Source organism: Pempheris klunzingeri, chromosome 16 (assembly GCF_042242105.1).
Source record: "Pempheris klunzingeri isolate RE-2024b chromosome 16, fPemKlu1.hap1, whole genome shotgun sequence".
Taxonomy (NCBI): Eukaryota; Metazoa; Chordata; class Actinopteri; order Acropomatiformes; family Pempheridae; genus Pempheris; species Pempheris klunzingeri.
Window position 1 is genome coordinate 15,054,489 of NC_092027.1, and position 70,567 is coordinate 15,125,055.

Genomic DNA, 70,567 nt, shown 5'->3' on the forward strand with positions numbered 1-70,567 from the left:
ATGTGGTCGCATCTGTCCGTCAACAAGCAAGGCCGAGCAGTCCCAGAGAGAAACAGCAACGCTCAACAGTCGGGCTAATGTTCCACCAACACAATGACCCACTGTTACACTAGAGAGACACTGACTCCACAACCCTCAGAGGCATCATAAATATGGATCTGCTGAGAAGACTCACACATATGTTCCTTCCACCCACCTCCTCCTCCTCCTCCTCCTCTCCCACCTGGAGAGGAACAACTACAATTAAACAGTCCTTTTTCTCAGAAACACTGAAACTCAAGGATTTCCATCCATTTACATTCATTATCAGTCGCCGTAGGACAACTGGCTGCCGGTTTTATATCTCACCACCACCCACCTACAGTATGGTCTTGTGCACATATACTGCATGTGCAGGGAGCACTAATTAACATTGGCAACACTGACTCACTGAAAGATGCAGGCTGGCAAAAAAGCCTCTGCTTTAATCGAAGAAGTATTTAACTTGTTATTATATTTATGAGTCTCAGTGGAAGTTAGCTTGAAAACTAAAACATTCCCCGGCCAAAAACAAGCCACTGAGTCTCAAGCACCATTCAAGTCAGAGTCAAGCAATCCAGTGAGCTCAGCAGTAACAAAAACAAATCTGAGCAAACACGAGCTTATCAAGTTCCAAGCTGTTTGGTCTCTCCTAATTGTGCAAAAAAAGCAAAAACAATGACTGATAAGCTTTGGTCTATCCTTTAGCTGATGTGAGACATTCCTTGACAACAACTGTCTTATCTATAAGAATCTTAAACTGGCTTACATGTTAACTGTGATGTAGGATTTTAAACTTGTGTGCTGTAAAAGTTGTGAAAAAAGAAAGCCTCCAATAGCAGGACAAATCAAACACAATGCCACCACCTTGTGGTTACTATGAGCACTGCAGGCACTATGAAAGGACTCCGAAAAGGTGCTTCACAAAGGAGCTCAGGGAGAAACTTCGACGGCAGATTCTACTCACTGTTTCATAATGAAATTGTTACTATGGTAACTTCTGCTTTGAGCCCAACTGGTCAGAGACAAGCTTAAAGATGCTAATGTTGCATTAAAGCAATGTCAGCAGAACAGGAAAACCTGAGTGAGGTATCCCACTATGGGAGGTGCCTTCTGTTGTGACCAGTTACAGATGCCTCACCGCCGTCCCCTTTTATGAATGCTTGTGGTCCCAAACATAGTATTCTCAGGTGTATTCCATCCATGTGATCTGACACATGCAAGCACGTCAGTGACCTAGACCTAGGGTTACCGCGGTTCACTTTCAAACCTCGCTCAGACTCTCACGTCTCACAACAGGACATGTGCCCTTCATGTCAAGCCAACAAAGACTGAATAAGTGACACTAAGCTCTCAACGGCACAGATATCGCTCATAGAAGATATTTACCCAGGAGGCAGCCAAGCCCCTGGTGGAACGAGCTCATAGGCTCTCCAGAGGCTGCAATCCACGGCCAATCCATTAATAAGTGATAGCTTCCAATACCCACTGTGACAGACGATGGTGAGATAACAGCTCCCTCTATGAGAAGAGGCCCAAGATACCAAAGTCTGGTTACCCTTCCTAAATGCCTTAGTCCTGTCCAGATAGATGCGTAAAGCTTGTACATGACAAAGTGAATTAAGCTGCTCATCGCTCTTGAGGGGTAAGAGGCCATCAGCTCTCGTGTGGGGCAGCTGTAAGAAGGCTTTATAACATTAGGCACAAAAGCTGGGTTATGCCGCATCTATAGTCAGGGGAAAATTGCCAGCAACAAGGCAGTTTTAAGAGAAAGCACCTTTAGATCTGCATGCACCAAGGGCTCAAAAGACAACCCTGAGAGTGCCTGAAACCATGAGCAAATCCTAAGAAGGAAGCAAAAGGTTTACATGGAAGCTCCTTCATATACCTCCTGCCTGCTTCTTCACTCAATCTTGTGACAGAAAAGCTCAAAATGAAACAAAAACTATTTTGAATCCCAAAATAGATCCCTCTTGGGGTGATTGATGCCGAAGCCCAAGCTGGAAAGGTGGCTTAACAGCACATGAGTGAACAATCTGACAAGAGCACGACATAAGCACAACTTATTACTGTTACCACGGCTACTATTATCTCTAATAATACAGCAAATTATAATGCGATACTTCAGGTGTCACTGAGCTCCTCTACTCACCACTGTCCTGCTTTGAAGCTGAAGTCCGGATGGACGGCTATTCTCAAACGTTTCACCGTCTCCGACTCATTTATTATGCCACATACTTCAGCTGGATACAGAGCCTATGTCAGAAAGCCAGTCAAGCACATGACAAAAACACATACACAGGAAAACAGCAGGGCTTAGGAGAGGGTTAATGGTCGTAGCAAAGGATACTGTTAACGGAGTCACAGATAACATATATTCCACTACGAAATATCAACTTACATTTTGTCTGTAGTTGCTTGCTGTTCTCTCTAGATGATCCATTTGCCTTGTGGAGGACATATTTCTTTTAATAAAAAGGAGGTAGTTTTTGTCACTTGCCTTGTTTGTCACATATTGTCCTATGCAGTGAATGAAGAGCTATACAGCAGCCTCATGCTGCAAATACTCAAAAACAGTGAGAGGACTTTGCCCTCAATGACAGAGAGCAAAAAGCTTAAAGGGCCAGTTCACAGAAATTACAGCTCACACCTAGTTGTGTCTACACATACAGATGCTTTTGGTTTTATGTGCTTATGCTTTGAGTTCTCAGCCACTAACACTTCTGTTGTTGCTCTAATATAACAGAGGGAAATAACCACTTGTTAAAAGAATTGAAAAATAACATTAGAACAGTGTTGTATTAGGTGTCCACAAAGGTATAAACACATAAAATCCAAGCGGTGTTTTATGATTTGGGTGAAGGGACTCTTTACTGACACACTTTGAAAACAGTATAGCAGATCTGGCTGGACACCTAACAAGCATTTACCTGGATGATGTCAAATTCTGGTTTTGATCCTCACCTTGTGTGGGAGCTGGGGACCAGCAGCCGGGAGCTGAGCAGACCTGCACCGGGACTCGACAGGCTGAGGCTCCGGGCAGCGGAGGACAGGAAACAGGGGATGCTCATCGCGTCCTGGGCTGGTAACAGAGAGCCAAAACTGTCATTTAGCATCACATATGTGAATATTGGCTGTTGATACACTCAACTTTTAGTTTTAAGTGTCTTTTTTAAGTGATACTACCTCTGAGCAGCAGCTGAGCCTCCCAGCAATGCGGTTCAGCTGAGCAGGCACCGCACACCAAACTCCACTCAAAGAATGTTCTAGTTTACCTCAACATTCATGGCAGGTAGAAACCACTCAACTACACCTGAAAACATGCCTCAATGCCTCAGCATGACTGCTAATGCTCGCTGTCACACGCCGGTGTGACTTTTGATAAACCAGGATAAAATAAGCGTGAGGCAACCCCATCCAAATCATTATATACTGATTAAAAGGCGACTAGTTTTTAAATCTTTCTAAATTTAAACGGAGTTTTGGCATGACCTCCTCCGTCGTGCGGCATTAGCTCACTAGCTAAAGCTGCTAGCAAGTAAATGCCGGCTTGTTATTTGACACAGAATAACATCAAGCTGCTGAGTTATTTTCTTACCTTGATACGATGACTTTGTTTTAGTCAAATGATGTTCATAATGACCTCCTGTATCCTGGGGGTAACCTTGGTCACGTTATGATTACATGACACTCATGATGTCTTCTCCCTCTTCTTCTTCTTCTTCTTCTTCGTATTGCAGGTTGTGCCACAGCTGCCGTCTTCTTCTGCTGAATGAAGCGCTTCACGTTCAAACTATTGCAGCAGCGCCCTCCTCTGGATGCTTCCAGCACCTAGGTCCAGTGTTTGCAATGGAGTTAGAAGCACAGTCTACGGACCAGACTTAAACAGACTCTCCTCCCCCACCATTTGCTACATTCTCTGAAATAAATGAATTCCTCAAATACCTAAACACAATATTAATCTCTCAGATGTTAACAGATGTGTTGGGGCTTTTCATTGAATTCAAATGTCTTAAAGTGATTGAAAAGTAGAGTTCAGAATACAACAAAATGCTTCATTTTTAACTTGGTGTGTTGTTTTACAGAAAATCTTCTTTAAGATCACTTGAACTACAACGTCAAACAGTCGTTAGTTAACTGCGTCTATTGATGCAGTTTGTTAAGCTGCTCATATTTCTGCTCATATTTTGCGCAGTTTTATTGCTCCTCTATCAATGACATAGGTTTTGTACTATAGATGAATTGTAATTTTCTTTACTGTTCATCATCTTTCACAAGTGTAATATAATTCTATAGCCTACATGAAGATACAGCAGCTTGCTTGTGCTAACTTTTTTATCCACTTCACAGTATTTTGCCTGAACTGCATGACTTGTCTACAACTTGGCACACTTTGAACATTAAGCACATGCCTGTAGCCGACAAGATGAGGTTCCTTCAAAGAAAATAAAAATACATTTGGATATAATCTCATATGAAGTCGTTGTGGTGTGTTTGAGCTGTATGGATCAGGGATAAAATACTCGCCAGAACAGCAGAGGAGGAGATGGTGGAGTGCCAGCAACACATCAGCAAGACACGTCTGTCCAACCAGGTTGTTGTGTGGGCAGACAAAAAGTACTTTGTTGCTGATTTCTATGAGGAGGTGAAAACTGCAGATGATGACATCTCCCTGCTGCAGAAGCAAGTTACTGCTCAGAGTGGAGACCAGAGTCCAAACATTCTCTCCAGCTTATGGCTGACAAACAAAATGTGATCACAGGCAGAGCTTTGGTGAGGGAACCCACCATCAGGTCCTGGTGGAACTTTTTAAAGGTCGGGACAATAACTTCTATAAACTGCAGCACCAGAAGAACTAGAACCATACCCACTTGTTGCTGCAAAAGGAGACAAAGACACCTTAAATGCTTCGAAGACCTTAACCAAGAAATCAAACTATTTAACACCTGGCTGAGCAGAGAGGGCCTGATCAAGGAGGTTGCAACCTCATAGCCACGGGGATCATAAACCATTTCAAGACCACCATGAGCTTTGCCTGGAAATGAGACTCCATATAGCTTCAACGCCCCCGTCAAGAGATAGGAAACAGAGCCTGAGAGAGAGCTGATCCAGCTGGAGCTGCGTCTGCAGGAGGAGCGAGCACGAGCCAGGGAGGAAGTCTTCTCTACTGCTGTTACAGAGCTGAAAAAGAAAACCATGAAGAAGAACGGGTTCTTCTCTTGGCTCTGTAAACTAGCCAGATGGAGGAAGATGTAGATGCACAAACACAAAGACATTACTTCCAAGTATCAAGAACTTCCCACACAGATTGTTATGATATTGTTTATTGTGCGTCAATATTGCATTTAATAAATATATCAAATATATTATATTTAATAAGTATATTAAATGCAATAATTCAATGTTTGTGTAGAAGTGGGATTTTTAAGGGGTTTTTTTTTGTAGCCTGAGCAGATAGAAATGATTTGTATTAGTATTAAAGTAATGTGTTTGCATGAACCCAGCACACCCACACACAAACACACACACACACAGACTTGAGGATATTGGGTAGAGCTTTGCAGAGGCGTGTTTATGTTACACCAGTGGGTGGCAGAAAAAGACAACTGCTTGGAAGTCATGGAGTCAGGGAGGGTTAGCAAATGTCTTTTTTTCACCCAAACTGTTCAGCACTTTTTTAGTTGACTATTCTGGCCTTGGTTCACCCTGAATTATATTAAAGAGTGTGTCTGTTGTGTGTGTTCATTCCCCTGGCAGTGCTGGCAGCAAATACCCAGGCTTATGATGGCGCCTGGTTATAGTTAAAAGTGGGCCAGGATTAGTGATGGGTGATGGGGAGGTATAGGAATAAAGTTTTGTTTGATTAACACCTGAAAATGCCATTTCCTACAATACAAAGCCTTCAATAACTCTCAAAGTGCACTTAAGTACAAATATTTCATAGTTTGCCAAGACAAATTACAAAGCTACTTAATCTTGACATATAGTACCAGTCTTGGTAGAGGTACAGGCACACACCTTCTCATTCAATGGTTTTTTATTCTTTTTATTATTTAAGACATAAAAACTATGAGGGACCACATATGAAATTATGTAGTGAATAAAATGTGTAAAACAAAGCAGAATATGTTTTATATTTTAGATTCTTCAAAGTGGCTTTACAAACCATAGAATACAATAGATTCCCATGGATAACCGTACCATAGCATATATTACCATAGAGTACTGTACAATGCCATTAATTACCATAGATTGTCTCTCTCTCTCTCTCTCTCTCTCTCTGTCCAACCTCCACCCAACACTGACCCTGACAGAAAGCCGCCCACATTGGTCTAGACCTGCTCTTTATGGAAAGCATCTTGAGATAACGCTGTTATGAATAGGCGCTATATAAATAAAGATTGACTGATTGATTGACTGATTGATTGATAGATTATACTATAGACCAGACCACAGAATACTGTACATTACAGTATGTTACAACAGTATATTGTACATTACCATAGAATACCATACATTAATACCACAGATTACTGTACCACACAGTAGATTCCCATGGAACATCATAAATAAAACACCTGATTTCCTGAAGTCTTTCCAGCAGAAATCTCTGAAGGTAACTTCTTCATGCTCAGTGACTGAAAACCCACCACACAGATATTCAGGGAGCAGTAACACAACTCTTATAGTGGGGGTGCAGCTGCTCCACCTGCTCCATTGCTCAGGTGCCTTTGGATGACAGAATATCATACCCTTCAGTGTAAAAAAACAGATAATCAAGATTTAAATGTGGCTCCATCTGGTGGTCAAATAACAGAGAGATACTGATTTAAGACATGAAGCAGCTCAATACCAGAACTTTTCTGACTGACTGTTATTTCGCTGTTTGCAATTAATCAAAGTTTGAATTTCACACTTCCTGTGACTCTGTTGCTCTGTAAACCTAATTGGGTAGATTTCTGCAAAACATGTGAATGCAGTGCAATCTGACAAAACTAAGTTTTAAAAATCAGCTAAAAGTAACTTTACTTTCTGTAACTTTATCGAACGTATGTAAATTTGTCTGTAGTTAAAAACTACTTACAGGGATTGTAGGTAAAATGTGTTTCAGTGGTTAAAATAAGTTCAAGTCTAATGCCGCTTTTTGTGGTTGTGTTTCTTTATTATTGCTGTTACAAGGAAACAGCACAATAGAAATAGTAGAATGATGATGACAATTCTCGCCATTGAAGGGTAAACAGGTTAGATTAGATTTAGGACCTTTGGTTTAAAGCTACAGCTGAAATAAGGCACTTTAACATCCGGCATGTGGTGGTGTGGGTTAAGGCCAAGGCTTTTGTAATCAATAGAAATATGTGTGTGCATAGCTGCTTGTTTATATCTGTGTGTTGTTCTGTTTGCCTCGCTGTTTAAAGAATGGCACTTAAGAGAAACACACAGAAAATACTTTGAAAATTGCCTGTAAGTGTTAGATTCCTTTCTGCATTCCTGAAAGTTTCATCGTAAGTGTCTGCGGTGTTAATCACAGGTGGAGATCAGGTGAGTTTCAGCTACTTTACTCAAAGTTTAATAATCCAGAAGAAGAAAAAAACAGCCAAATAGTGCAAACCTCAAATCAAGCACACAGTGCAATACATAGAAACTCACTCCATTCACAGTAACAGAGGTCGGCCTGCTCCACCCAAATGATCTGGAAGAGACTACAGTTTATTTGTTAGTGTAGTTTAGTTCTTGCTACTTGTTGAGCCATGCAACCCTCAGTTGTGAGCTGGAATATACACATTTGTTCACCTGTGAGGTAACCGGTGTTTAAAGGGTTTGTGCTGCCTGAGAAGGCCAGTAAACCAGGTCTGTGCTTGTGTGTCGTTACTGTCCTTAGATACAGTAGCCGCTTACTTCCTCCAGAGGCTTTTGTTAGCTGACTCTACCAGTCCAACTGGCTGCCTTCCTGCTCTCTTTCCCATGCTTAGCACGCCTTGGTTCAACCTGTTGTTCAATACTGCACAATGACAAATAGAGATTTTCAGGTTTATCGCTTCTCAATAACTTACTGGACTCGTGCGCACATGGCACATGGCACATGCATTATGCAAGCACGTTACCATCGTCACACACCAAGACAGGAGCGTAGACAGGTAGACAGACACGTAGTTTTAACTATGTGCATCTGAATCAACATAAGTATTTATGCATGGTTAAATGGTTCACCGTGAGTTTAGTGTGTCTCTCTATCTATTTGTCTAAACATATGACCTTGCAAGTAGCAGCTAAATGTATATATCATAATATCATAATCAGGACTTTTCAAAATGACTATTGGCATCAACTGCATGCTGATATTAATTGAATTCCACTTACAAACAATAGATAAAATGTCATCTTTACTTCATTTATTTGTGGGTAATAGCACAATATATAATAAAAAAAAAGTAAAGAGCACATTCATCTGTATTTTAAAGCAATTGAAAGTAAACTTTCCATTTTTGTCCCCCATATCTGTACATCTGTGTTTGCTTGACAAGAAAAATGTTGTTTATGCAATGACTGAGGGAGGAAAGTGAACCGTTTCTGAGACAGAAACAGACAAAGGTGGAGGGTGTCACCGATTGCAATCTTCACTGACTGTTTCAATATTTCTCAGCGACGTCATTTCATTTTCTACACACATTCTCCACATGCCTCTCTGTCCCAACTGCCAAATATTCAAATTTCACCTCTGAGGAAATCCGTCAGTCAAAACTGGAATCTGTAGAAGTTTCAATCTGGGCGGATGCAGCTCTACATGGAACACGGCTGCACGGATGTTTTCTTTATCTGGTCTGCTTGGTGTTAACGATCGGCTCTCAGTGAGACTACCTGTGGTTTATATAGGGGAAAGCAGATTGGAAGATATGGGACTGAGAGTTGGATAGGCACGGCAAAACTGAGAAGTGATAGATCATACCCTGTGATTGTTGTGATGCTGTATATACCGGAAGAAGCTGTATGCATGTGTATTGTGGGTGAAAAGAAAAGATGGCACTGTCAAAATAATTAGTCCATTATTCTGACTATTTTGATGACTATCTGGTAATTTAGTTATAGTTCATCTCTGCAATTAAGAATTACAGAGATGAACTTATACCTTCTTCTTAAATATAAGGGAAATAGAATTTTGGCTGGAAAAAAAGACGTCATCTTGGGGTCTTTAAGATTGTGAATTTTCATTATTTTCAAACAATCAATAAATCTTGTAATAATAACAGATACAACAGATTAAATCATTATTAGTTCAGCTCTACAATGTTAATCTATGGGCTCATCTGCATCATCTGTGAAGGCCTTTGAATGTCCATTGCACTTGTGCTTACCTTCACTGTACAGCTTTCTGTGTACAGAGGAGTGAGGAAGTGACTCGGCAGAGTTTCGACTGGGATGAGAGATGGGAGGAGAGGGAGTCCCCCAGGTATGCAGGCCACCAGCTGCTGTGGGAGGGAGAGAAACAGGAATGGCTCACATTCCTGTCGCCACAACAGCTCTCACTCTAATACCATAGAGGAGGGAAACAAAAGGCATTCCCTCATTCCAACCTCCTCTCTCTGTTTCTGTCTTCTCTGTTTTGTTGCTCAGCCCAGACTGGGTCTTCCCTGTTGGCACAGAACTGCACAGAAACCATTTGGCCGGGGAATCCAAAGGCATACCGAGAAAAGCAGCTTTTCTCAGCATAACGTCATGTCTGGGAGATGTAATTTCCTCCACTGAAAAGATCTAATGACACTCCGAAACTTGGCTTTTACACAAAAGTTAGTTTAAGAATAAAAGATTGTCCCATTTGTGATTCATTCAACCCTACGCTAATGTGCATAATGTAAAGTACATCCCAAACCCCACATGGAGCTCAGATTATAAATCAATGGATCTGGATGGGGGAGGTTGATGAAATGTTTCCTCTGCTCTGTTTTAAGGATCTATTGTAGCCTGAGAATGTTTCTGTTTTTAGGAGGTTTGTATTAGTGAGATTTTGCAGTTGTATTGCACCATTTTACATTTTATCTTATGCTATATGATAACATTAATCTCATGATGCAAACTCCCACTGATTCATTTAAATACAAATTCACACTCACACTGTGAAATTACTTACTTAATTGCTACCATTATCTAATAAAGCTCCCTTTATAAACGGCTCATCAGTTGTAACTAATCAAGCAGCAGCACATCAAAGAGAGTCAATTGTGGTGTGAAAAACCCTTTAGCTGTTTTTTCTTTTTCTCTCTTTTTTTTTTGTTTTACCATAGTAGAGAACACACACTTTTTACACAAATGTGATAAACCTATTCATTACTTATACAGCAGTAAAAAAAAAAAAATCATACATAACAAATTTAACCTCAGTAAAAATGTAATATCTGCAGAATGTCCTACATTTAAAGAAATAAAACTGCTAATTGCGCACTTGAGTACCTCTATGATACCATATCACAGTATTAGATATCATATCTTTGGATTAAATATTGATGCATTATTGCAAAAGCAGCATTTTACTGTTGATCATATGTATATAATATACTGCTTGGTTGTTAATCTATGACAAACCATCATATTTCATGAACTCATCATAGACTAAAGAGCACAATATTTCCTATTGAGATGAGTAAAGGTATTAAGTAAGTACATGAAATAACTGCAAACCACTGACTCAAGTAAAGTGTAAGAATCTCTGCAGACTTGATGGATTATTGTAACAACCTTGTATTACTTACTTATGTCTGTAAAAAGCTTATTAGAGAGTGGGGAATCCATGGGCCTGCATTACTGTAAGGATGACATGATAGAAAACCTATCACACAAAAACTACATGAAGCTTTTAGGAAAATAACACCAGATTTAGGGAGAAGAGCTCGAGGACAAACAGGAGCATCCGGAAGAGCCCCAGCAGGTGAACCTGGCGCCAGGCCAGCCTGCTTCCCCTCACTTAATGTGACCTTGCAACAGCAACAATTGCACGTCTGGTGCAGTGATGTTATTCCAGGAGACTCCTGACTTCCTCCTGTCGCGCGTCTGACAATGATAATGGCCGCACGGGGTCTAATTTCCGACCATGCAGTTTAACTGTCTGCTGCCTTCAACCTGCTTCGTTTGGTGAGTATTTATACCATTAATATCGTTTAACAAACATCTGATTTCACTCCCTGTGTTCGTCATTATAGCCTAAATCAATGCGCGTCCAAGAATTGGAGCATGATTTGGCTCCCTGGCCTGGGTTGGGTTCAGCTGACACAATGGGCTCTTTTTAAAAAAAAAAAAATCTGTCACTGAAGAGGCGCACGCTCCCATGGGGTATGTTGCCACGCAACGACAAGCCCCGCCCACCCCCACCGTGGATTCACCTGAACGGAGCTCACGTGACCGACCCTGAGAGCTCCCCCAATCAGGAGTGAGGACAGGTGCACCGAGATGAGAGTTTCGGAGGCGGAAACCTGCTGGTTCAGTTGAGCAAAGCCGCTCCTTATATATGTGTCAGTTCATTCGTGCTTTCCTCAAGGCTCAGCTGAGAAGAGTAAAGATATTTGACGGGAACCGCTGGAGAACATTGAGACTTTTTGGAGGTGGGAGATGTGAGGAGGGAGGACACCCGGCTCGTGCGTAAAATGGATACTGCTGCGACCCACTGAAGGACTGCTCTCACAGAAGAAGAAGGAGAAGACACTGACCTGGTCTGTGGATCTGTTCCTCAGCACAGTCAAAAGTGTGACATTTGCACTTCGCTCTGGGTCGTTCCAAACATCCACACCACCTGTTGTAGCTCAGGTGAGCGTCCATGAGAGCTGTTTTTGCGCATTGTTCACCTGTGAATCACGGCTTGGGTTTGCTCTTGTGTTCTCACGACTCATTAAACCAGTTTTACAGAGAAGGTAATCATGGTTACAGTGGTTAGGATAGGATTAGTTGGTGAGAGGTTGTCTCACCAGTGGAGGATTGTTACTTTGAGAGGTGAAATTTATTCACGTTTAAATCTCATTCAGATTTAGAGAGGGCAAAGCATGAAATACAAGTCGAAAGTAGGATTTGTGATGATTGTGAGGAGGATGGAAGAAGTGAGGGGCATGATGAATGTCAGGTCAATGATGTTTAAGAGTAGTATTTCATAAAACAAAGACAGGGCAGTGTAACATATTTTTTAGGGAATAATGTGATGTTTTATTATAAATTAGAGAGTAGGATGGGATGGTTAATCAGGGGCCAGTTCAGAGCCTGTCTAACAGCTGTAGACAGGAGTTAAAAGGACCCCACAGATGAAATTACATGACTGGACATAATACAGATGCAGAGGAGAGTACCTTAACTACAGATGAAATACTGATTGCATCTCTTCCCTGTTCCAGATCCCTCCCTCCAGCCAAAGATGACATCAGACAGGAACAAATGGTGGAAGGCATTCCTGCCAAAGTGGAAGAGCGGAGGGCCCAAGGACGGCGGTGCATCCCTCCCCTTCGACCAGGACTTTGACCCTTTTGCACAAGAGAAGCAGAAAGAGCCCCCCAAGACCACCGGCGACCAGTCCCCGCTGCCTCAACAAGAGTCCAACAAGGGCTCCAGCCTCGTCAGTGATGACAGCTACGACGACTCCCACCTGGAGTCGGTCTTCAACGAGCAGACATGTCGCCGGAACATGAAGGTGTCACGCTCAGGCCGATTCAGGGAGAAACGGAGGCCGCGCTCGGGCCTGCCCATACAGGAGAAAGAGACAGAGACTGTAGCAACAGGGAAGGAGGACATGCGGTGACGGTGAGGAGGAAGAGGAGGTGATCAAAGACTGCTTTTATAGAGATGCTTGAAGAAAAGGAGGAGGATTTGAGTGCATGAAGATGCTTCATTCTTTTGAGGCATGCCAGGAGGTCTGCTGTATGCTGGTAATGATGGTAAAAATGAAGATGACAAGGAGCATTGAAATTTTAGTCTAGTACTGCAGGAGGAAGCCTATGTGAAACATGAAATTTGGACATTTTTGTTGATGGACCTGTGGCAGAGGGCCGCAGAAATGACGATAAATGACTTAGAAAAGTTTATATTTGTTCTTCGTGATGGTTATTGAACCATTTCCTATAATCAAAGTCCAAAAATAGAAATGTAGTAGTAATGCAGAAAGCACTTAAGAGCCCAATGTTTAGTTAAAAGCTAGCGTCATCATTGGAAAACTCATAGAATTACCTCCAACCTTTAAGAAAGCACAGTCCTCGAATGCTCTTTTCTGTGGTGACTCAAGATGAAGAGTGATATGCTTCAGGAAAATATTGTTCGTAAGATGTTTACGCTGTTTCTGTAATAAGAATAATATATGTTTAATAATGAAGGATACATTTAACGCTCCTTTTACAAATGCTTTTACAAAAAAAGTTGAATCTAAAGGGTTAGAAGGATGTTTATGAAGGTGTCAAATGATTACATTATTATGTGTGAAAATAATCAGTTAGTGGAAGAAATTCAGGAATGCTTGTGAGCAGCTTTTAGTCAAATGCACAACACTTGCCAGAAAAATGCATATAACACTTTGAATGAAGGATGAAGTGAAATCCAACACGTTTATAACGTAACGGGTCCAAAACAAACTGCTACTGATGTTGGAGTAAGAAGCCCATGTTGTGATGTCCAGTTGGATGAGACGCGGCCATGTAGCTGAGGAAGTGTGATCCAGCCACTGATGTAGTTTGCTTTGCAGGAACTACTGTATTTTGGCCAACCTGTGAATACTTAAATGAAGGCAAAACGTGAGAAATAAATCGGATACCTGCTGCAATCGATTGTATACATGCATGTGTGTGTTTGTGTGACCAAGTGTGTTCATTATACTATTCAATCACAGTCTTTGTGTTGCGCCCCTTGAGAAAATTGTCCTGAAATTGATGCATACTAAAAAAGGATTCAGTCTGCAGGATTACAGAAAATCACAGGAGAAATTGTGCATTTTAGATTAACACATGGTGCAAAAGATACAGAGGAGTCCTCTTGGCAGCCATGTTGGTGTCTGACCATCACCAAACTGGAGGAGGCAAACAAGTGGGCCTGATGTGATTATCACATTGTCTGAAAAAGGCAATTACAAGGAATTAGTGCCTTTTATTCACAGCGTCTGCGGTGTGAGTCCACCCCACGCCTAAATTACACTGTTCTGTCTAAAAAGGGAGGAGCACGCCTGTGATACCACATTCCTTTGTCACTGTTGAGGTTTAGAGGTGTGCGTGTCAGCGATATTAGTGTCACGGCTGGTGCACCACTTGTGGTTATAACAGCACGTTCCTTTCAGATTGTCATCTAATTATCTCCCATCAGCTCACACACTCGACTCTTTGATGCTGAATGAATCCACACAGTTGAATTAGGTGGAATTGTAACGACACGTTTCAAACGCATGGGGGCGAAAATGTGCCACCGCACAACCGAAAAATAAGAGTTGAAGTGAAGTCAAATGTAGTGAATTGAAAAAAAATAAAATAAATGAAATCAGCGGAGAATGATCTCTTTACAGAAGAGCCAGTTGTTCAGCTCTCAGGCAGAACCAGCTCCCATGCGTGCGTAATGCTTGTTTTATTCCACAGGTGTAATTGAAGGTGAGGGAAAGTTTCTTGGCAGCTTAGAGGCGATGACACCGAGCCAAGCGTCCTGTCCCCCCCCCTCCCTGTCTCCATTGGTCTCATGTCGGGTGTGGGCGGTAGGTTAAGGTGTGGCCTTCACTGCTCCCCTCCTGCTGTGCGCTCACAACGGGAGTAAAGCGTAAACAGACGGAGCCATAAAGAGAGCACTGGACGGACACCACCTTCGCGTCTGCCGTGTGGACATGAATATGAAGTAAAATCCAAACTTTCTGGAGCTGTTTGAAACATTTTGCTCAAACGTCAGATGAGCTGCGTCCTCATTTGACTAAAAATAACTTTGTCTCTGTGAGGAGCGCACCATGAGGCCAGTCTGCTGGGCTCCATCTCAGTGAAAAGATTCCTCTGCAAACAGGTGGATTTCGGTTTTTTCTTGAAGGTGAGGCACCTGTGTTCATCCACCCGTGCTCACCCCAAAGGCACGGGGCACCAGGAGAGCCTGGCTCCTGGTGTAAAGCTGTTTCTGTGTCTCTGGAGAGGTACTCAAGGTGCGTTTTTGTTCCTGCCGTTTATTTTAAAAGGACAAAATAATCATGTAGTGTAATAATGTAGTGTCTCGTTTCGTGGGTTTCACTTGTAAATTCGTTTTAGAAAAGCTACGGCTGCATTTTTGTATGATTTTTGTGCATGTTTAACCAAGAAACATAGACAAACATACAGAAGAATGATTGGTGATTGTTTTAACGTTGGTGTTTTGCAGACACTGGTTTTACTGCCTCGTTGTTTTGGGTCCCAAAAACTAGCAGCTGTATGTTTAAAACTAATACAGAAGAAAATTTTCTATGACTTAAAATACATATTATTTTGTCACTAACAGACAAAAAAAAGCACAGCATGTTATCCTACATAGTGTTGTGTTTGGGGCCATTTAACTGCCTGTTCTTCATCTTTTATGAACGAACTGTAAAACAAGTCCAATAACAGAAATCTAATTTATTTATTTGGGATTTGGGAGGGCTAGTACATCATAAGGATAAGAAAATCCATTGTATTACTGTTCTGGTCTCTGAGACCCCAAACAGAAGAAACTCCTCAATCATTTCATCTGTTCATGTTCAAAAGCAGTTGTTGTAAATTTAAGAAAGCGTGATAAAACATCGCTAACTTTATTTTTTAGCTGTTAAAGAAGACCCCAAACAGAACATTATGGTTACACCCTCTACATTCAAAACAGAGCTTCAGTATTATGTCATATAATCAAGTCAGTAGGGACTCCTCAATATTTTTCCATATCTTTCACATAAAAAAGTGTAGAAATCCCTGTTTAAAAGCTTCAGCAGCTGCCTCTTCCAGCTGCTTGCCTGTGTCTCATCAGAGCTTCTTCGGTTCAGGAAGAACAAGATGTACAGCAGGTCAAAGAGAAACAACAACTGGCGTGAGAGGTGCCTTTCCACTCAGTGTCCCACCTGCTCCCCCACAGCTCAGCTAGCCAATGTCCAGCTCTGCCCGATCACCAAGCAGTGTGACAGAGGCAGCTTGACACAGATATGAAGATAGAAATAGCAATGGAGGGCTGCCAGTTGCATAGATGGGTGGCATGCACACACACACACACACACGCAGACATAGACACACAAAGACAAGAGCGACAGATACATAGAGATTGAACACAAACAGGTTCTGTTCTGTGTCTTATTAAATTGCTCAGGAGGAGCATGTGCAAATTCCTCAGAGGACTGAATGTGCACAAACCTCGGGCTGTTTTCTGCCACAGAAGACCGCTCGTCAAGAGTTTGCGATGTCAAGAAGTTTGGGTGGAGGTCTCTGTGACTGTTGCTGTGGATCATTTACTACCCGAGCTGCCAAAAACGTGTGGAGATTGAAACGTGGTGACATAATCCTGGATGTGAGATGTTCATGGAAAGTTGGCCACTGATGCTTATCACTTTGATTACTGAACCAGTCGGCCTCCACGAAAGAACCACAAGACATCCTGTGCATAGTTACATGTTCAGTATAATCTGGAAAGAAAGAACAATGTGAGCGCACTTTCCTTGTGGGGTTTCCTCACTGTGTTTTCCCTTCACTTAGTGCAGTGCAGGCCGTTGAGCGACTGAAGGGCAGGGGTCCATTACTTTTCACACAACACGCTCCATTGTTTCTCTCCCAAGTCCCACCACAGGGCATTGTGGGAAGAAGAGGAGCACACAGGGGGGGTGGGTGTGTGTGTCAGATTTCTCTGGAGAGGATTGAACGCTTGCTGTTTCCTGTTTTTTTGCTCTGTGCGGCGGTGAAAGCTCTTCCTGTTCAGGGAAGGAGGTCATCGAATGTGCCCCTCAACACAGTAGCGGCTTCTGACATGCGGGAAAGAAAATCCTACAAGTTGGATGAACAGGATGGCGACTGTGTGTGCTCTTTCTGCAGGTATCTGAGGCCTCAGCATGCCAGTCCCCCCTCCTCCCCCTCCACCTCCCCTGGCTCCCCCTCCACCGCCGCCACCACCCAGCGCTGCCCTGCCACAGGTGAGACTGCGTGTCTTTCTTTCTCTAACTCTCTCTCATGCAATTGTAAACACTCACTCGTGTCCTTCTCACTGACCATCAACCATCACCTGCAGGCCATTTGCATTATTGATTGAGGTAATACATACACACACACATACGCACTCACGCACTCAGAGTAGGGCAGACGGCAGACTCTCAGTGGCAGAAGAGTGTTATGTTTCCACAGCAGGCGCACGGTGTCCTCACGTTAAATGAGTTGTCGCAGCCTACAAACAAGGCCATACTGCAGGTACACATGAACAAACTGCTGTCAATGTGAACGACACGTGAGAACAATAATCTCTCTCAGCATAACCAAAGATGATCATCTCACCTCTTGTTTCTCTTCTTCTTTTTTGATTAAATATGTATAGTACATCAGAAAATAGTAAAAAAATTCCAATCAGAATCAGAATCAGAATCAGAATTACTTTAATAATCCCCAGGGGGAAATAGCTTTTTGTTACACACAGCTCCAAAAGAATAAGAATAAACTTCAAAGACGAAAGTAATAATAATGATGATAATAATAATAATAATGATACAAATATACCACTACTACTAATAATAACATATAACAACATGTACATTCAGTGTGACATCTTCCAATTGCCAAACCCCAAGGATCTTCAACTCACAATCGTACAGAAAAGCAGCAAATAGAGCCTGAAATGTTTGTTTCTTTATAGATTCCATAAGTTATTGTCAGTTGACTAATAAACGCTGGTCAAAGTTAAATAGATAATCTTTTTTTTTTTTTTCGCTGTGTGTGACAGTGTCCGTCAGAGCCTCATAAGCTGCCGTCCGGTGGAGGAGGAGGTGGAAGGAATGCCCTGCTGGCCGACATCCAGAGAGGAGCCAAGCTCAGGAAAGCCACACAGGTCAACGACCGCAGTGCCCCTGCCGTCGATAGTAAGAGCAACATCCTTATCATTCTACCAATGAGCACGCTCACTCTCTTCTTTGCTCTTAACAGAGAAGACTCTGAATAATATTCAGTTCAAATACTTCTCGCAGTGGAACTTAGACAAAGGGGCTTTAATGGTGTGTTTTGTATTGTGTTGTGTTCAGGTGTCGTAAGGTGAAACGAGTGTGGGGAGAAAACAGAGAAGTTGATTTAGTTGTGCACGTCACTGGGAATATGTTGCTTCTCTTTGAGTTTAATCTAAGCTGAGACACACACATACACACACACACACACCAAGTGCACACTTCAGGAAGGAATGCCCTCCAGCAGATAAGGATGCAGGCAGAATAGGAAACTATTATATACAGCACAGTGGCAAACACAATAGACGAGATTGAATCAGAGTCACCCCAGTAGTCTCTGCACATATGAGAACACGCTAGATAGTTGAACTTTAGATGTCAGTGTATTATTTACCATTTTAGTGATATGCTCATGTTGTTAGTCAGCCTGGCTTACATTAATGGTTTACAGTAGAATTGGTGGTGAGGCCAGTTCAAACAGGCCGCTGCTTAGTGAAAAGGTGTGTAGTTGGCCCTCAGGGACATTGTGTGATTTGGGTGGTGCAAAATGTACTCATGTTCCTGCCTGAACTATTGCTGCTGGCTTCTTCACATCATAGTTTTTAGAATTAAGAACAAAATTCCCACGACTGCAAAACCCTCAGAGGACAAAAAGGACTTTAACCTAATGTATGAATGAACTGGTGTGATGTGTTGATGAGCATTGGATAAATATATAAAGGACTAATAAATAAAAACACCTAAATGTAATGAACCCACCAAATGTAATTGTAATTTTGGTTAAATGGACACTAATGTCATTGTTATTAATCATTTGCAATGAATGTGTACACGTGTTGTTCACCAGAGCCCAAGGCGAGCACGGGAGATGTGTCCAGCGGTGGTGCTTCTCAGGGCTCATCAGGAGGTGTGGCACCCATGGGACCCTCTTTGGGTGGGCTCTTTGCTGGGGGGTTCCCCACTCTGAGGCCTATAGGACAAAGAGACTTAGCAGGCAAGACTCCAGGTTGGTGGAAAATGTCCTGCTCTTACTGAATCTGTGTTCTCTAAAGATTTTGACCCTTGAAATGACTCCTCGTGTGTGTGTGTGTGTGTGTGTGTGTGTGTGTGTGTGTGTGTGTGTGTGTGTGTGTGTGTATTTGTTAAAGTGTTGCGGTTGAGCTCATCAGCCTCCCTAAAGCCTCTCTGGAACCCCCCCACACCAACAGACACCAGCAGCGTCTCAGAGTCTCTCAGGACAGCGGAGCTCCGAGGTTCTGTCCACCGTCCACTCGCTCCCTCGTCCTCCGCTCCTCCCTCCCCATCTCACAGCAACAAGCACCCACCTCCTTTCCCTGCCTCCTCTCCTCCCCCACCTCCGCCTCCACCACCTCCACCTGCCCCTACCTCTGCTCCTCCCCCGCCTCCCCCACCTCAAGCCTTCCTGGACCGGCCGGCCAACAAGCCTCCGCCTCTCCCCTCCTGCCCTCCTCCTCCACCTCCATCACAGGTCACCAAGCCCACCTGGCTCCCCATTCAGCACTCCCACCACACCACCATCTCCCAACCCTCTACTCCTCCTCCGCCTCCTCCTCCTCCACCTTTCCAATCTCCCTCAGCTGTTCCAGGGGACCGCTCCTCAGGGTGCTTCTACCATCCGCCCCCCTCCTTAGCTTACTCTGAACCCTCCAGGTTCCCCATCCTGCGTGACAGCCCTCTAGGACCTCCTCCCCCACCTCCCCCCCCTCTCCCAGCTTCTTTCACCCCAAGCTGCCCATCTACCCTCCCTCCGCCGCCACCCAAGGTGGCCCCAGTGGCCTCCCCAGCCATGCGCTCTCTGCCTCCCTCATACCCCTGCAACGCTCCCACCCGTCGGCCGCCTGCTGTGCCTAGAAGTGCAGGTAGGTGGACACCAGGAGGAGGGTCTGTTAATGATAAACAGACAGCTGTTGAAATGTCATTTCACAACATTTATATCAGACTTTTATCAAAACTTTGCTATATTTTGTGGAGCACTAGTTTCTGTCTGTAGAAATTGTTCAAATAAGTCAATACTGAGAAGATGAAAAAACTTATATAACATTATATAAACTATCTCAACGGGTTGTAAGTAGACATAGCTGTGTTTTAAGGGGTCACAAGCCAAAACAGGTTGGAGACTACTGCTGTAAAATATGTAAATAAAACACAGTCTGGACAAGACACAAACTTACTGAAGAACAACTACAACAAGGTTTCATCTAAAGTGCTGTCGGCATTTGAGAGTTTGCAACTATAGCGAGACCTGAGATGGTCAGTGGAAATTATACATGGAGTATATTCATTGTATAACTGAGCTTACATGTACAAAATATGTAACTAATAGCTATAATGTTTTACACTTTACAACATATGATTCAACAACACATTTTGGGACGAAAACACCAGCAGAAATATTTGTAGTAATTGTTGGTTGTGTGTGTTTTTTTGCCAACCAAGTATAGGTTGGAAACTGTGGCAGCTGTTGACGTTAGTCATTAAAGTCAGCAGGGTAAAAAAAGTGTAAAAAAAAGTGTGAATATGGCTTTGCGGTGTCAGTCATCATAAAGGAACACACTGGAGTTGGAGTTTTGGAAGTTTTTCTTCATGTTGTAGATTTCACCGCTGATGTGTGATAACCCTCTGACCCCTTTGCTCTTGTCGCCCATGGTAACAGGTGTGGGTCGGCTGGCTCCTCCACCAGCTCCTCCGGCACGTTCCCCCACTACCGAGCTGTCCAGCCGCATTCCTCCCCCTCCTCCACCGCCACCCCTGCCGCCATCAAGCCTCAGGAATGGACACCTGCACAGCCTGGGTGAGTTACAGTTATAAATCTGACATTTCTCGTCCAGAGTGACTTGACCCCAGACAAAATGTGGTTTATGGACTTGACAACCATAAACCACATTTCATTTTTGTAACATATTACTTATTTATTTATTCAATTCATTCAAATAGTTCTTAGCACTTTTCCCAAACCCATTAGAGGCAAATCAGAGCTGTAGTGTCTTTTCAAAATAATAAGGATGGCTTGTAAAGATGAAGTGTAAGAAAAAGTAGATTCCCCTACTGGTGATGAGAGAAGTCTGCATATGGACTGTTGCACTGAAAGTAAGCCCACCTTTCACACACACAGCAGGAAATTGTTTATATCCATAGATTTTAGGTTTTCATACGTTCACACTATTGTTTAAGTGTCTTACAGCACGGTTATTGTTTGTTGCATCTAATTTTATGTCGCTTTTATTTGTACTTTTATTTTCTGGGTGTTTATATCCTGTCTGTTTATAACGCGAGTGCTGGACTTAAGTATGATTGAATATACGCGTAAGTGAAAGTGCTGTAGAGGGAAGGCACCGAGGTAGAACTTGAATAAGCTTGTATTTGAAAATGAGGACAAAATGGCAGCCTTTAATTGCATCATCACTGGACATCCACCACCAGCAGATGACTTTGAATCCAAGTTCCAGTTCCACCCTGTAGAAGACTTACCCCCTCCGGATGAGTTCAAGCCTTTCCCTCGGATCTACCCCAGCAAAGAAAACAGAGGTAGCAGCACATTACACTCGCTATTTCTCATCTTTACCCCAAATTTTGATATCATCCATTAAGTCGTCTTTTTCTCCCTCTTTCTTCTCTCTCACAGTGAACCCCAAACCACCTGGGATGAGGACACACCTCAGATGAGTCAAGGCCTCGCCCTGCTCTTCACGCCCCCAAACAAACAGGCAGTTGGACTCAATACTCCTCCTCATGACAATAACACAACTACCATGGATACTCTGTGTATGCATGTGTGTGTGTGTGTGTGTGTGTGTGTGTGTGTGTGTGTGAGTGTCGCCTCATACTGACTATGTGACCTCCGGCTTTTTCCAGTGTGGAATGTTTTGAATGTGTGTGAGGAGGAGGGCTCCCCCCACTCATACTCATATATACATACACTCCAGGGACAGTGACTTCCATTAGCTGTATCTAACATGACTCTTGACTCAGTTTGTAAGCGTTTCAGTATCTGAATATTTTGACTATTTCACTTCATCTCTGAGGCTTTTGTCCAGATATCATGGCCTGTCCCCTTTTTACAGCAGCACTTGGTAAGTCTGCATTTAATCCAGAAACACACACTTTGATGACAGCTAAGCTCTTTTAAAGACAGACTGTTGTCTAAGAAGAAGCTCCTCTTTTTAAGCGGTTCTTTAAACGTTTGACGACACGCTTCCACTATGTTCTTACTACACTTTTTTATAATGTTGAAGTAAAGACAGTCCTCTCAAAACGTCCCTTTGTTTTGGGAATCCTGTGACCTTTATGGCTGCAAGTAAACCTCATCTTCAACTCAATGTGAAAAAGTGAATACATTATAACCCTCTTCAGGGTATTCTAACCTTGGGGCTTCATACATTGTTGTACATTTAGTGGTGCTTTTCTGTGTTCCTGTAATTACTTTTATAAGTAAATAACTAGTGAATCCATAAACATGTATTAGAAGACATACAGACATGCCAGGACTATGGGAATGCATCTGTTTTAAGTTACACTGTTATGAATAGATAATGCATAAGATATACAGTTTCCTCTCTCCCAGTGTATTAACAACACTAACACCTGTGAAGACAGTGCCACCTGCTGGTTCAATGTGTAAAGTATTACAAGGTGTTACCACCAAATAAACCACAGTATTTTGTTTAAGACGTTGACAGTCATTTTATTAATGACATTGGTTGTAAAATAGAAACTAACTTTAGAATCTGCCCTGAACAGAACAGTCATTTGCATGATGAGTGAGCGTTGGTGTTCTTGCATAAAAGAAGTCAACCCCAAAGCTACAAAAACTGGACAGTCTAGATTGTAGTCGGCACCGTGGGAACATTTTCTGGTTTAAGGTGTGTGTGTGAGTGTGCGTGTCTGTGTGTGTGAGTGTGATAACTCAGAACAGCCTTCAGCTCATTGATACAACAGGTACAGTTATTCCACCATGCTCTTTTAGATAGTTTTGTCAGCAAAGAGTCAGATTTAAATGTCCCAAAACTTAGCAGGCTGATTTTGAACTCCATGTAAAGATTCATTTTTTTTCTCCATATGCGTTGAGAAGCCTGAATAAAATCAGTTGCAGGTGTAATGCACCTTTCTCACATTCTGACTTGTCAAACAGGTCTCTAATAACACCGATAATGGCTGGATTCCATTTAGGTGTACCTGTGCCACCGTCTCAGTATTGTGTATGCAGGCTTACTTATGGGAGCACTTACAGAAAATGAAACGGAGCTGTTGTGTTCTTGGTTACACCTGCTTTTCCTGCTGTGAGAAGTCATTGTGTCGGTCATGGAAAATGTCACAGATAGGTCACCCTCTAAAAGTGCCCTTTTGACTTCTTAGTAGAAGATTAATATACCAAAGCTCACATTCTCATGGCACTGGTCACTATGATAAGACTTACGCCTGATTTAAGGATATTTTAGTGAATACTTCGAACACTGTTTGTACAGAAAACAACCAATCATGATTGACCTCCTAAGTGGAATGATTTACCATACAGGAAAAAAAGTAAATAAGTCTTTTTCTATCATACTGGACCCACAAAAGTTAAACTGTATAAACATGGTGCAATTTTTATATTCATACATTACCAGCTGACAGGATGCACTGCCACTACAAGCTTTTACTCACTTTCTCTTCCTCCAGATGTTGTAGAACACTGACAACTGCTAGCAATGAAAAAATGATATGATATGTCACCCTGGTCTAATTTCCCTAAATGTAAATGCGCCACAGGAGATTTTCAATGTTCACATGGAAATAAGCACACAAAGATGCAATTATGTGTCAAAGCAAAACACCACTGAAATATTCAGATTTCAAGAAAACCTGTTGGCTCAAATCCCTCCACACAAATCTTTACACAGGAGTTTACATGGCAGACACCACACAAACACTAAACTGGCATCCTTTCTGGTAACCTGAGAGAGTCTTTGCAATAAACCACCACAGTGTTTCCACCATGAGTCTATGAACTGACTGGAAGAGTGCACGAATGAGAGACTTTAAAGTTCATCGTGTTTGTAGGTAAACTCTCTGGCGGATAAGAAACCGTCTTTGTTCTTATCCTCTTTGGCAAAGATATCCTCCATCATGTTCTCGTGTAGGGTGTCGTTAGGAGGGTAGCCATGACGCTCAAACTCTTTCCTCAGGTAGTCTTTCACCTGGTTAAGTGAGAGTAACAATGTATGTACAATGACAATGTATTAATATAGGTAATTAAATATAACAAAAAGAGAATATGTGCATTGTGTTGAGACTGACAAATAAATTCATCATCTTCACTGAACTTAGTTATGGTATTTCCAGTTGGTGGGGGCCTTTAAATGCAGGTCGCATGAGTGATTCACTTACAGAAGAGGCTGGCTAACTGATCTATTAGAGGAAAAATGTTTGCTGGGGAAAACGTGAGATTCACCTCATGTTTGGAGAGCTTCCAGTCATCGTTGAGGTCCATCTCCTGGAAGGACTCATGCGACCTCGGGCCATTTCTGATCTCAAGCACCTCAACTATGAAGGTCAGCGTGCTCTCAGGTGGGATCTTACCTGACCACAGACAACACAAGAAAGACAACTGAGAGCGAGACTGGCTATCACCTGAGGTTCCTGTAAGCGTATGAAGGTGTGAAAATTCTCCGCTCGTGAGTGAACGCAGCAAACACATAAGTTAAATTGTGAGTAAATAAAAAAGAAAGTGTGTGTGTTAATGAGAAGTAAACTAAAGTTAGTCATTTCAAGTCATTCAGGTCCATGTTGTCATAGCAAAGGTTAGTCAGGCACACAGAGGTAGATGTTACTGGTTAGGGTGGTGTGTGCTTACCAGGACAAAGAATAGTGTGTTGTTCACATGCTCCATGTTGAGAAAAGTGGGACTAAATACTGCTGAATGACATCTTCATTCAGTGTGCCAGTCCTAGAAAGCCATTCAAAACAAGACAGGCAGTACAATATACATACATGCATAGCATAAGTAACAATAATATTACTCTATTTCTTACATATCAAGCAGAGGCAGTGCCACATGTGTGTATAGCAGCATGCAGTGAAGCTTGCATGCATAAGCCGCAGTACCTTTCCCTTCCTTCCCATAGGCCAGGGCTGGAGGTATGACGAGTTTCCTCTTCTCTCCAGAGCACATGTCCTGCAGGCCTTTGTCCCAGCCTTTGATCACTTCTCGGATGCCCAGTGTAAACCACATTGGCTGCTTGTCACCATGGGATCGACTGGTGGACAGACACAGGGTGGAGAGCATTACAGATCTGTGAGAAGGTCTAGCAAACCCACCCCCCAGAGTCCACCTGTGCATCACTGCAGAACAGTTAAACAACTGTAGGTTGGTGCAGACAAGATTTTAAGAGGGTAAGAAACCCTCATTCTACCGACTGGGGACAGACCCTGGAGGCGTCCTTTTTTTTTTTCCCATTTTCATAAGTTTGTCAAACAGACACAGATGCAGCAGGAACAGCTTTCCTATCCTAAAGTATGTCCTTTTGTTTTACACATTGTGCAAATTAGCTGTAACTTTCCTAAAACAATAATAAACTGTTTTGGTTCAGATAACTATTAATTACGGAACTAATATTGTTTTGCTATTTCAAATTTGCTAAGATGGTTGTTGCTTACAGAAGTTTATTCTCGGCTGTACAGTATGTTAAATGTGTTGGTGGGATCAGGGTTAAAAATGCTTTATCACGTGACCTTAAAAGAGAGAGGCGTCACCTAGGAGACGTAACACGTGCGCACTTACATGAAAATGACCGGCAAAAGAGAAATATCATGTAATTCTTTTCTTTTTTTTAAACCATGATGGGTTAAATATGTCGAGCACAGTGAATGGCTTTCTTCATGAACACCTTTAGATACACCAGGAGAAACTTGTTTTCTAGCAACTTCTTAATTGAAATCCACTTTTATTATAAGACAGTTTGGCCGTCGTGAAACGTACCTGGAGTGAAACAGGGTCCCGTTCTCAAAGTACAATTCGTGATGCACCAGCAGGATGTCTCCATACTTTGATTTCCGATGACAGAGAAAAGGTCTGTGCATGACCTCTATCTCCACCTCAGCCTCGGGCAGCTTCCCCCCGCTGACAAACACCAGCAGAGAGGAGCAGAGCCAGCTCAGCACAGTCAGCAGCATGCCTCCACACTTCCCAACACACTGAGATGTTTTAACAAATGTGCAGAAGCAGCAGCGAGAAAGCGTGCAGCTTCTCCTCTACGTGGCAATTTCATCATGCATGTTGTTGCAGGAAGTCTTCCTCTGATTGGGCGCTTTTGCTCTTAAACCCCGCCCACACACGCTCCCTCTCACAGATCCCATTTGGCATCATCAGGAGTGAAGGCCTGATCTTTATTAGGGTACAGTGTTTTATGGAATTTACAGTCATGCAGGCAGATAATAACCTAATCACATTTAACTGAATTACTTCTGTGACTGAGCAGTTTCTTCATGCTGCAGCGATAATCAAAGGTGTTTTTCTTGCCGTTGTCGCAGTATGACATTCATTTTCCTCCTTTTGGGTATTTGAACGTTCACTTCAAGTGGGCCACACTTTGGCTAGTACATTTACAGCAAGTCAGCTGTGCACCGGTACACATTTACATGCAAAATCACAGCATTGCACTTCACAAATATATGTTTCGTAATACATTGCACATGAATAAACACATTTTCACAGCCCTGATTTGCATACTACAGTACATATAGTATCAGTAAGATCATTGCCTCTTTTGGGAAGGACTTTTTTCTCTCTGTTATTACAAAAGAAGTTGAGAACATTAGCTTATTTCTGTATCAACAGTCAGCAAGTCATACACATTGTTACTATTTCACATGATACAATCTTTAAATCATTAAAATGTTTCACACCATCACCAGTGTCAATAACAGTGCTGCAGCCGATGGAGTGACAGTAACAGGGAGCTGCCCCCTGAGGCCATTAAAAGAGCTTCCCCTCCAGGGCAGACAGTCGAATCAAAGCTGACTCCCAAGGCTTTTCATGGCTCAGAGCAGGAACAAGAGATCCCCTTTAGTACTCTCTCTCTCAGTCCATCAATATTATTTTTTAAGGGGCCAAGACTTCAGTAGAAATCCGAAGTATAATCCCCATGATCAGAAAGAGGAACTATAAAGTTGCAATCTGGCCATTTTCGTTCACTTTGCAGCTCAGGTGAAATACTTGCAACCAGTGGAATCAATGAGGCAAGAATCGGTGCATCTGAGCTGCCCAAAGGACCTGCAGAAGACACAGAAAATGATTTTTAACAAGTGCAACTGATTGAGTCATTGATAACAATCGGATTATGCTGCATACTTCCATATTTCCACAATTTTCTCTTCTAAAATACACACACAAAGCTTTCTTGCAGAGCGGTAGATGAGAAGATGAATACCACTCTCATCTGTATGCATGTCTGTATGCAAGGTTTGAAACTAGACGCTGGAGTCAATTAGCTTAACTTAGCATAAAGAGTTGAAACAGCTAGCCTGCTGCTATTCTGAAATTTTAAAATGATAGATTATAGTTATACAGGGAGTTAATGCATTTATTTTTTCTTTGCCGAGAGCAGTGAGTGCTTTTTGTATGGATTAAACAAAATAGATAAAACGTGTAAATTAGTGAGCTTTAGAGGTTCTGATTGGATGGGGCCAGGCTAACTGTTCCCTCCTGCTTCAGGTGTTTATACTAAGCATACTGACATGAGAGGGGAATCAATCTTCTCAACTCACAGCAAGAAAGCAAAAATGTGTTTTTCCCAAAAATGTGGAACTATTCCGTCATCCTGACTAATGCTAAGATAATGTACCGTCATCCCAGGACAGATTAAGAAACGGCAAAGTGTAAGTACAGTAGCTCATTCAAGTGACCTTTACAATCCCCAGATGGATGCAGTATGAACACGCTGCTGATAAAAAAGGAACTGCATTATGCTGTGAAATGTCAGTCTATAGTAGCACGGTGTACTCAAAGACATTTAGAGCAAATCAAGTGTATGTTTGTGTAGGCACTCTGTCAGTGAACATACCCAGGAAGATAGGATTTGCAGGTCTGATAACCAAAGTCCTTTCCATCACACTCCTCCATGCCTTCATGTCGGTAGCCGTCTCCACAGTAGGCCCACTTGCAGTCTGCAGTGACGGAGGAAAGGAGACGAGGAGAACAGAGCGTAAGTTAGGAGAGAGCAGGGGAGGGAAGGGGGAGAGAAGACGTTACTAATTGCTTTGGCACTCCTGAGTGTTTCAAGGATGCCAATACAGCATTTTCCTGCTAATTTAATTGAACAGAGAAGGAGACAGAAGTGGCAGGAAGGCAGGAAAAGAAAGGGTGAGATTAATGAAAGATCAAGGAAAGGTTTCAAAGTGCTTACTGCTTTTATTCTCAACCATGCGGGTCCAGACTGTGTGGTGCGCTGTAGTTATGCATCTCAAGAGCAGCTGTGCATGTGACAGCATGTTGGTGTTTGAGCAGCAAAAGCTACCCTGTATTTGGTGAATAGTCTGTTCCGTACATAGTTTTTGATCTTGAATCTTGGTACACTGTACATCGCATAACGGGGTATTAACTTAATCTGTGAATCACTCATTCATTATCCACTTTTTTTACATTATGGTTGTGTGTGTGCATGCCTTAATTAAGCATGCATGTAACTCACTGAGACAAGCATCAGTGACAATCTGGTTTCCATCGTCACACTCCTCTCCGTGCTGGGCCTGCACCTTTCCGTCTCCGCACACACCAACTCTGTCCGGGACTTTCTCTGTGGACTGGAACGGCTGGAAGGGCTGGACACGTTGTAAGAAAAACAATAACTTCACATTTCAGGCAATGAGAAATCCCCTGCAGTGAGTTTGGCTGTTTTGGTTTGCAGGAAAGATATCAAGCTGAAAGTGTCATGTAACCTGGTACATATAGTGGATGTCTAAAAATGAATTTTTAAACCAAATGTAGTTTTATCTCAAAAATGTAACTCAAGATCCACTTATTACCTTTTTCCAGAGTTTTCACTCACATCTCATGATCTTCCTCAGCAGATGGAATTTGCTCGGTTGTCATGCCAAACTTGATTATAACTGTATGACCAGAAGCTGGGACAACAACTGAGCCAATATCCATGATAAACAAAGCCCAGTGGGAGATCAACCAGGGAGTCTGTCTACCTCCATGCTCATTCATTATTTACAGTCTCTCTCTCTCTCTCTCTCTCTCTCTCTCTCTCTCTCACACACATTCTCTCTAGCTCTCTTCCCACCCCTCACTCACCAGCTGACTGTGGGCATTTCGCTCTTTCTCTTAAACCAATCATATTCTTGCCTTGATCCTCTCGAGCCATTCATCTCATCGCTGTCCAAGTTTAAAGGTTCTATGTACACGGTTCAGAGCCACTAGATGTCGCACTAGAGCATCAGCATCTCAGACCAAAACGAACACCCCACTGAAGCCATTGCTCTCGTTCGTTTGCTCTGTACAAGCGAATAAACAAGTCTGTTAAATGCCACCATCACATAAAAACAGGCAAAACATCCGTTATCCACATCTGTCCATGTCCACTGTGCAGCCTTCACTGGTCACGCAGGGACGTGTGGAAGCGAAAGAGGCACAGAGCAATAGCCGTTAGCTTGCCAACCCCTGGCGACGAGCTAAAAAGTCACCCATTTGTAGTTTTACTCTCCAACACCTTCATCCTCCACTCAGTAAATCCATCAGTAAACACCCAGCTCAAAGGCCATCCATCCCCCAGAGCTGACAGCAGCACAGCAGTACAGCTTCACAGTGCTTCTCTATTGGTAGCAAGAGGCATCACTCGGCTTTTTGTTGTTTGTTGTAGTTTTATATTATGTTTCAAACTGTGTGTTATTGGGCTACTCCCATAAAGGTGCTTTAATTTGCTAATTTCTTGGCTTACAGAGTCCTTCTACTGTGCTCATCAGACATTCTGCTAAATATTCTTCCAGATGTCATCACTAGCCTTCACCCCTTCAACACGACCACCACCAGTGTCTAGACTCCATCAGAGGGATATTTCTATAATATCATGCATCTCTACCCCCTTTTAAAATCATGACATGTTGATGGGGTCAAACCACCGCAGACTATATATCTTCCACTATCATTCATCTGTCAGTAATCTTTTTGATCACTCTTTAAGCCTCGAGTATATGTATATGTCTGAACACAGAAGACTGCAGGAAAACTCCTCAAAGAGCTAGTAAGTGGACCTTCAGTTGATATTCTAAATTTTTTTTTAACAAACTGAGTTCTGAGGTCACTAATAAATTGTTGTCCAGTTTTAGCCTAGATGCATAGTTGATTCAATGTTCATTTATGTCAAATCAAAGTACAGCATCCAGACCTTGTTACGTGAAAATGTGTAGCGTTACAGCTCAGCTACCTGTATGGGCTTCCATCCATCTTTATCTTTGAAGTAGAGCACTCTCTGATCCTTCCTGAAAGCTATTGAGTTATCTACATGTAGGCGCTCCATCTCCTCCTCACTGTTCACCACAAATATCTGCAACCATACACACGGGAGAATGTGAAAGCCTGACAGGTAGTAACTGATTCAGCATAAACACAGAGTCACTTCAGAGGGTAATATTGTAATGAAATCATTTTTAAGTAGAGTAAAGCAGTCTCTCACTGCAGGGACTTTAGGGGAGCCGCCGCGCTGTGTGTAGCTTCCAAAAGGAGCATTATTTGTTCCAAGAGTAGAATCACAATCACAGCGACCTGGTTGACCTGGAAGACCTTTCTCTCCCTTTTCCCCAACTAGATAGAGACCTGCACACAAAAAAAAACATGTACAGCAATGAAACACACATATATGCACGACACTTTGATACAATACACTATAAACTGTAATTTAAGGCTGTATAAGTGTTTGCGTTACTCTACCTGAGGCAGGTGGACCAGGTGGACCGGGATGGCCGTTTGGACCTGGGGGTCCCTGGGGGCCCATGGCTCCTGAGGCTCCAGTCTGGCCCTTCGTGCCCTGTGCAAACAAGGCAACTTCCCAATATTAGACAACACACACACTGAAGGTGACCTCCATGCCACCACCACAGCTGCGATAATCTAGTCCACGGGAAAAGATGTGTGTGTGTTTGTGCATGTGCGCATATATAAATGTGTAGGGTGGGAAGATCTAAGGTGCCAAGGACCCACCAGCCTCGACGGAAGTCTATACATAGAGGAAGTGAGACTTGAGTGACTGAATTAGACATCGAGAAGACATAGTTCTCAGCTGACAGAAGGGGGAAGCGCACCAGGGCTACAGTAAGTGATGCTGCCTGGGTGTGTTTGAAATGTGTGAAACATCCGATGCCAATATACAGCTTACACACAGGCCTCTTCAGACCTGTTACGTGTCAGACACACCCTTAATATACAGAAGGATCCAAACAACCGAGACATCATTCTTGTTTTCTCGTCTTTCTTCACCTGTTTGCCTCTCTTCCCAGGCCGTCCAGTTGGTCCCCTCTTCCCTGAGACTCCTGGCTCTCCCTTTGGTCCCTGCTCACCCTGGGAAAGGAAATGAGGAATAATCAGTTTAAATCCTTTTCCGTATTCATTACTGAATCACTCTTACCTTCTGCCCAAGCATCCCAGGCAAACCAATGGAACCCTAAATAGAGACAAAATGAGAACCTGATGTGAGAAAAATGATTAACTCAGCAGAGCCGTTACTCATAAATGTTTACTGTTGATTTTATTGGTCTCTGACATAGAGGGCTCAGGAAAGTTTGAAATGCCATGAACCACTTCCAACCAATGATTGGAGAGTTTTTCTCTGCCTAATCAAATGATTAAATCCATTATAACTCAGCATGAGGTGAAGAGCTCATAGTTAAAGCCAAGCATAAATGGGCTGTGAAGAGTTATTCAACACAATATGTTCAAAAACAATTTAAGGATATGCAATAAAAGAAAATTAAATTTCTCCACCAACCTTATCGCCTTTTGGTCCCGCTGTCCCACGCTCACCACGAGCCCCCTTTTACAAATAAAAACAGTGACAACAATTAAATGAAGGATTTAATAGTTTTGTAGTGAAAACCATGTGTGCTGTGACAAGTTATTGTACCTTCTCTCCTTTGTAGCCTGGCAAACCCTAAAAAGATACACGAGGAATAGAACAGCAGATAAGATTAAAAAAAAATGCAATGATAGTCGATGAAAGACTAACAGAGTATTTTTTCTTTCTTCACATACACATAATGTGTGTATGATGTTGTAAGAACGTGACTAACCTTTGACCCTGGTGGTCCCCGTAGTCCAGGTAATCCCATGAGTCCTGGATCCCCTTTCTCACCCTAAAAAGTACATAAATATGTGACAGTTCTTTCTGTAGTTGTGACATGTACATAAAGACTTCAATGTGACACGGTACACCTCGAAAACATGTTAGTACCTGGAGGGATACCATGAGACTTACCATGGGCCCTTCTGGACCAGGCCATCCTGTCAGTCCTTGTTTCCCTGGGAGGCCCGGAGCCCCCGTACGACCCTACAGAAGCACAAACATCAGCGCCAGCACTTTAGACTTCTCATGTTTTAAATTGCACAAAGGATTTTGTGACAGACTCAATTTCTTGTTGAGTGTAAACAGTCTGATCTTCAACATAAAGACGTTTTAATCTGCTTTTCTTAAATATAATCTAATTTGCATTGTGATACATTATTTAAATGATCAATTCAACAGGTTTATTTGCTTATTTTGCAGAGAGTTAGATGAGAAGATAGAAACCGCTTTGATGATTAAACACAATATATGAAGTTAGCACGACAAAGTTAGTCATTTAGAATAACTTAACACAAACACCTGCAGCTCTAAAGCAGACTAATTAATATGTTACATCTCATTTGTTCAATCCGTACAAAAACCTGAGTGTAAGAATGACAAATTGTGGTTTCATGGGGGTTTATGTGATGGACTATTTCTTGGCCAGGTGTAGTAACTTCCAGGACTCTCGTCTGTTTGCCTCCCAGCTAACTCTTGGGAAGAAAGGAAATAAGTGCATTTTCCAAAATGTCAACTTATTCCTTTAAATTTTGTTCTTTGCTAAATACGTTGTTTGATCTGCCACTTTTCATGTTTGTCAAGATGCTTCTGTCATGGCCCTATTCGCCAAAAAAAAGGAGCTCCTGATTTTCATAGAGACTAACCAGGTGAAGTAAGGGTCAGAAACAAATAAGCAAGTCAAACTCAGCCAACTATGATTTCCTAATCGGACATGACGGAGGACAAAACTTGGCATGCAAAGCTTTTAACATTGCCACTGATATTTGCTAATTAGTGGACAGGAATAAAGGCTTAGTCGATCTTGCTCTATCGTCAGATCCCTGCAAGCGGGAGAGCCAAATATATTACCTAACAGCCTTGCAGCTCTGGGGTGCTCCGGATGAGCACCCCAGAGCTGCTGCCATGCTAGCAGCGTGCTCTCATTTAGCTGCCTGTCATTAAAACAGCAGCCTGTAGAGACACCGTGGACCTGCAGCTGTGTGGAGAGATTTATTATGGAGAGCAAAAGCACTTAGAGAGATTAAAGTGCAGAAGTGGAGTGCTGGAGAGCCTGGATCAGCAAGACTGGAGTCCAGTACAAGGACTAATGGAGCCGGGCCAAGGAAAGAAGGAGAAAGAAGAGGACGGCGCGGAGGAAAAGGAACGAAGAGAGGGGAATGATAGAGACGCGAGGAGCAGGAGGATGACGGGAGACATCCAGGGATGGGATCGAGCTTCGCTGCGCGGTCCACTGAGACTGATGTAGCATGACCCATTTAGCAGCTGCAGAGGATATTCTGAGCACATCAACAGACAAATCACATCACAGAGATTGAGGATGCACAGAGGGGACAACGGAGGCAGGGAGAGGGATAGATATCCAGATCCCATTATTCCAAGGACATGCGAGATGGACCAGAAAGTGGCGAGCGAGAGAACGGGACATGCAGGAGGGGAGGAGCGGCTCACCTTTGACCCCGGACGTCCAATTTCTCCCTGCAGGAGGACAAATGAGGGGAGAGGAGATGTAGCGCTCGTTAGAGCGGAAAGGAACACAAGGACACACGCACAAATGCTTCTACAGCAAAATACATTAGAGACGAATTTCAAGACTTAGAAAAACACAAAAAAACACATATCACATACCTTTTCCCCTTTTGGTCCCCTTATACCGGGTAATCCATTCGAACCCTGAAAAATGACACCAACTTTATATTCAGCTCACATATTCTAACAGAACATGGTGCTTTTATGGAAAAATCAATACTAAAAAGGTCATTTTGTTTAATTTATATGCGTCTTTAACAATATTTCCATATACTGTCTGAATGGCTACATCAGGCTGATTCCACTGATTCAATCATGCTGAAAAGTGGTGCAGCCACTAATGTGCGGTTTCCGACACCATGTAGTATTTTGATAACGGGCCTTACCTCTGGGCCACGGGGTCCTGGGGGTCCTGGAGGTCCAGATGAACACCCAGGTATCACAGGTCTCTGTTTTTCCCGCTCCTTTCCTCCAAGAACACTTGGATCTAACATGCTAATACCATCCTTAAATCAAACAAAAGGTGGTCACAAAAGCATGTAAATGAGGGGTGTGAGTGTGCTTGTGTGTTAGTGAACACCTACCAGGCTGCCCCGCTTCCACAGCTGGGGTGGCGGAGGGAAGAGCGGCGGCGGAGGCGGTGACATGAGGCAACAGGGTTCAAACCTCAACGGCTCACCCAGCAACCTGAGGGCTGAGAGGACACCAGGAAGCATCACAGACGGTTAGCAGAACATGCAACATGCTCTGTGATGTCACACACACACACAGCACACCCACATGACTTACTTGAGCGGCCCATGAAGATGCTGTCCATGTGGGAGTGACGGGACAGGGCCCACGCAGGACACAGAAGAATGTGGAGGGACACTGCAAGTCTGACCAGGTCCATCCTGCCAATCTAACTAAAACACACAACACAGGCTGCAAACACACACACACACACACACACACACACACACACACACACACACACACACTCTATTTCTACTGCCTGAACTTAATGCACTTACTGGCAGCTGTCACTTTTCCTTACTCACTCTGGGGGGTGTCACTATTTGATCACTCCCTTAACCTCAGGCCTGCCTCTCTCTCTCTCTCTCTCTCTCTCTCTCTCTCTCTCTCTAGCCCTTAACATAATAAACTTGTTGCAGCTCCACACTGCAGCAGATGCAGCCACCTCTGTAATTCCAGCCGTGCACCAACACCCTCAGTGCCAGAATTAGACCCGATGGGTGAAGCTGCCACTCAGGCTCATTAGGACCAATTTATAACAGAAGTCATAGTGATAATAGTGACAATAGTAAAGACGTCACAGGTTCCTTCACACATTTCCAGCATGCTCACATTTCGTCTGATGAATCCAGCTCAGTGATAGTGGATGCCAGAGGATGCTGGAAGTCCTAAAATAATAATAATCTCGTGTCTAACCACGTGTGTTTTGCAGGAAACATGCTGCACCGGGTTCAGCCTTTAATGTTCAAATAATATGGCTCTTCTGTTTTATCTGATTAAAAACTACGTTGCCTTGTTGTACCTACGAGCCAGGAGCGTTTAAGGGAAACACCTACATCCATGGTTTTGAATGCACAAGATCCTCCTTACCTTCCACTTGTAGACACGCTGCCTGACGCTCCTCTCGCCTAAATGAAACGCGCGGTGTGCAGCCACACAGTCTGAGGCTCCTCTGACATCTGGACCGCTAATAAATCTGATCCATTTATCGACAAGCTTCTCTCCCTCCGCAGGTCAGAAACAACACAGCCGGGCAGGAGATGTTTCTCCCCAGCGGAGGCCAGTGAGCGGAGGCTGCGGAGTCCCGGCGGGTCTGGAGGCTCGCGGCTGTGGTGTCTGTGGATCGGCACTGACATTTGCGTTATAGTCGTCGGGCACGTTTTGTGATCATTTTGGTGCCGGAGGAGAAATGGCGCCCTCTGCTGGACGTTTGGGTTCACGAAGAAAATAATAGTAAAATCAGTAAATATTCTTACATAACTTCACTGTCCTTTATTTAGACGTATTATGATATATTTATATCTGACAATACAGGTATATATATATATATATATATATATATATTATATATATACACACACACACGACTAAAACTGTAAAGGTGTATTTAAACTTCACTACATCACTGACACATCTCATATTATTCTTTAAAACTACAGCATGTGGTGACACAACAGACCTTATGATGCCCAACTAATTAAAATATATAAAGTAAATATTAATACAAGACTATCTGGACACTTCATTTCAAAGTGGAGGGAAATAATAAAATCAGATTGTGGAGAGAATGACCCATGTATTATATTTTATTGCCACATCCGTTTACTCCTTAAGTCAAGGTCACGGTATTGTTTAGAAAAGAACTAACAGCACAGCAACAGTAACTCAGACAAAAAGAATATGATATAAATGTAGACACTTATAGGTTCTTATTAGACCAAGTTTAAGGACCGTAAATAGAGCAAAAAAACGTTTTTCTGTAAATTACAAATCGATTTGCCCTCACTGATCCTGAGTCAGAAACACACTTGAAAGTAGAAAATGTTTGAATATAAAATACACACATTTTAAAGTGCAAATGTAGAACAATAAAAGCGATCACTCACAGTGGCTTAGAAAAGAGGAGAAAACAAAGTAGATATTCCACATTCTCAACACATTTTTCAAACCCATTTTGAGAATATAGGAAAAAACTGCGGAGACTTAACAAGCCGTAAACATGACAGAGAAATAAAGTGATCGACAGTGCGGCAAGAGCTAAAGTGGCAAAAATGAAAAGTGTGCAGTTTCTGTGCAAGCGGAAGTCAGAACAAACAGCTCTGTTTTAAGAGCGTCCCACAGGAAGGCTGCCTCTTTCAGAAGAGTCCACCAGTCAGAGAGGAATGACTCATGTGATAATCAAAAACAGACTCCTGCACAAAAAATAAACAGTGTGGCAGCAATGTTGTAGTGTAACAAAATGTAGAGAAATTCATTTTAAAAAACTATTTCTATTACTCAAAATTAAAATGTTTTTGTAAATGTACAGTGAGCTGCTCCTGTCCACAGCTGAATGTGTGTGTGTGTGTGTGTACATTAGGAGGTGGCGTCCTTTAAATAGGCTATAATGTCCTGTCTTTCCTTTTTCTTTCTGATCCCGCTGAAGATCATCTTGGTACCAGGAATGTACTTCCTAGGGTTTGTAAGGTAGATATTCAGCGTTTCCTCATCCCATACGATACCTAAAAGAAAGGAACAAACACGTGAAGGTTTTCAGTGTGTGAGCTTATCTGCAGAATATGTCACAAATGTTTCTGGCGGCGATGTTTAGGTTTTACTGCCTCCTGTCAGTGCGGGGCCTCAGAGTCAGAGCTGCCCTGCCTGTTCATACCTGCTGCTCTGACTGTCGGGTGTAAAAAAACACACCGACAAAGCTGCTCCTACAGCTGCAGCCAAGACACAATTATTGCACATTCCTAAACATTCACATGGACATTTATGTGTTGTATTATGTTATTATGTTACATTCATGGGATCAGAGGTATCTCCATTATGAAAGCAAGGAAAAACTTTCTCTCAGGCATCGAATGCTGCCATGCACTAACTTTTACAAACTTCTTCCTGCAGGTTGACTGTAGCATGGTGCTTTATCACAGGGGAAAGTCCTTTCCACCACAATTTTACTATGACAAAAGTTTCCCCATTATGAGACATATGTGGTCAAAGTAACCTGATTTGTTCTGGCTGAGTGGAAAAAAACCCAAAAAACATTATCACACTTAAAGTTTTTATTTGGGAGAACATTACGTTGTATTGCAATGGTTTATATTTCACTTATTTTACCCCACATTACACTAGCGAGCACAAAACAATGTATTTCCTACATTTCCTAAACCATAGCTGAGCCGATTGTTACCATTTGGAAAGCAAAGAAACAAGCAGTTAAATCAGTAATAATATAATATTAATTCAGGACAAAAGATGGAGAACACATCCAGACTGCACTCCTGTTTCTAATTTGTCTTTATTTCCCTGCTGCTTTAGTTGCATCTCATGCTGCTGCACACTGATCCATACCTTTGTCCACGTTGGCCTGTGTGTAGGAGAAGCCGGGGGCCTGTCCTGTCTTCCTCCCAAACAGACCCCACAGGTTGGGCCCCGTCTTGTGGCGTCCCCCCTCCTCCACCGTGTGACACTGGGAGCATTTCTGCACAAACACCTTCTTCCCTTTCTTGATGTCCCCCATGACCAGCAGCTGGGAGGAGAGGAAGACACCCAGTCAGCTGTGGGACATTCATGTGCAGCTGCACAGTGAATACAAGTGAGACACAGGACCGAGGCACAGTGGAGCCCGGGGCTGATGGGTAGTCGCTCAAACTTCCGGATTGTTGTTAAACAAGTCATGAAACATGGGCTAGTTTGAAGCCCGCAGATGGTAAAAGACTAAACTGGAGCTAAAACTGACCAGAAAAACAGTACACAGCAGAAAGTGAACACCAACTCCAAACCGGAAAACATAAAACAGGGATCCCGCTGCGACTGAAAACATCGACATACGATTAAAAAAACCACTGCGTGATAAAACAGGAAAAACACAAGAGTCTAATGTTTAATTCAACACAGACACACAGTCTGTGTTGAATGGTGACGACAACACGGTGTTTCTTCCTGTGTTAGACGGTGAAAACACACTAAAGTCACCAAAACAGCAGCCTCACCGTACCTGTGTGGAGTTCAAGTCCCTCCAGGTAGAAACCTCCCGCTCTTTTCCGAGTCAGACTTCTGGGATTCGTGCTGTTGTTTGATGGCTCTAAGTTTGAAGCAGCTTCTAGTTGTGGCCACTTTGTTTCATAGACGCGACCGGGTTTGAACCTAAAAGCTGAATATCTCAGATTTCAGATGGGAGCGGCCAAACCAGGCTGGAATCAGATGTGATACAATTTATTGCGCAACTGGCTTCAGAGCGGGTCACACCCATTCAGTCACAGGCAGGTATGTTCCCAGTGTGGGATGGTGCGTTCACTGCTCCAGCCCTGAGACAGAAGATGGATTAGCTGTTAACAAAACAAGACCAGTTGTTTCTTTTATTTCATTTTATTTATTTGTCTGGCATTCATTATAAGGCTGATATTACAAGGGTTCATGTCCTCAAGCGTGACTGAGTGGCAGCACTGAAGCAGCAGAACAAGTTTCCCCCCCATCAGTGACATCTGTGATCTTCCTCCTCCTCTTCCTCACACAACCTCAAAGACCTGTGGTGGGATGTAACTAAGGCCATTTACTCAAGTACTGTACTCAAGCAACCATTGTTGTGCTTTATTACTCCACTACATTTATTTGACAGCTTTTTACAATGTGAATTTTTCACACCCTTTCTGCCCAGTGAAAACCAACTAACTCCAAATTTGGTAAATTTAATCTGAATTTTTCCACTAACGTGAAGGACTGTGTGTTCCTTTACTGGCACACACACAATAAAATGGTGGCTATTCAGCAGGTTCTCTGGGTTGGTTCAGGGGCTTAATAGCACCGCAGCTGTACAAGAACTTGTTAAGCCCCTGCTTGGTTCTTTACTGCTTCTTTAGCTTAGTTTAGTTTAGTCGGGTAAAGGTTTACTTTTGACAAAAGATAGGTAAAGATAGGTTCTAATAGCACTAAAAGTGGTTCCCTTATGATTCCAAGCCAAATAACCACTTTTAGTGCTACCTAGCACCATTGTAGTTTAGTGTCCAGAGAAAAGGGGTGAGGCACTGCCACCTTAGTTTACCTCCCACTGGGAGAAAGGCAAAGGACAATATCTTCTAAATCCATAAGCTGTATAGTTTATGTTTCCCTTTGGTCACTTGAAGAGTTGTAAAAATGATTTAAGTACTGAAAGTTCTAAACCTGTAAGTTATACCCCTAGTGTTAGTTTGGGAACTCTGCAGTTATTTCTCTGAGGGGACTTTGGACTTGGTGTTTGTCTCCATCTAGTGTTCAGTATCTGCTACATCTACAGCTTGCTTGATTAAAAATAAGATACACTAAAAACAGTTAATTATTGAATATAGGTGAGTAAGTGTGTGGAGGTAAGTGTGGACCAGCAAAAAAAGAGACTTAATGAGTTTTGAAGAGAGAGAAAAATATATTAGTTCTAAATTTCTCTAAGAAATGAAAAAAAGATGCCAGATCCCTCACTCAGACACTGTCCAACCAACTTGAGGCAAACGTAGATACAAAAAAAAGTTCTAATAACAAAAGTAAGTAGGACTCAGTAAATAAGCAAAATAAAAACCAAACCACACACTTGAAACTTTTATTATTATTGTTTAGATGCATTTCCTGACTCAAACTATTTAAAGGCACATTTAAATATTTCATCTTGCTAATCTATTGTTTGTGGATGAACATTTGTCTTTACAGTAAAAACACTGTGTGCAGATATTATATTCACATGTTATAGTAGACCTCAGTGTTGGCCTACGTAATCCTCTTTCATCCTTTAAAGGTTTTTTTCTTGCATCTCCAGCTCTCCTGAGCTGTTGGTTAAGTCAAAATCTTCAGCCCTGTGGGAGGAGAAGACACAGTTTGTGTTATTCATAACTAGCTAAGTGACTAGCTGAGACTGGACTGGACATTTTAGATGTAATAACACAGATTAAATGAATCTCCACAAACCAAACAGTTATGGTATCATTTTTGGAAACACGTATCTATGTCAGTTATTAAGAGTTGCCTACCAGTGCCAGCCAGTGTTCAGTAACTGTGCACTGGCCAGAGTCCTAAGAAGGCTCCAGTAGAGACTCTTTCTCCCAGATCTCTGAGGCTGCTCTGGGTTCGGTGCTTCTCGGACACCAGGGCACTGGGCACACATTTGAGTCAGTTCCCAAGACCTCCCAAACCTCTGGGGCATGTTGGGGGTCGAGTTTGGGGCCCTGTCGTCACCAGAGAAGCTTTCCCTCCCAAAGCGCATGGGCATGTTGGCGTGCATGTGGAGAGGTTTGGCGGTGGGCGGGTAGAGCCTGATGATGGACGGGAGGCTGATCTTGCTGGTGGTGGGGGACACGTGTATGTTGAAGCTCTTGAGATCCAAACTCCTGCGGATTTCACCTTTTGACTGGAAACAAAATATGTTGAAGTCCATGTCAGTTCGATTAGAGAAAATTTGGATAAGTTTCTCCTGGAGCTGAAACGATGAGCTGATAAGAGAAACACCAGAAAAAAAGCAGTTGATCCTCTTTTGAACCATTTTTCAACCAACACCCAAACATTTCCTGGTTCTATCATCTCAAATGAGTTGATTTCTTGGTTTTCTTTGTCATAAATGATGGTTAATCATAAGTTAGCAATATTTTAGGCTTTTAGCCAAAGGTTAGATAAAACAAACAATTTACATAATTCATCTTAGGCTCACTTTTGGGTTTTCTCAGAACTTTTGTCATTTTATTGACAAACTTATTAATCATTTAATCAAGAAACCAAATTAACTGTTAGGTTTTACCATGAATATTCCTCTCTTTACCAGTCACATCATTTTATAATATCATTTCATATAACACAGCAGTAATTGAATGGTTTCAAGGGTAAGCAACATCAGACGTTTTATTTGACTAAAACGTGCCAGTTGTCAGTCATTTTATCTACTGGCCAGTGATGAAATAAAACCAACAATGCATTTACTGTTGCTCTTTTAATTTAATGTAAAACAAAATGGGTGAATGTGATATTATTGGATAGCAGGTGAGTTCTAACAGTGTCTTACAGTTTTTAACCCAAAGAGTGGATCATTCAGGAGTATAGTATAACAATATTTCAGCTAATGAAACTTTCATGGTCTTGACAGCTGTGGTGCAGAACACAAGGAGTGTTGGCATTTATTATTTTCTTTTTCATATCATTATTTTCTCTATAAAATGTGCAAAAATAGAGAAAAAGAAAATTAAATTCCCAGAGCCCAAGGTGTCATCTGACGTCTGACCAGCCCAAACCCCCAAATATTCAATTTACTATTATGACAAAAAGGAATAAATCCTCACTTTTTAAATGCTGGAGATTGTTTGGTGTGAAAAATCATCGATCTATGAATCGATTGATCTACTTTTTGGCTGTAAAGGCCAACATAATGTGATGAATCCAGCCTCCCAAAGGAAGAAACATCTCTGTGTGGTTTATTAATCAACTCTCACCTGTTGGTGCAGCTGCTTCCTCACCGTGTGTCTTCCATCGTCACTGCGCAGCAAAATTTTATCACTGTCGACTGACTTCCCATAAGCCTGCGAGTCAGACGTCGCTGCCCCTCCGAGGCCCCCCAGCAGCAGGAGTCCTAACAGAAACACAGAGGTCAACATGATAACAGCAGGAGACACCTTCTCTCAGGACAGCATGCCTTATTCCCTGCTCACCACACCGTGCCCTGTTATTAAAGACCCCTGACAAGACAGTGCGTCACCTGTCGCATGAGATAAAGGCACCCATACACATACAAAGTGACACACACACACACACACAGATATATACACATTCAGTCACAGCCTCATTTGAACTGAGCAAATTCCTGCCTCAGTAATCATCCAGCTCTGAGGAATATATTTGAGAAGGTATGCATGTCCTAATTGGGCTGCTGAATGAATCAGTCGGCATTTATTTCACTGCAAAATTTAAAACAGCTGCTCATAGGAAATACTGAAGAGCAGCACCATTCATATTCAGTACAGGTGATACTTGTATCTGCCACTTACAGGTAAAAGGTGCTTTGATGGATTGATGAATGAAAGCATGGCAAGCAGCACTGAAAGCAGCAGCTACACAACTAGATGTTTTGTGGTCTTTCATTCATCTTTTCAGTCACGTCTCTGCCAGCTGTTTGATGCATTCAATAGTTTCCTTTATTTTCCATAGAATGCAGAAAAAAAAGGTTTAGAAAGCAAATATTTAATGGTTTGTTTGTAATGCTACTCTGTAACATTAATCACAAGTGTTACTTTATATTCCTGTTAGTTCTTCTGTAGCCATTATTTCACTAGTTCCTTTTTAACTCTTTAATTTAAAACTACACCTTAACTTGGTCCTTCGACACCTTTATTGTCATTATAGTTTCATCAAGTTACTGGTTGTGGACGCTGCCTGCAGTTAATGGAGAGCTCCACATATAATTTTGCTGATTGATGGGAAAAGGAGCACAGATTTGTGGTTAACGGCCTTGTTTGATACTATAACCTGCAGAAAGAAGAAAAACAGTGAAATGTGAGATACATGCATTAAGAATGTTTTTTGAGATTCACCTCTAAGATATAACATTGCCACTTGTTACTACTCAAAATTTGAATCATAAAATAAATACTTAAAAATGGCTCAGCAATTTCCTAAAACAGCTGGGTGCTGTAGTTCTTAGAAAACATTGGTCAAACTGGAGAAAACGTTGCATTTCTTTTATTTTGCCTCTTCTTCTTGAGTCTTAACACTTAAAGTGGTATTCTGGCAATTATGCATTGCAGTTCCAGGAAGTTGGGTTAGAAAAGATGCAAGGTATCCAGACACTCTAATTAGGGTAAATAAAAAACACGGGATCCTGCACTTCCCATACAATGCCATGCAATGTAAAGCAGGATTTCTATAAACATATAGTTCATATAATTCATCTTCTATGAACTCCAAGCCAAACCCATGATGATGACTTGACAAACTTCGTCTGGGGATGACAGGAGACAATGTACAACTGGTTTCACAGATTGCGTGGTATTGCCCATGAAAACTCCAATAAAAAAGACAAAACACACAAAAAAACCCAACAAAAAACAAAACTGATCTCTCTATGTTTGATTTGTGCAGTGCCCCTTTAAGTTGATTAGCCTAACAAGAATTAGATCAAAGATGAATTTATCTCATGTTGTTTGAAGATATGTCATCACAAACTAATTGGACATAAATACCATTTATATACTGAAATGCAGCAATTATTATTTTATATTATATCTAATTTACTTATAAGTTTTTCATATCCGTTGTTGTCAACTGAACATTGTCTCGTTTTATTTTGTCTATTTTATCAGCCAACAGTCTAATTCAATAGCTCACAAAAAGGACTCAAACTGGATCATATCTCGTCTTGCAGTTCACGTGTTTTTGGTCCAGTTTCAGAGCAAATCTCTAAAACAACACTAATGACGGGAGGTATTTTCTGCCTCTCTGTTTGCTATATATAACTGCTTATGTGCCATGTATTCAAACTACTGTATCTAGCAACCATTAAACAATTCAGTTTTCACAACAAGTATTTGCAACACAGGCGTGCGTCGGGCTGCTGCCACTCGCCATTCCTGTTTCTGAACGTGTCCATAGTGTATTTAGATGCACAAATGACTCACTGGAGCTGTATTTGCATCCTGAGCAGACAGAATGTGAGGAATGCCTGCTGTGAGACACGGGGTGATAATGACAACCCATAGGGAACTTTAATTTGATCCGTGCGTCATGACCCTGACATTGTTGCCATTTCCCATGTTGCCATGTCCAGTCCTACCTCTGAGCACATTTAATACGGTGATTCAAAGCATCTAAGCGGAAAAGTATCCGAATCTCATCTGGTTTTAGTGATTCAGTATTAGCCTTGAGATGTTTTTTATGGCTGTGGTTTCAGTCTATCTTTCTATGTTATCATTTACCTCCCACCTCTCCTCAGCCCTTCTCTTTGTGCTCTCCCTCCCTGACCCCGGCCCCAGCTCGCAGACTATGGGGTCTGGGATTTACGATCCTGTCTCCAACACTTATCCAGAGTCTTATCCGTAGAGGGCTTCCCTATACCTCAAGCTCTCCCTTTGTTCTTTCACAGAGCTCTCCGAGCACTCCCTCAAAGACCTTGTTCTCTGCCACTGTAACTCTCTTCTCTTAATGTTTTTAATGTACATCAATCGCCACCCCAGCGGCCTTTTCATCTTTCCTTTTTCTTGCTTTTGGGCCTCCTCTCCCTCCCCTCTTCTCTGCCTTTGCACTTGCTTCAAAACAGACGCAGTATCTCTGATAGAAATACAGCCATGCAGACTTGATTTAATACACCTTGAACCCCCCATATGCAACGTATTTTTGATTTATTTTGCATCCATGTTTCATATCAGTTATGTAAATGACGTAGATTTTCCTGGATCATTCACCTGTCTGTCTTTTGATCTAATTTTTGTGAACTCCAGGAAAACTCATTAAGAATACACAGAAGAAGGAAAATATAGATAAAGGAGGAATTAAAGAAGAGGCAGAAAGGGACAGACACAGGAAGCAGCATGAAACAGGCCACAAAGACACCGTTGATCCTCTCCTGTCTCTCTGTCTCTGTCCGGGATCTGGCAGCCTTCCCAGAATTCCTCTTCAGGACCGGGACACCCTCGGATCCCCGGGATGATTTGTGGGAGTGTGCTGTTATCCCACTGTTGAGCTGATTTATGTGGAGTTTTATCTTCCCCCTCACTTAGACATCAGCTGGGTCATCATCACAACACTTTACATGCCCGTACACTCAGCGAGGAGACACATTCATCAAGCCTTTGTGACGGGTTATAGTTTTATCAATGATCAAATCCATTTCTGCAGGATTATGATGTATGGGAAGACGCGCTGACGCCAGACAGACAGACACACAGTCTCACACTACTCTATGTGTGGCCGGTGTAATTCTGTGTTGCTGTTGTGATTGTGGTGGACGATAATGATGATGTCTCTCACATGACCACATCCGATTAAAAAAAAAAAAGAAAGTGGCCGAATAAGAACTTTGAGCTTGTGAAAGGTTCAGGAGATGGATGTGGAGACAGGAAGTGGTACATACTGTACTGTACCTTTCTTTCCTGAGGAAAAACATGAAAGAGTTCTGTGCTAAAGCATTTAACCTGTTACACATGCAGAGGCCTGAGCATTTTTGGAGCTTTAAGCAGAATTTGACACCCCCTCACACACTTAAAGCAAAAGACCATAAATTGTCCTGGTTAGTGTTCTTCCTTAGACAGGTGGTAAAACTGTACCAAAACAGGAAAAGACATGATATTACTTGAAAGACAAAGCTGGCGATATATGTTTATCATTTTCAACAAGTTCCAAGAAAAGACCAAAAAAAAAGGGATATGTTCTTTCTCAAAACTCTCCATCTTAGCCAGCTTGTACTGATTACTGCTGAAACATAACTCCTCCTACTATAGTGTATAAGTGGTCTGAAATACTTACATTTAAAAAAAAAAAAGGGGGCTACATTATTTGATTAAAAAGCTGGGAATTGTAGTTTTTAGCAAATATTACTCAACCTGGAGTAAATTGTGCATTTGTTGAGGACTATTTTCAGCTGTCACTGTAATAGTCACAGTACATTTTCATGGGATCGTCTCAAAATAAACTTCAATGTGCCCGTTCATCGTAATAAAAAAATGTCAACTACTTCAAGTGGACAATAGTGGAGCTCTGTGGCACAGAGGAATGAGGTGTACTGTGTCAGGTCTGGGCTGCACAGACAATACATGTTGGAAGGACCAATTCATAGTCGGTTTTAATGTTTTCATGGAGTGTCACTGTTTGGTAAAAAACTTAATTTGGTGTATTTTCACATTTTCTTACTTCCGGAAAAGCTAACATTTTGTAGAAATAAGTTTTTACTGGACATCAGCACCTCAGAGCAGCTGTTTAGTTTGCCTGTGCCTTGGTACAGCTCTGCATGTAGACAGTAGAGATATACACATACGTCATGGCTCTTAATTCTATATATGATTCTATATGATTGTAATTTTTAATCAATGATGCCATCAGTCAGTTTATTTTCATTTTCAGGAGTCCAAACAAAAGTTATTGTGCTTTCTGTCATCCCAGGACACATTGTTGAATGCTCCCTTTAATATGTCTATTTTATTACACTGGTACAAAAGTATGTTTTTAGCCCCAACTGGCTCTTTGTTCGGTATGAAGAGCCAGTACTTTGGATGTAAAACAGAGGTTTTTACTGAAATGAAATAGAAACTTTCAGCTTTTAAATGTCTTGCAAATCCAGAGGAGGCAAATACAATTGTGATAATACCAATTAATTTAGTGAGTCTTTCAGCACAAAATTAGTGCCAATTTTGTTCAGCATCGAATACTGAATACTGGAATAATTTTGTTGTGCTGTTTTTTTTTAATGTTTATGTACAATTTTAAATTCAATTTGTTTTTCATCTGGTTTCTATCATACATACATAAAGCCACTAGATGGCACTCTAGGTTTAAATGATCAAATCTAGAGGGTTTTTTTTTTAGATTTTATTTGTTTGTAGGAGCCTCTTGTCACTTTCTTTACCATAAACTAGGTATTTTCAGTTAAGCAGTCATTCAATTCTCTGTTCAGTTTTAGGTCAGTTTCTTTTGTCAAGGACATTAATTTTGTTCCATGTTTAGTACAGAGTAACACGAGAATAAACAGCATGTTACATATTGTAAGACATGCTGTCCACCAGGAGGCCATCCAACACTGTTCTTCTCTGCTTTTAGAGGAGGAGGAGCACCTAAGAGGAGGCGGAGGGTCAGAGGAGGAGGCCGTCCCAGGAGAAAGAAGGAGGATCCCCAAAAAGGGGGAGGTGCTCTCATCACTGTTAACAAGGGGAGGGGCTGAAGGCATTGACCAATCAGAGACTGGTAGAAAATCACCAATCAGAGATGGAGAGGAAAAGCCAGGAGAGGCAGACAGGAAACTGAGCAAATGACCCTTGATGAGAGGGGGGAGGTGGAGGATGGGAAGGATGGAGGGGGGTAAGGGGCCTTGGGAGAGGGGTGTGTGTATGTGTGTATGAAATGTAGGCTTGGCTGAAAAATCTGCCATAGCATATGTTGTTTCTTATGTTTTTATTATAAGATATATTCCTTTTCCCAAACATAAACGCCAAAGGTCCATTAAAGTGTGAAGAGAAAAATAACAGATGGATGATGGAGAAGATGAACGATTGAGCTGCAGCAATAAAATACAGAGAGGAGCAAAAATACTGCGATGAAAGAAATAGTGACTAGAAGGTGTCATATGTGTGAGGGAAAAAACAGAAGTTTGTAAAATGTGGAAGAAAATATGACAAAAGCTCTCTGATAACAAGAGATTAACCTGGAACGATGACAGTACAGGAAAAAACGGTAGATTCCTGCTCTCTGTGTGAAAAAAACAAAAAAAACAATTTGCTGTCATTTTGTTGTTTTTCTTTCTCCTACTTGATTTGGATGTTTACACGGCCATTTATCTGTTGAGTGAGTTTCATGATCCTTGGGCCTTGGAAACCTCTTAAAACCCACGCACATAAATCCCAAAGACACTGGTGTCAGAGAGAAAATACGCCTCTTTTTCTTCACTTGTAATGTTAAATTAAGGGCTTACCTTTTTGTAAATAGGGTTTAAGCAGTAAGAGCGGTGGAAAGATGAAGTGAGAGAGAGAAAAAGATGCAGAAAATAAAGTTGCGCGTGGAGAACGAGGCTGAGAAAATGCTCTTTCTCTGAGTGTTTCTGCTGACCTCTGGGCCTCCTCGCTGCTCCCAGTTTGGCTGCTGCTCGGCGGGTCAGAGGGGGTCAGAAGTCACCTCAGACACCCACATGGAGAGCTGCACTGTGACCTCCAACCTCTCCCCACCATGCAGCTGAACTCTGCACAGCGCCTAAAGCAAAGAGCAGAGAGATGGAGAGGGGAATGCTGCACTTTTGAACACACGGAAATCTGATTTGTTTTACTACAAAATGCACATTTCTAGTCTTATCCAAGCCACTTGTAATTTGCCACGTGGAAAAAGTCAGACACAAATAGCCTACAAATGTCCTTTTTTCCCCCAAGAATTCAAAAGCAGTTGTGTCCACTCTAACCATAATCCTACAGATGTGACTGTTTGAAATTATCACTAATTCAACACATGAGACTTTGATACACTACAGCAGAGACAGGAAGCATGCGCTGCTTTGATTCATTTACTGCATACTTTATGTAGAGTTTTAGAGGGGCGGGAGTGTGGAGCCATAATTTGATTTCAAATTAATATTTCTTCGCTTAGTCAAAGCTATTTCGATCATTGCTAAATGTGTCTGTGTGATGTGTTTATCTGTTGGAAAAGGGCTTGGTTGAAAATAAACACAAGGAGCAGTGCAAGGTAACATTTCAAGTGCCTGATAATAGTCTTTGATTAAAAATGGAATTTAATTCTAAGAAAACTGTGCTCTTATCGCACAACGGCAGTGTAAGGAAATCTGTAAAATAATCTCCTCCAAATTTTTACCTAATTAGTTTCTTCCGGTTGGTGCACCAACTGAAGCCAAATAAGTATCTTGTAAATGGTAATTAATCCCACATGTGAATCTGTAGCTTTTTTAAAAATGTATCATTATTATAATAATCGAATTACACAAGTGCGTATGTTGACATATGTACTGCAGGTCATTATGGTGGGAGAATCACACAACCCTCCTAATTAAATCAAAGCCTATATATATAAAACAGCCATCTAAAAGTCGTCCAATCAGACGAATACATACAAGTATTGAAGTGTATGCACTTAGCTGCGTTCAGTTACAGTACGAACACTCATGTTTCACTTCCAGGAAGCTTTCAAGCTCTCATGCGTTAAACCTCCATAAATTAAGAGTACACAGTAGTTATGTTATATTAAGCGTGCTGTTATGCTAGCGTGTAGCCATAAGTATTATCTCTTCCTCTTGCTGATTTCTTGTTTTTCTGAGAAAATGTTACACTTTCTGTGAAAATATTTTTGTATATAGATAATAATAATGTCTGAGGGTATGAGGAAATAATTTTCCAAAATTGTTATCCTGTTATAAAAGTATAATGAGGAAAATTATTTTCATAATTTTGAAAAATGTAATTAAGACAAACCCTGACCTTTTAAGATTTCTCCTTGTGTAACATTTGATGACCAACCACAATATTGTGTCTGACATATGCGTGAGAGATGAACAGAACAACTGCTGTATTGTTGGGAACATCCTGTAGTCCAACACAGAAACACTAAGATTTTCAATAAATGCATTAACAGACATTAAAGTTAAGTCTATTATATATCCAAAAACCTTTCAAGAGACAGTACAGCGGTGGTGAGTATTCTGATAACACATTTCAATCACATGTTTATGTAGTGAAGATACCTGAGTATTTTCATTTAGTTTAGTTTCATTAAAGTTACATTAAATATAATCTGTAGCAATGGGTGCAGGGTGTTTTTTTCAAACATTAAAAGCTCTACACAGGCACATATAACTAAGAGGAAATTTGAGGTATCGAATTTAAATGTTTGCATTAAAAGAGCTAATTAAAAGGTGGTTTTACAGTCTTACATGCTGAACTGGAAGAGATGAACTGACAATATCTTTAATGGATCTGATTGATTTCTAAAACGTTGTTAATTTTGCATTAAACCCAAGGACTGAATTTGCATTCCTCAAAGTAGAGGTGCAACTGTTCCTAAGCTGTCTGAATTCAGTCCTGTAACAAGGAACAACTGTGCTTTATTTATTAGCTAAAACAGATAAAAGATGTCCACTGAAACCAAAGGACTACATCTTTTTCTGATCTAGTTTTAATAATATTTAAAAACAAATATGATTCAATCATTACAATTGTTTTATACTGTAGGGAAAAAAAAGTTAGAAGGGCTTTTTTAATTTCAGTAGTGATTCATTCATCATTATATAACTGGTCATACTGACAATCATTTAGCGAGCTCTTTTTCAGGAGCAAGCAAGCAAATTGCATTGACACAAGAGAAAAAAAAATTGTGTTTGACAAAACAGAATGAATAAAGCACTGCACTTTGAAACATCACTCAAGTACAATACTGGACATATTGAGTTTCTCTCTGTTTCCACATATGCACATGCACAGTATACAGTGTGTGTGATGTGTGTGTGTGTGGCCGACGATGTGTGAATAAAATACTGTTATCTTCTGATGGTTTTTGATGGTAAAAGCATCCCCACTTTCCCCTCATTTCCCCTCCCTTTCCCATTCTCTCCCCATGCCATTCCTGGCAGCTAGAATTGGACTATACAGAATGTGTATGTGTGCGTGTGTGCATGTATGTGTGTGTGTGTGTGTGTGTGTGTGTGTGTCTCGCACTCACACCGAGGGAACTTGATCCAGACCATAGCTTTCAGCATGGCCTGTAGGATCCCCAGAGTCTTGAAAGAAGGCAGAATTAAAGAGAAAGAGACAGAGAGAGAGTCCAATTTGACCTCAGCAGAGCTTTTCACACGCACGCACGCACAGACACACACACACACACACAACACACACACAGTGTAGTGCATCCCTGAGTGGTAGGGACAGCTGTGGGATAGTGACATCATCTTTAGTTGCCGGCTCATGTATTTGATCTGGGCTGAGGAGAAGATTGAAACTGAAACACCAGACTGCTCTCTGGACCTGCATCCCCTGCCAGAAAAACCCTGTGTGTGTGTGTGTGTGTGTGTGTGTAAAGGTTTAAAAGCACCAATAAAACCACAACGCTGAGCCTTACTCCTCTCTCTCTCTGTCTGTCTGTCTCTTGCTGTCTCTCTCCCTCCCTGCTGATTGATGTGTTGTATATATTCCTCGTGGTAATCAGATCCTTTCCTTCCAGAGGTTGCTGTAAATACAGCCTGCTGAAGTGCCAGTCTGCCAGGCAGACAGGCTGGCTGTCTCTGGTGGGGATTTAGCCACTGCTCTGAAGCCTGGCATTGTGCTGTTGAGGCCCTGAGGATATGGGGGAACACATGATGGCTCCTTATGACGAGATCAGCGCACGCTAACTGTGATTTGTGCATGCGTGTGTAAGCGGGAGAGGGGTCTCCCAAGGTCAGTGTTAACATAGATGTGTAGATTCATTAGACATCTCACTTGATCTGAGCTGTAAATTAGCTGTTACATGGAAATGAGCGGAGCAGTGAGGTGGTGCACTGATGTGACTTTTAGCGGTTCGGTGAAGATGACACATGAGGGAGCACACACACACACACACAAACACACACGCATTACATACAATTTGAATAGCATCCCGGTCTCTCTCCAACAGGCAACAGATACCTACATGGTTAGATCACCACAGTGATCTCAGAGCTTTCACCACCTAAACCATCCTTGATAGCTCTCAGAATATGGGAACAGACAGCCAAACCAGCTAGCAAGAGATGTTTGTGTGTGTGCCTGCATGTGTGGTTTCAGACATTAAGCCTGTGCATGGGAAAAAAGTGCAGCTTTAAACAGCAAAACAAGCAACCATCACCACAAATACCAAATACCAGAGTACCCCTTAAACAAAACAACATGTTTAGGCGGCTGTGCACGAACACAAAAGCACCACACACTCTCATACAGACAACGGAGACTATTAGTGTCTACTAATGCTCGTTAAATAACATGACCTGACATTAATCAGGTTTGAAGACACAGTGTAGGATTCATATACAGAAAGAGGAACGTTATAACCAGTGGGATAATGAAGTTGAATAGAGCTGAGTCACATTGTTAACATCATAATGAGTAAAAATGTCTTGGCTTCATAATGATCATTAACCACATATCTTAGTTAGCCCACTTTTAATGTGCCTCTGCATTGCTGCAAACAATGTGATTATTTGACAAAACAACCTCTGCTCAAGGCACACTTACTAGATTTTTTCTTGAGCTTTCAAACATGCCACATGGTCTTAATCAGAGGGATTTTATGTCTGTGTTAAAAAAAACTACTGAGCTCACATGCCAACAGATCAGTCACCATGACAGTTGAAGAAAGCTGCAGAAAAACTAGTTGAGATTGTTTTTTCAAACTACTTGTATGTTTGTGTCCAATACATGTGCCTACTAAAGAGTTGTGGCCAAGTTATGTGTTGAAAAGGACATTTTATAGTCCAAGCTTGTCAGAAACAGCATATATAACCTACATTTTAGTGGGTAAACTGGAAATCAACACAAATACAACAAATACATATTAAAGATGAAATAAGAAAAATACAACATAAATATATAGTAATACAGAGTATACAAATGGAACTCTAATAAATTATTGTGAGCTTTATTTAACATTAGATTAAGAGGTGTGTGTGGCAAGCTTGCATTATGAAAATAAATATGGCACATCTGTACTGCAGTGTTGCTACTTATTAGCTAAATCACATGTGGGTGTAATGTGTGGGTATCCACTGATTTAGTTTGAGTGTCCACATACTTTTGGCTATGTATGTGCATCAGTTGGGCCCTTCTGGCAACAGTTGCTCATAAATGTTTATTTTGCAACAGTGTTTCTTAACTTTCATGCCAATAAAGCATACTCAAAGTGAACTATATTGACACATTGGGACACAACACTGTGAGAGACAAAGAGACAGAGAGAGAGAGAGAAGCTAATGAAAGCGAGCAGAGGGCTACCACCCACTGGAGCAGACAGCACACACTGTCTCACTCTGCAGAAAGTCAGGATAGACACAAAAGGTACAAATGCCATCTGGGCTAGGCGGCTACGCTACATCCAGAGACAATAGGGACTCATTCATGCTGGCCAGCCCAGCCAGGGCCATCTGCTCTTGGTGAGAGTGAGTGGGAGAGGGGACCCCCTGTACCTCCAAGACCCCCAGAGGTCCTAAAATACAGCAGCATGGTCGTCTAAAATCAGCATAATATAAGAATCAGGGTATGAAAATATGAATGAAGATAATCCAGTTCACAACCTGACACAATAGAGGCGGTGAGTGGATCACACGTGTGAGGCTGCGTCAGCCTCCTTCATTGGGAATGAGAACACGTGTTGTGAAGCAACAATGGTGAAAGAACAGCAACTGTTACGACAGCGGGGGAGAGGACAGCAGAAAGGGAGTGTGGATGCATGCAAACATCTATACATGCAGCATGCAAGCGCAGATGTACTCACAGTGCAACATAACAGCAGCCATTCATCATGCAGTGGAAAATGAAACAAAGACACGGAGAGCAGAAGCCTTTGACTTTGTCTCATCTCGTGTGTAACTGCTTAGCAAACTTAATCTGGTATTGTTTGAACTCAAAAGATTTATGGAGATACACATCTCTCTGTAGCTAGGACCAGTCTGTAATTTGGCATGGTGAATATTCATGCAATGAAGTCATGTCACGCCATAGCATGACAGTAAAAAAGCTAGAAAGAGAGAGCATCTCAAGAATCTAAGTTTGGGATGTGCAACTGGGGCACTGAACCCACATGGAAGCAAACCTACACCAACACGCATAAGCATGCACGCACTCAGATATATGTACTATATATATATGTATCTATATACAGTAACTGCCACACATGCACATTACATACATGCAATCATGCAACCTATGAACACGTGTACACTTCATCCTCTAGCTTCAAACCAACCCGTTCACATATCACATCTCCCACTTATTACTCAATAAGTCTCTTTGAGTTTTATGGTTATGAACACAGATGCGGAGCTTTAAGTCCAAGTAGTTTAACATCACAGCCGGCTGGACACTCAAATATGTTAAATGCTTGTGTGTGGGTAGCTATAGATCTGAAAAGCAAGAAATATCCATATTTGTCACCTCATCCTCCAGCTGATCATTGGATCATTGTATGTTCATCACATATTTCTTCTCTGCGCTTAAGTCTATGTGTAATGTGAAAAGGGGACTCTCATAGCGATGGACCCACAGAGAATTATCACCGGAATCTGCGGCTCCCCTCGGCTTTACATAGACTTAACTGAGTATTTGAGTGACTTTCAGCTAAATGTTTGGGTTTTGCAGCCCGTAACCTCACTTGAAATGCTTTGGTCCATTCTTGCTCCTTTCAGCAGGCAGCTGTTTTCAGTGAAAAAACCCTGATTAACTGTCTGAGCAGCAGACAAGGTTAGCTGGTGAACACAGTGGAGTAATAATGGGCTTACACTCAACAGGTCACCAGAAGCACAACTATCTATTAGTGTGTGTCTGCTTTGTGTGTAAATATGCAGCTGTTTGCTAGCACATTAGCCATATCAACCTCATAAGCTGATACTATGTCATTGTTGAGAATTGATGACAAATTCTTGCCATTTCCACTAAGTTCTTTACCATGAAAGTCGACAGACACAACAATCTAGCCCTGGTTAAACTCGCACACCATCACTTTCCTGTCATCAGCGGCTATTGTTAAACTGTATCAGACACAATGAAATGTCAGCATTTGCTTTACCCATTCTTTTATGTCGATGTCAACAACCATCAGCTCAAAGCTTTTGTGCATCCACTCCAATCTCACTGTCGCTGTCTGTTTACACTCGGTGGATTGTGCAGACAGGTTAGCAAATTTTTCAGGCCTGTGTTAAAAGTGATTTAGTGAGGATTGTTTAGGTGTGAGTGTGTAGAACTGTGTAGCCGTACACCTTGAATTTATGAGTGGGCAGCTCAAACCGTCAAGCCAGCCACTGATGAGAGATCCCGTGTCAAAATTTATGCCTTGCACTAATGAATGGTTTTGTCCTCAAACACAACCAGACACTGAACGTGTGGAAATCCCCCTCAGCTGCTGACATCCAGTTGTCAGAGGCCTCAGATTAATGAAGGAGTCTCTCAGTCAACCGATTCCCAAAAGGCAGACGCAGCTCAGCCCCCGGGCTTAGATGGCCTTTAAGTGGTTAATGTGAGCACAGACACTGTTAAAGCTAACAAATCCATGCACTGGAAAATAACTAAAATAAGCTTTCTTCCATTTTGTTTTCTTATATCTCCTTGGTACATACCCAGAAGGAGCGATAGAGTAAGCGAACACTTGTAGATCATTAAGACTTAAGGCGGTAAAGTGACCACACGGTGGAAGGATCACATGGCTGATGTCAACTGACAGATACAGCAGCGGGTGCAATTAAATTATATAAAGTAAGAGTAATTAAGTTCACCAAGAAATTCTTGGGTTGATTTGGCTGACTATCTCTGTCCAGACGCTTTATAAGTCATGGGTTTGTTTTATCCGTGCAAACTTTTTACACAGACACATCAACAGGATTTCAGATCAACCATGTTGATAATCATCCCTTCAACAATTGTATTCATTTGAGACAGATACTGTAGGTGCCTTGTTTATTTGGCAGTGATCAGGTTAGTCCCATCTGATGAGGCACATCTGTGTTTCACATCATGGACAGCTGATTAACATCAGTCATTGCACTTATTGCCAGTGAGTCTGGAATTTGTCTGCTGCTTGTGAAGTTGAAGTAGGGTTCACATGGAAGCATTCGAGGAGAGTCTTTCTAATATAACCCGCAAGAAGCCCCCCTACAACTCTACAATTAACTGCTGCAGAATGCTACTGCGTTTGACCAATCTGCAGCCTGACAGGAATGGCTTTGCAGAGTATATTTCATTTCTACTTAAACCAATAATATCCTGGTTTCCGTAATTCTGCCTATTAAAGGAATTCAGACATCCAGTCTGCTTATCACATGTTTTCATGCATTCATTCAAAGAGAGGATCTTCCTCTAACTCTGTCTCTTTCTCTCTGTCTATCTGTGTGTGTGAACCTGCAGAGCAAAAAGGCTTGCGACAGGCTTTGACAGGTACAACATGGTGGCAGACCTCCCAGCTGTCAAACAGACAAACATACTAAGGAAACAAGAGATAAAGAGCTCTGCTACAAGCAGAGTGACTGACTGATAGCTGAGCACACTGGGATGGGTACATACAAACTGAAAGACAAAACATTAGAATAATAAATTACCTTCACTCACTCCCCATATTCCTTTCCCCCTCCATCCTGCCTCTCATTTCTTTACCTCCCTTTGCCAAATGATTTCAAACTTAGCTCTCTCATCTCTCAACACACGTCCCTCACCTGGATGAATGGCACAATTTCACCACCCATCTTCTTTGCACAGGCAAATCTAAATACGCCTCAAGCGCTCTGAGTGGTGCAAACTTGCCTGAGCACGAGGAAAGGTGATCTGTGTGCGACGTGAGCTGATACCAAGTATGAACTTGCAGTCAGAGGAAAATAAACCGAGATTGAATTTTCAGCAGCAGGAGGAAAAGAAGTCACAGAGCACACCCTGTAGAAGGCAGTGCACCGTAGAGGGAGCGAGTAAGACAGAGAGGGAGATCTGTGTTGGCGCTTTTGTGCGTGTTTTTCCTTGGTGAAAGGCTGTTGACGTTATGGTTGGAGTGTGCTGTCAGGGCCTGTCACCTTGACAACCAGGCCTGTATTTCACTCAGTCGCTAAAGAGAGAGACCGAGAGAGGCCCCTGGCTTCTAACCCCCTGTCAAACCCATGTATACACACACACACACACGCACACACAAACTCTCTCTCACACACATAGCAAATTCATCCTCCCTATTCATTTAGCTCACCCAGCTAGCGATTCATTCCAAAGAACTTACGCAACCTGTTTACGTCGCACTGAAACCCTCCAGTGTGTGTGAGCCTCCTTCACAGCAGCAGCTCACCTGGCCTGTAAAATGAAAACAACAGGTACATAAGGTCATGGGAAAGAGCATGTCTCCGTGTGTATTTGTGTGTTGTGAGGTGCACAGGTGTGTTTGTCTTTATCTGTGTAAAAGCACGTGAGCGTATTGCCGGTTGAGCCATCCTCTGCTTCAAATCTGTCACCATAACTCAGCAGAAAGAAGTCCAGATCACAGCGGCAGCCACAACAACCGTCACGGCGCACAAAAGACAGGACGGACAGATGAATGAATAAAGGGTGCACTGAAAAGTAGACGAGTGCATAGCTTGAAAGATGGATGGACTAATGGACGGATGATTTAAGTGACAAGAGAAATGACAGATGCAGCCGGATAAATGGATGGATTGACAGATAGATGGGAGGGCAGACAGATGAATAAAAAGACGCAATGTGACAAAAAAAAAAGGATGAAGGAAAAAGCATTAGATACATTATCTCTCAGGCAACAGCAGAAAGAAAAGAAGACATCAAGTTTAGTTAGTGTGATGAAAACAATGACCACCAAATCTGACTAACTTTGACACTCTGACACATTTTATGGCCCAACCTGAAGCATTAAGTGTTGACAGCTTTCAGAGTAAACGAGAACCAATCCAAACTAGTCCTGGCTCTCTGTTGGAGAGTGGACTTCCGATTTCTTCTGCTTGACTGGACGGGCAGAAAGGAGGGATGGGTTTTGGGTGGTGGGGGGGTGGGGGGGGGGACCCTGGCATTCCCCTGCTTCCTCTCAATAGAGCCATCTGACGCTGAAAAGGGCAGATCCCCCCTCTCTCCCTGCCTCGCCCCGTCACATCTATCAATGCCGTGGCTGAAAGGCGGGACGAGAGAGCAAACAGACAGCTCTCAGAGAAGCACACGAACACATCCCATCAAAGACACAAACACACACACACACACAAGAGACGGAGAGGAGGGGTAGGGAAGTTTGACTAATACATCTGTACTTCATAATTATGTTGCGTGACTCCAACCCTCATAAGGCTTTTGTCAGTGTCTTGCTGTGAGTGTTGACGTCTTGCTATTTATGTCCCTGATGTTGCCCATTTGTTTTTGCTGTTGTCTTGGTTCACCGTCTTTTGTCATTCAAGACAAACTGTCTTGTAGAGGCGGTAATATTAATCACTTGTAGTGCATATTTATTGTGGATCACACAACATAAGCTTCAAGCAGTGCATCATTTTATGCTTGTAACTGTCAACATTTATGATCGTTTAAATTTTAGATCCACAACAAATCTGCTCACACATATAACTAAAGGACAGGTTACAGCTTCAGTGTGACTAGAAATTTAGTTGTTTTACATCTCTACTGACCTGTGTCCAGTGCAGGTCCTCCGTCATGGAAAACGATTTTCAAAGTCAGTTTTAAACTAATCCTCAAGTCAAAAAAAAAGCTGAAAGTAAATTCTGCTATTGTTTCTATGTCAGTGTGTCTTATTTGGGACTGGAGGAGAGCCTGGTCCTAAAACTGGATTTATAGCTCAGTGTTCAGCTCCAAGGCTGATGCGCATCTTCTCAGAACTCTGCAGATGGTTAGCCTGCCCTCCATGTGTTTTCTCCAACAAATTTCTGATGCAGGTGGAGATCATTGAGAGTGGAGATAACATGAAAACATGAAAAAACGTCTGTTATCAGCTCCTTTTCAGTAACACAATTCTGACGAGGCTCACCACAATGGCCACTATCTCACACAGAAAATTAAAGAATGTAAACATGGTGACAAAACTGAATAGTCTCATGTTCAGTAATGAAACGAGACGAACCCTCCCACCATCACTCTCTATCAAAAACTGAATGAAAGAATGCAAAGACAGTTGTTGAGGGAACACAATGAAATCTCAGCCCCTTGCGTGAAGTAGAAAATCATATCACTGCAGAGTGCATTAGATATTGTCTTAATGTTTTATATGGAAAAATTGAAATTGGACATGTAATGATACATGCTGTGTTTGTCTCTACAGGAGAAGTATGAGTAGTCATCACCGGACACATTCCTAATATAATACAATGACTGGAATAGGAATAGGGCTGTGCAATATAGCCAATGTCTTATATCCTGACATAAGTCATTTCATATCCCAATAATGATACATCTCATGATATAGCACATTTTCTGTAAATTTGCATAATGTATACCTTTATAGAATGTTTAGTTTAACACATAATACTGCTTAACACTTCATAAAAAAATTGGACAATGAAAACAAAACATAGTAGTGTCTCCTGCAGCTGGTAAACAAGCTTAGTGAAGCTCCAGGAAAGACCAGTTATGTCGATAATTTGGCCGGTGTGCTGCAGTCGGCTTGTAGGGATGGACAGTCTGGAAGCAGGGTGGCTTGCTGGTAGATTTATGGAGTGGAGGATGAAGTTGTTGGAGGGTAAAACTACAAACAACAGACATTTTGGGTTGGTAGCAAGTTCCACTCTTCCACTATGTTCTGCTATACAGCGACCACAGTCCATCAAATCTACTTAACACACAGCTGCAGCAATAATTGTGCTATAAAGGTCAGAGGTCATTAAAATGTGTTGTGTGCTGTGGTCATACCCTAAAAAACATCATGCTCTTATTTGTTATTGTGCTCTCTTAAATGATACAAACTCCACGTCTGCACAAACAAAAACATCAGTGGGAGAGATAAAGTTTTACTGCACACACACGGTTTATGCTCTTTGGCTTTGTAGAGCAGCAACACTTTGCTTCCTTCGGGGCTCTAAAGCATTATTCTGATTTACTGTTTGTTTAGGAGAACTGCAATATCTGCAAAAGACACTGCTTAAAACTTTTAGCTGTAATTTTCCTTTGTTGCAGGGAGAGATTCATTCTTTGCAGGGTGTACATCACAGTTACCGCCACAGTTATCATTTTTAATCTAAGGACAGAGAAACTAATTTCCTCTTTCTGCTTGTTGATAGATGTGGAGCAGCCGGGACTTTTCACTTGTCAGTCAGTGAGCTTGATGGTGAAATTGTTACAAATGTACACATGCAAATAATCATCTCCTCCTTTTTCCGTCTTCTCTTCTTTTCTTTTCACACACAAAACAGAAAAACACACACACTCACACACCACACCCAAAGGAAAAGTACGCTTTGGACTTGTTGAATCGTGCGGTTATAGTGAAGCTTTGTGAGTTTCTCTCATGTCACTCTGCAACACACAGCTGGACGACAAGAAGTGTTGAAAACTCAAAAGATACAGTAGACACACACACACACACACACTTACAAACCAGCACACACACACACTGTAGGTAAACACAAGCTCAAGTTTGCGCACACTTTGACATAAGTCCGCTGACCCTTCAGTCTCGTCCACACACACGCATTCAGGTCTCTTATTCATTAATCTTCATTTCAACACACACTCTGGCCGCCGTCAGCACATGTGCTCCCAACAATCACTTGGCACTGTGCGCTCTCTCTCTCTCTCCCACGCACACACACCGACACACGCACACACAAACAAGCTCTCAGAGGGTGAGATCTGATTGCTGACACTGATATCAGGTCCCCTCCTGCTGCTGAGCTGTCCATCTGGCTGCCCGATCAGAAGACAGAGTGGGGTCCTCGCAGTGGGGCTCCTGTCACTGTGCATTAGGAGAGGGATGACGGCAGACCTGAGCTGACATTGAGGATAATATTGGCATCAACCAAATCCTTTGGTGCCGGTATCACATCGGGATTACAGTGGAACATGATGACATCCGAGGTGGCCAGGTCGAGTCGTTTCGAGGGCACAGCGTTCCCCCATGATCCAACAAATCTTTTCCTGGATTTTGAGGGAGTTTGGGCCACGTCCAGGGGACAAATCCACGTGGTGTGTGTGAGCTATTAGTGGATAAACTCTGAGAAGCTGGGACGCCCTACTTTTAGCCTTTATATCCAGAACTACCTCATAAGAGGTGCTAGTTTATTCTTTTCCATCTACTCTCTGTGGCCTGATCAGTGAGTTGTGCTGTATCAAATCCAGACCTCACATATCAACATCACATATCACCCACACAGATGAAGCGCCAATCCACTCAATTTTTACACGGTGTTTACTAAGATCCCCAAATAGTGGGAGCTGTGTGTTTGTTTGAATCCTTTTTCTGACAGGGATGACTGAATCCAGTCCTCTCCTGGGCTCTGATTCACTGCAACAGAGACAAATAAACTCCAAGCCTACGTTTGGCCAAGCAAATCAGCACTGTTGAATGATTCAATCCCAGCGTTTATTATGGTTTTTACGCCATACATTCCAAATGAAGCCCTGAGCACGAACAGGCATGTTGGAAAAACCAGGCACTTATGCTTTGTATATTTCTCGCTCCCTCTTTCTGTCTGAAGCTCCCTCAATAAGCCTCTTGTTCTGAAAGCTAAATTCCCCTCCGTAATACTATAATAAATGCAAACAATGCTTGAAAAAAATTAGAAAAGCTGTACCCCCCCCTGTTTTCCCATCACTGACTGCTCATTCACAAATTGCACTGAACAGAGAGGGCTGTGTGGGCTGCAGTATTTTACACCAGTGTCCCCAGCTGTGACTTTGCTGTCAGTGAGATATTTGGGGGTGCTGGCTGGGGGCGACAGGAAGGTTTAGGTGTTGTAATCAAACTCCCCTTATTCCCCCCAGGCTCGTTACAACGCTCAAATTCTGCACTAATTGGCTAGCTAGTCACAAGGCAGCCAGGGACCCTGTCTGCCCAGTAACCCCTAGAGAGAGACCAGAGGAGGGGAGTTTTATTATTTTCAATTTGTAACAATATATAACATTTAAGTTGATTTTCTGGGCTCTGACAAAAGTTTGCCTCACGTGAAATATAGCCTTGGAAGCAACGAATACAACAGACTCCCATTATTGTGTTTAAAGTGTAAAAACACCCATTGATTTGAAAATCTGCACCAGTGAAACATGCTGCTTCTGGTCAACAAAACTTCATTATTACACTGAAAAAAACACTTACTGACTCAGGGGCTAAACATTCACCTGGCTGTCATGTTTACAATAATGGATAATCTGTGTTTTCACAGAGATTTCTCAAGGATATTGCAGATGGATTTTGAAACTAAATGGATTCCGACGTGACCAGGTACTAAAGATAATGAAGTGTAGCACATAAAGCTGTGTGATGCAGCCGTGGTTTTTCAATAATTGGAATTGGAAGATAAACAATTTTCCTTTATCTGCTCCTCTACCACCCCCTCCTTCGCCTCTCCCCCTTCTTCTTCTCCTTCAATCTTCCTTTTTCCCTGGGTGCCTCCCTTTCGAAGGTTTATGGCTCACAGTTCTTTGACTGCTGAACCGTTACCCCAAAGAGCAACAAACTGATCCACGGTCACACTTTATAAGCTGTCAGCTGAACCGTGCTCCTCCGCCGACAGGTGAGGAATGTTTTCATTCACCTCTCTGCTGCTCTGTGGGTGTCTCGCACTCACACAGACATAGTTAAACGCATCTTTTTCTCTGCACCTGGGCTCAGCACTTTTATAGATGAAAGGAAAGGGAAAGCAGAAGACAGAAGATGAGAGGTGGAAGAGAGCGGGAAATGTGATCCATCATCAGACGGGTGTTGCTTTACAGCCTCGGAGCCACAACCCCCCCCCCGAGACAGTGGGGTGTCCCTGAAAAAAGTAGACTTGAGGCCTTATCCTACTTCCAGTGCCTCTTACGCAACAAGTCCCCCAAATTAAATGCCAAAATACACTGTTTGCCCATGCCTTTTAGAACGACACATATACCAGTGCTTTTTGACCTCATGTCATTATCAACAGGATGACATCATTTGTCTGTGCCTTCCAAACATAGTGGTAAACCACCGTCGGAGAATAAATCTGTTTTAAAATCCTACACAGCTCTAAGGTCAAGGTTTAGTCTGGCTTACGCGCAAACACGACTCAGTTAGGTTTAGGGAAAGATCACTGGGTAATAATTGCTAAATTGCTAAGGTTAGTGTCATGGCTACACTAATAGCGTTTGGTTAAGGTCAGGGAAGGACTGCTGTCATGATTAAAAACAAGCCAACGTTGACTGTGAGTGGGAAATGGGGAAAAAAACAGCGGTCCCCTGTGTTACTACTTGCAGACACTACTTCCTCCTTTTCTCCTGATGAAGAAGAGTCATAATTACTATGGCTGCTAGACAGCTTTGGTATGAGAATGCAAACATATGTCGTTTTTGAGCACTCAAACAACGGATGCTGTCATTTTTCTTGAGAGGACTATCTCCTTTTTGCTACGTGGAACTCTGGAGGCTTAATAACAAAAAACATCGGCTTAGTTTGGCTTGCCAGACAAATATTGGGCTTTTGCCCTCTGTTGATCCATATTAACTGTGAATTTGTTTGTGCCTGTGTGGCTGATTAGTGTGTGTTTGATGAAGGCTTAGGTTTCTCACTCTGACTCGTGCCCACCCAGCAGCCATCATGTGTAGCTGCTAACGGAAGAGAAGGATTGTGGGAAAACATAGAGGCCTGGGGTCGGCGTGTCACCATCGCTCAGCATCCTTTGGCCTCGCTGCCGGTCTACACACACACACACACACACACACACACACACACACACACACACACGCACGCACGCACGCACACACACACACACAAATGTCCCACCCATTAGCTCGTATGTGACATCAGAGCTCTGACAAAGACAAGCTGGCCCAGCAGTCTCGATTTTAACAAGCTCCAGCTGAGGGTGGACATAGGCCACTGTGAGTGTGCGTTTATGTGTGTTTATGTGTGTGTGTGTGTGTGTGTGTGTGTCGGCTGGTACCCACAGTGACACAAGGCAGCCTGTGTATGTGTCTACTCCTTCATTTCCTGTTCCTGTGAGGCAGACTTTCCTCTCACAGAACATGGCAGCTCACCGTCGGGGGGCAAATGGGCCTGTTGTGGGTATGCATGACTGTGTGTGTGTTCTCTTACCAGTGGGACTGAAAAGTCATGCACTCAAAAGGGAATCAATCGCACTTGTTGCTGATTGAGCCACAACTCCACCCCCCTGCTCTCCTAACTCTTCTCCCTCCTCCTCCTCCTCCTCCTGCTCCTGCTCTCCTCAGCTGTGAGTGATTAAGTTGAGCCAGAGGGGCGGGTGGTGGATGGGTGGTTGGGGGTTGGAAGGGTGAGAGGAGGGGACAGGGTACTCACTCACTGGCTGAGTAATGGCTTCCAGAGACCCCCGACTCCCTGGCTCTGTGCAGCACGAGGGCTAATCAGGAGTGACGGCTCGGCCCGTTTGGACAGTGTAAAGGCAGCCCCGCTCCTGTCAGGAGTAGACATGGACAGCCCCCCTCTCCCCCACTTTCACCACAGGACCCCCACCACTAGGCTGCTAGCGCCTGCCACAACCATCTGACAGGGAGATGTTGGGGAAGAAGGAAAGGAAGGACATAGAGAAGAGGGAAGGCAAATATGCGAGAATAATTTTAGCAGATTTGAGGTTGAAAAAGAGAAAAGGCATCCAAAGAATAGCGCACAGGGAGATACATGGAAGGCCCATGCACTGTGGAGTGGTTGTTGCGGTGTGTTGGTTTTGTGTTTGAGCGTGCTTGTGTATCAGATTGACTGTGTGTGTTTAATGGAACCTCTGAGCCGCTGGGGAAACCCATCGTGTTCATTTAACAGTACAGATATCAGGCACAAGCAATACTGAGGTTACCATGCCTATGTGTGTGTGTGTGTGTGTGTGTGTGTGTGTCGCATGTGCATCTACTGTGTGTGCGCTTGCGAGTGCTACGATGTGGTCTGCTGATTCGTGCTGTTTCCACGGTGATTGGTTTCCATCACGCGTCCGAGAACTAAACCATCGACAGCGCTCCCTCCTTCCCCGAGACCCGACTTCTTTTCATTTTTCAATTTCACTTTCATCAACCGCTGCCGCCTGTTTTTTCATTTTTCTATTTCCAGCCGATGACAGCAAGCGTGTGAAGTGTGAAATTAGAAAGAGCGTGTGTAAATAATGGCGTGTAACACAGAGAACACACACATGAAAAAAAGAAATGCGTATGAATACACACGTACACTATTGCATAAGCCATGAGACAAAACTCATTACCCTCAAAGTGAGCGATGGAAAAAAGTGAACTGAATGCATAGATTTGCCTCCAAATGACATAATTACAAACAGAAAATGATAGTAGGAATTCTTCTCATTTGATTTTATCAAAGAGGAATTCAGAATATTGTACACAACATGCAAAAAGAGACCTGTGTTACTTTATGGCACTGACTGAGTGGAGTTTAAGTGTGTTATTCCGTCCTTTTGGGGTCTCTCTGTGAAGAAGCCCCTGTGCTGTGTCGCTCTTTAGCACTTACACACACACTCACACACATCTTGTCCCCCCACCTGGGTTTAACTGTCTGTCAGGGTGAGATGTTGGCGCAGCAGAGGGCTAGAGAAGGAGGTCAGGGGCGCAAGGGCAGTCAGGTCCCTCAGACGTCCATCAAAATGACAGGTACCCCAGCCTTGAAACTCCCTGACCCCCCCCAAAACCTAGTTTCCCTCCTTTTTCCAGACACACACACAAGCAAAAACACACACACACACACACACACACACACACAGTGAAATACCAGGCCTAAAAAGTAGCCCCGCAGCGAAGGAGACCAGCTCTCCGCAATTAGGACATTCTGCGGCCATGAAATCATTCTGAAAATTAGCTCCAGGAAGTGAGAGGAGGGAGACAGAGTCCTAAAGAGAGACAAAAAGAAAGAAAAAAAAAAGAATGAAAGAAAAAGGGTGAAGTTAGGGAGAAAGAAAGTGTTCTGGATCCCCTCAGCAGTCAAACGGACAGGCCACATGTGCTGGCAAGGCGAGAACGAAAGAATTTAGAATTATCCCAGGTAATGACGGCTGTTAAGATTAACAATTAATCCTCTGGCCTCATGACATGTTAGATTTGGATCTGGGGAAACGACTCTAAGAGGTGTGAAAGGGCTCCAACAAGGACTCAGCCAGCGAAAATACTCAGTGTGTATGTGTGTGCCTCCGGTGGCTGACAGTGTCCAGGCTCCAGGTCCTGACAGGAGAAGGAACCAGGGTTCGGATCTCAGCTCACGACTGAAGAGACCTGCTCTATGTTCTCCATTCATCCTGAACTTGGCTACAGCGTCTGTTCTATTTTCTGCAGATCTGCGGCACTCCTGTCACCCCTGGTTTACCCTGCTGTGACCTTCTGCCATTACACAAACAGCATCTGCCAGCGATCAGCCCCCGACAAGCCCTAAGTAACGCTGGGACAACATTACCCAGTGCCACCCCAACCCTCAGGCCATGCTGTCTCTTAAGCGAAGCATTTGAGAGATAGACTTGGGGATCACTTGCTGCTGGACATTTCTACTAACTTTAGAATAAATGGATGTGTGTTTGAGCCCAGCTGTGGGTTGTTAGTAGGGAACTCAGCTCAGTGGGGAAGGGGCACCAGATGGTTGGCGGGATGGAACGATTGAGAGTTGAAAGGAAGAGGTGTAAATCGCAATTAGAGAAGAGAAAGAAAAGCCTTCGGAATGGGGAAATGTGGAGAAATTGCAGAGCGCAGCACAGGCATGATCCAAAGCTGAACTTTTCCATTGCCTTAATCCAGTAGTGTCCCGCTGAGACACACAAACGCTCACATCAAAATAGACACACAGTTGCTAGGAAATCAATACACAGCAGCTTCGTAAACTGACGTAGTGTCTATGCCCACATGGGGGCATGTGTCTACAGTATGTGTGTGGACGTGCGTGTACATTCACGTTCATTCACTGTGCAAATGTAAATACAGTCTGCGCTCATTTATACCTCAACATTTTCTCCAAACTCAGTACTTCCAGTTTTTTCCCCATGTACTTCTGCTCATCTCAGATGGAAAACGTAAAGACGTGTTGTTCCAAGGTTGTGTAATTCGGACCTTGAATTGTTACAGCAACATATATTTCTCTCGACATGAGGAAAGTCTGACAGTCAAGCAAAGATCATGCGATCGGCTGAGCTGCTAATCAAGCGATGGGAGAGGTTAGGAATTCCTTGGGAGGCAGACAATGGAGGCAGCGGGATGTTTTTGTGGTATCCGGAGCAGCAGGCATTGGGAAATCAAGTTCAGCTCAACAGACCCACACACACACACACATCATTATTTGACAAACATTTGGCAAAGAAGTACCCATCTTGATTAAAGGCTGTACGCTTGTGTGATGTATGTTTCTGCTGATGACATGTTTCTTTCCCAGTGTTGTCAGCGTGTACGGACCTGTTAACTTTTCCTCTGTGTGAACTTGCTTGTGTGTGTTGTGTTTGCATGTCTCCTGTCTGATTAGCTGCTGTTTCTTTCAGGTGTCCCTCGTTCTCCTGTTCTTTAATCAGAGCTGAGGCCCCTTGCCATAGCCGGAAGGAAACCTTGTTCCAGGAAGTGCCTGCCTGATACTGTGCAGCTGCGGCCTCAGTGCCAATCGGACATCTATTCATCTGAGGAAAAGGAAAACTGCCATTCCCATCCTCAGTCATTCCCAAATGCAGTTACTATAGAATAGGAGGTGCGGCCTTCTCTGTGTTTGTTTTGAGCTCAGTGATTGACATCTTGTTGATGGGTGTGACAGAAATACACACCGGTTACAGTCCATGACTCAACACCCCCGCATAAAATTTTCTAAGGAATGTTCTTTTTTTTTTTTTTGAACAAGTCAAACTTGAGTTGCATCTGAAGTGCACCATGGGTCACCGAGCCCTCACTCAGGCGCTGAGTGATGATGTCATACTTAGGAAACCACCACTGGGACAGCAGGAAGGAAAATAAGAGCTGTAGCATGAAAAGAGGGGAAAAGACAGAGATTGGAGGCGACGGTTGTGATGTGAAAGAGTGTTTCTGGGCGCCGTGGCTGAGAGTGTGCAGTGCGGTTGCTGGCAGGCTGAGGGTATTTAATAAACAGCCTGTTGAAACATGACAGGAATATTGGGTGAAATCATGGTTGTTTTACTGTGATGACTGCAGTGACTCCCTAGACCTGGGAGACAAACCAGATCAGAACAGGGAAAAAGCACGAATGTCGGTTTTTATGATTGTCAGTGGTGACACATTTGGTTCCGCTACATTTCAACAATGTTCACTTCTGAATAAAAAAGACTAATTCTTATACCACCAAATATGAGCCCTTCTTTTCTACCAGTGCGGAGTCAGTACTTTTCAGGCGTTGCACTTGTCAGATCATGAAACGGCGTCTGAAACCCTTTCCCCCACACTGTCCGAAGTCAGAATTGTGCGAGCTGCGTGCAACAATATTTCCACCTTTCCGTAACGAATAAATCCAATTAAAACACCCACTACAAGCAACTGGCCAGATGTGAAGGAATGAGAGAGTAGGCAGGATTTGAACTTTTTTGTTCTTCACACACTGCCTCCATCAGTATTTGTATGTGCAACACTGTGAATCACCTTCAAACAGATTGTCCAGAAGTCACCATTTGACCAATTATTGCATCTTGCTCCTCTCTATGACAGCATGCTTTTAACCCCATCTTTAAATGTGAAAATAGGTAACAACTAACAGCCTGTAATGGCTGGGCAGCAAATTTTTGCATTAAACTTGGCTGCATTATTGTTGTAGTCTCAAACAGCCAATGTGCTGACTGTACAGACATTAGCATTAGCAAGCTAGCAACATGTGTACTATGCATGTGGAGTGAGAGCGGTTACTCTGACTGATCTTAAAACTTACTAGAAATTCGGATTATTTCTGAAAAATCTCCCTCAAGGCCCTTCTCATTTTTCTTTTGGCTTTATACATTCGTGTAATGTATTTATAAAACATTGGCATAAGTGAAATTTTTGTGCTCAAGTTGAAACATTGTCAGCTGGTGCAGATGCATCTTTGATTTAAGTTTTGTGTCCATCTTTTCGCATACATTCACAGTCACTGTGTACAATCACACCACCTCTAAAACTGTCTTTGTTTTCACTCTGAACACACCATGACGCGCATGATTACACAACATCTACAATTCATGTACTAAGTGTGGGTGTCTCTGCCATGCAAATGCTGCCACTATGCAAAACAGAACAAAACAGGGTATACCAACCAACCCCCCATGGCACTCAGCGCTTTCAAAGGCAATTTGGAGGACAGAGAGGATGCTGAGGCGAGCAGAAAGCAACCTTGCTTACCCTGATCCCTCAACAGACGTATTATGCTGCTGTTAGGGTGAGGGGTGAGAGGTTAGAGGTTAGAGGCAAGGGGGAGGGTGTGGTGCTGCTGCAAGGGAGGGGCTTGCCTCTGGATGACGGCTCTCTCCCTCATCCGTAGACCAGCTGCCCCTTTTACACACACATATGCTGACATTCATGCGTAAGCACACTCTACACATTAACCCACTCAACCTCTGTCCTCCTGAGCTCCAATCACTTCTCTCTATTTTCAGCAAAGACTTTTTCACCGTTTGATGCCAGCATTATTCACCCTTTTTCACGCAGGTGCTTCATGTCTTTGCTAGACCTGTCCTGCGGTTACAGTTTGACATTTAGCTCTCACTGTGATGGCTGGCAGGTTGAAGCGTACAAGCATTGGGCTCTGTATTATGATGCCACACTGAAAAACAACTGCACTTCAGTTATAGCTAATAAGGGCTGTTATTGGTGCGACCTCAGAGCACCATGCCACTGCGACATCCAGCATGCAGCTACGGGTGCTGAAAGGCTGTGAGAGGTACAGGCCTATGGGGCAGATGTTAAACACACTGTGACTGAGGGGATACAGGGCAAGAGACAGGGCTACTGTCAGAGCCTGACCGCTGCACAAAACTGAAGAAAAAACATACAGCACCTGCCACGGAGAACGAAAAGATGGAAAAAGGAGAAATGATTTTGTTGTTTTTAAAGAGGATAAGTTCATCGTTCAAGATCAGACCTCAACGTGTGAGACATCTGCACGCTGAATCAAGTCTAATCAAGCTGTGATCAAAGACCTCACATCTCTGGGAATGGAATTGCATATATTTGGT

At 42.6% G+C, this 70,567-nt stretch overlaps 6 protein-coding genes across 7 annotated transcripts in view; 1 reads left to right on the forward strand and 5 right to left on the reverse strand.

Annotated features, from left to right (window-relative positions):
* The window catches only part of oxnad1 (oxidoreductase NAD-binding domain containing 1), a 7,412-nt gene extending 3,681 nt beyond the window's left edge, over window positions 1-3,731 (reverse strand). Inside the window, exons 1-4 of one of the 2 annotated variants that reach the window (XM_070846394.1) lie at window positions 3,617-3,731; window positions 2,983-3,100; window positions 2,420-2,465; window positions 2,171-2,274 (exon numbers count right to left, since the gene is read on the reverse strand). In XM_070846394.1, coding sequence (XP_070702495.1) covers window positions 2,171-2,274; window positions 2,420-2,465; window positions 2,983-3,089 — 257 coding nt within the window. In that variant the 5' untranslated portion in view covers window positions 3,090-3,100; window positions 3,617-3,731. Of the gene's footprint in view, window positions 1-2,170; window positions 2,275-2,419; window positions 2,484-2,982; window positions 3,101-3,616 lie in introns of both variants that reach the window. The other variant, XM_070846392.1, reaches the window with a different exon arrangement.
* An 11,330-nt stretch (window positions 3,732-15,061) lies between these two features.
* Window positions 15,062-22,807, forward strand: wipf3 (WAS/WASL interacting protein family member 3). Its single transcript, XM_070847117.1, has 8 exons — window positions 15,062-15,136; window positions 17,013-17,110; window positions 17,908-18,043; window positions 18,969-19,127; window positions 19,270-20,001; window positions 20,796-20,933; window positions 21,563-21,667; window positions 21,765-22,807. The coding sequence occupies exons 2-8, from the start codon at window positions 17,030-17,032 to the stop codon at window positions 21,803-21,805; spliced, it is 1,392 nt and encodes a 463-aa protein (XP_070703218.1). The 5' UTR covers window positions 15,062-15,136; window positions 17,013-17,029; the 3' UTR covers window positions 21,806-22,807.
* Window positions 22,808-24,159: 1,352 nt separating this feature from the next.
* Window positions 24,160-26,366, reverse strand: LOC139215867 (peptidyl-prolyl cis-trans isomerase FKBP14-like). Its single transcript, XM_070846903.1, has 4 exons — window positions 26,100-26,366; window positions 25,226-25,377; window positions 24,573-24,700; window positions 24,160-24,318 (listed from the first exon to the last, which is right to left on the reverse strand). The coding sequence occupies exons 1-4, from the start codon at window positions 26,291-26,293 to the stop codon at window positions 24,160-24,162; spliced, it is 633 nt and encodes a 210-aa protein (XP_070703004.1). The 5' UTR covers window positions 26,294-26,366.
* A 152-nt stretch (window positions 26,367-26,518) lies between these two features.
* Window positions 26,519-35,095, reverse strand: LOC139215566 (acetylcholinesterase collagenic tail peptide). Its single transcript, XM_070846568.1, has 17 exons — window positions 34,993-35,095; window positions 34,788-34,897; window positions 34,590-34,709; window positions 34,303-34,347; window positions 34,126-34,152; window positions 32,590-32,661; window positions 32,405-32,467; window positions 32,239-32,265; window positions 32,104-32,148; window positions 31,744-31,779; window positions 31,596-31,676; window positions 31,050-31,146; window positions 30,796-30,935; window positions 30,547-30,666; window positions 28,810-28,939; window positions 28,183-28,285; window positions 26,519-27,392 (listed from the first exon to the last, which is right to left on the reverse strand). Exons 1-17 carry the CDS (start codon window positions 35,093-35,095, stop codon window positions 27,323-27,325), a joined length of 1,389 nt encoding a protein of 462 aa, XP_070702669.1. The 3' UTR covers window positions 26,519-27,322.
* A 1,817-nt stretch (window positions 35,096-36,912) lies between these two features.
* Window positions 36,913-38,999, reverse strand: LOC139215574 (cytochrome c iso-1/iso-2-like). The gene is made up of 3 exons (XM_070846577.1): window positions 38,921-38,999; window positions 38,275-38,452; window positions 36,913-37,439 (listed from the first exon to the last, which is right to left on the reverse strand). Exons 2-3 carry the CDS (start codon window positions 38,441-38,443, stop codon window positions 37,294-37,296), a joined length of 315 nt encoding a protein of 104 aa, XP_070702678.1. The 5' UTR covers window positions 38,444-38,452; window positions 38,921-38,999; the 3' UTR covers window positions 36,913-37,293.
* A 1,578-nt stretch (window positions 39,000-40,577) lies between these two features.
* Window positions 40,578-42,524, reverse strand: npvf (neuropeptide VF precursor). Its single transcript, XM_070847025.1, has 3 exons — window positions 42,363-42,524; window positions 40,917-41,293; window positions 40,578-40,742 (listed from the first exon to the last, which is right to left on the reverse strand). The coding sequence occupies exons 1-3, from the start codon at window positions 42,522-42,524 to the stop codon at window positions 40,679-40,681; spliced, it is 603 nt and encodes a 200-aa protein (XP_070703126.1). The 3' UTR covers window positions 40,578-40,678.
* Window positions 42,525-70,567: the final 28,043 nt, after the last annotated feature.

Excerpts from the sequence above, each read along its gene's own strand:
- npvf (XM_070847025.1), bottom strand. The coding sequence starts at position 42,524 with ATGTTGACCTCTGTGTTTCTGTTAGGACTCCTGCTGCTGGGGGGCCTC. Across the intron at positions 41,294-42,362 it reads GGAAGCAGCTGCACCAACAG|TCAAAAGGTGAAATCCGCAG; the intron begins GTGAGAGTTGAT and ends TTTTGTTTCCAG. Across the intron at positions 40,743-40,916 it reads CTGAACACTGGCTGGCACTG|GGCTGAAGATTTTGACTTAA; the intron begins GTAGGCAACTCT and ends CTCCTCCCACAG.
- LOC139215867 (XM_070846903.1), bottom strand. The coding sequence starts at position 26,293 with ATGCTGCTGACTGTGCTGAGCTGGCTCTGCTCCTCTCTGCTGGTGTTT. Across the intron at positions 25,378-26,099 it reads GGGACCCTGTTTCACTCCAG|TCGATCCCATGGTGACAAGC; the intron begins GTACGTTTCACG and ends TCTGTCCACCAG. Across the intron at positions 24,701-25,225 it reads CTATGGGAAGGAAGGGAAAG|GTAAGATCCCACCTGAGAGC; the intron begins GTACTGCGGCTT and ends GTCTGTGGTCAG.
- LOC139215566 (XM_070846568.1), bottom strand. The coding sequence starts at position 35,095 with ATGGACCTGGTCAGACTTGCAGTGTCCCTCCACATTCTTCTGTGTCCT. Across the intron at positions 28,940-30,546 it reads ATGGATGGAAGCCCATACAG|CCCTTCCAGCCGTTCCAGTC; the intron begins GTAGCTGAGCTG and ends CAACGTGTCCAG. Across the intron at positions 28,286-28,809 it reads TGTCACTGATGCTTGTCTCA|ACTGCAAGTGGGCCTACTGT; the intron begins GTGAGTTACATG and ends CCGTCACTGCAG.
- wipf3 (XM_070847117.1), top strand. The coding sequence starts at position 17,030 with ATGCCAGTCCCCCCTCCTCCCCCTCCACCTCCCCTGGCTCCCCCTCCA. Across the intron at positions 18,044-18,968 it reads CAGTGCCCCTGCCGTCGATA|AGCCCAAGGCGAGCACGGGA; the intron begins GTAAGAGCAACA and ends GTTGTTCACCAG. Across the intron at positions 20,002-20,795 it reads TGCTGTGCCTAGAAGTGCAG|GTGTGGGTCGGCTGGCTCCT; the intron begins GTAGGTGGACAC and ends CCATGGTAACAG.
- LOC139215574 (XM_070846577.1), bottom strand. The coding sequence starts at position 38,443 with ATGGGGGACATCAAGAAAGGGAAGAAGGTGTTTGTGCAGAAATGCTCC. Across the intron at positions 37,440-38,274 it reads ACAGGCCAACGTGGACAAAG|GTATCGTATGGGATGAGGAA; the intron begins GTATGGATCAGT and ends CCTTTCTTTTAG.